The 72,089-nt window shown below is 46.9% G+C and overlaps 2 protein-coding genes across 2 annotated transcripts; one reads left to right on the forward strand and one right to left on the reverse strand.

Moving 5' to 3' along the window:
- The first annotated feature begins 24,251 nt into the window (after positions 1–24,251).
- On the forward strand, positions 24,252–39,987 carry LOC141072458 (olfactory receptor 51E1-like). Its single transcript, XM_073559736.1, has 2 exons — positions 24,252–24,559; positions 37,106–39,987. The coding sequence occupies exon 2, from the start codon at positions 37,137–37,139 to the stop codon at positions 38,103–38,105; it is 969 nt and encodes a 322-aa protein (XP_073415837.1). The 5' UTR covers positions 24,252–24,559; positions 37,106–37,136; the 3' UTR covers positions 38,106–39,987.
- Positions 39,988–41,072: 1,085 nt separating this feature from the next.
- LOC141072457 (olfactory receptor 52K1-like) lies at positions 41,073–49,980 on the reverse strand. The gene is made up of 2 exons (XM_073559735.1): positions 49,069–49,980; positions 41,073–41,452 (listed from the first exon to the last, which is right to left on the reverse strand). The coding sequence occupies exons 1-2, from the start codon at positions 49,978–49,980 to the stop codon at positions 41,153–41,155; spliced, it is 1,212 nt and encodes a 403-aa protein (XP_073415836.1). The 3' UTR covers positions 41,073–41,152.
- Between the last annotated feature and the right edge of the window lie 22,109 nt (positions 49,981–72,089).

The following is a 72,089-nucleotide window of genomic DNA, read 5'->3' on the forward strand; positions in this document are numbered from 1 at the left end:
GCCGTGTGTGTATGAGGTGTACGGAGCGGAGCCGTGTGTGTATGAGGTGTACAGAGCGGAGCCGTGTGTGTATGAGGTGTACGGAGCGGAGCCGTGTGTGTATGAGGTGTACGGAGCGGAGCCGTGTGTGTATGAGGTGTGCGGAGCGGAGCCGTGTGTGTATGAGGTGTACGGAGCGGAGCCGTGCGTGTGTGAGGTGTACGGAGCGGAGCCGTGTGTGTACGAGGTGTACGGAGCGGAGCCGTGTGTGTATGAGGTGTACGGAGCGGAGCCGTGTGTGTATGAGGTGTACGGAGCGGAGCCGTGTGTGTATGAGGTGTACGGAGCGGAGCCGTGTGTGTATGAGGTGTACGGAGCGGAGCCGTGTGTGTATGAGGTGTACGGAGCGGAGCCGTGTGTGTATGAGGTGTACGGAGCGGAGCCGTGTGTGTATGAGGTGTACGGAGCGGAGCCGTGTGTGTACGAGGTGTACGGAACGGAGCCTTGTGTGTACGAGGTGTACGGAGCGGAGCCGTGTGTGTACGAGGTGTACGGAGCGGAGCCGTGTGTGTACGAGGTGTACGGAGCGGAGCCGTGTGTGTATGAGGTGTACGGAGCGGAGCCGTGTGTGTATGAGGTGTACGGAGCGGAGCCGTGTGTGTATGAGGTGTACGGAGCGGAGCCGTGTTTGTATGAGGTGTACGGAGCGGAGCCGTGTGTGTATGAGGTGTACGGAGCGGAGCCGTGTGTGTACGAGGTGTACGGAGCGGAGCCGTGTGTGTACGAGGTGTACGGAGCGGAGCCGTGTGTGTACGAGGTGTACGGAGCGGAGCCGTGTGTGTATGTGGTGTACGGAGCTGAGCCGTGTGTGTATGAGGTGTACGGAGCTGAGCCGTGTGTGTACGAGGTGTACGGAGCGGAGCCGTGTGTGTACGAGGTGTACGGAGCGGAGCCGTGTGTGTACGAGGTGTACGGAGCGGAGCCGTGTGTGTACGAGGTGTACGGAGCGGAGCCGTGTGTGTACGAGGTGTACGGAGCGGAGCCGTGTGTGTACGAGGTGTACGGAGCGGAGCCGTGTGTGTACGAGGTGTACGGAGCGGAGCCGTGTGTGTATGAGGTGTACGGAGCGGAGCCGTGTGTGTATGAGGTGTACGGAGCGGAGCCGTGTGTGTATGAGGTGTACGGAGCGGAGCCGTGTGTGTACGAGGTGTACGGAGCGGAGCCTTGTGTGTACGAGGTGTACGGAGCCGTGTGTGTACGAGGTGTACGGAGCGGAGCCGTGTGTGTACGAGGTGTACGGAGCGGAGCCATGTGTGTATGAGGTGTACGGAGCGGAGCCGTGTGTGTATGAGGTGTACGGAGCGGAGCCGTGTGTGTATGAGGTGTACAGAGCGGAGCCGTGTGTGTACGAGGTGTACGGAGCCGTGTGTGTACGAGGTGTACGGAGCGGAGCCATGTGTGTATGAGGTGTACGGAGCGGAGCCGTGTGTGTATGAGGTGTACGGAGTGGAGCCGTGTGTGTATGAGGTGTACGGAGCGGAGCCGTGTGTGTATGAGGTGTACAGAGCGGAGCCGTGTGTGTACGAGGTGTACGGAGCGGAGCCGTGTGTGTACGAGGTGTACGGAGCGGAGCCGTGTGTGTATGAGGTGTACGGAGCGGAGCCGTGTGTGTACGAGGTGTACGGAGCGGAGCCGTGTGTGTACGAGGTGTGCGGAGCGGAGCCGTGTGTGTACGAGGTGTACGGAGCGGAGCCTTGTGTGTACGAGGTGTACGGAGCCGTGTGTGTACGAGGTGTACGGAGCGGAGCCGTGTGTGTACGAGGTGTACGGAGCGGAGCCGTGTGTGTACGAGGTGTACGGAGCGGAGCCGTGTGTGTACGAGGTGTACGGAGCGGAGCCGTGTGTGTACGAGGTGTACGGAGCGGAGCCGTGTGTGTACGAGGTGTACGGAGCGGAGCCGTGTGTGTATGAGGTGTACGGAGCGGAGCCGTGTGTGTATGAGGTGTACGGAGCGGAGCCGTGTGTGTATGAGGTGTACGGAGCGGAGCCGTGTGTGTACGAGGTGTACGGAGCGGAGCCTTGTGTGTACGAGGTGTACGGAGCCGTGTGTGTACGAGGTGTACGGAGCGGAGCCGTGTGTGTACGAGGTGTACGGAGCGGAGCCATGTGTGTATGAGGTGTACGGAGCGGAGCCGTGTGTGTATGAGGTGTACGGAGCGGAGCCGTGTGTGTATGAGGTGTACAGAGCGGAGCCGTGTGTGTACGAGGTGTACGGAGCCGTGTGTGTACGAGGTGTACGGAGCGGAGCCATGTGTGTATGAGGTGTACGGAGCGGAGCCGTGTGTGTATGAGGTGTACGGAGCGGAGCCGTGTGTGTATGAGGTGTACGGAGCGGAGCCGTGTGTGTATGAGGTGTACAGAGCGGAGCCGTGTGTGTACGAGGTGTACGGAGCGGAGCCGTGTGTGTACGAGGTGTACGGAGCGGAGCCGTGTGTGTATGAGGTGTACGGAGCGGAGCCGTGTGTGTACGAGGTGTACGGAGCGGAGCCGTGTGTGTATGAGGTGTGCGGAGCGGAGCCGTGTGTGTATGAGGTGTACAGAGCGGAGCCGTGTGTGTATGAGGTGTACAGAGCGGAGCCGTGTGTGTACGAGGTGTACGGAGCGGAGCCGTGTGTGTACGAGGTGTACGGAGCGGAGCCGTGTGTGTATGAGGTGTACGGAGCGGAGCCGTGTGTGTACGAGGTGTACGGAGCGGAGCCGTGTGTGTATGAGGTGTGCGGAGCGGAGCCGTGTGTGTATGAGGTGTACAGAGTGGAGCCGTGTGTGTATGAGGTGTACAGAGCGGAGCCGTGTACAGTGCGGAGCCGTGTGTGTACAGACGGAGATGTGGAGATTGCAGATTTTTGGTGTTGCATAATTTGCATGATACTATTGTTCTGGGGTTTCCCTGGTTGCAAATCCATAATCCAGTTCTGGATTGGAAATCTGTGTCTGTGGTGAGTTGGGGTTGTCGTTGTGCCTTTAGTGAGGCTCCGGTGTTTTCCACCTCTCCCCAGTCGCATGATGTTCCTGATTATTTGGCGGACTTTTATGATGTATTTAGTGAGAATGAGTCTGCGTCTTTGCCTCCTCATAGGAGTTATGACTGTGCAATTGAGCTGAGCCCTGGGTGTAAATTTCCCAAGGGTCGACTTTTCAATTTATCTGTACCCGAGCACGAGGCTATGCGATCTTATATTAAGGAGGCGTTGGAGCAGGGTCATATTAGACCATCCTCTTCACCCTTAGGTGCTGGGTTTTTTTTCGTGGCTAAAAAGGATGGTTCATTAAGGCCTTGTATTGATTATCGTGCCCTCAACAAAATTACTGTTAATTATCAGTATCCATTACCCCTGATTTCTGATCTATTCTCTATAGTTAGAGGTGCTTGCTGGTTTACCAAGCTTGACCTCAGGGGGGCGTATAATCTTATTCGCATTAAGCATGGGGATGAATGGAAGACGGCATTTAATACTCCGGAGGGACATTTTGAGTACCTGGTGATGCCTTTTGGGCTCACTAATGCCCCTTCTGTCTTCCAGTGCTTCATGAATGATATTTTCCAAGACTTTGTGGACAAATTTTTGATTATCTATCTGGATGATATTCTGATCTTTTCCAGTGATTGGGATTCTCATGTGGAACATGTTCGGACTGTGTTCCGGATTTTGAGGGAGAATTCCCTGTATGTCAAGGGATCGAAATGCCTTTTTGGTGTACAGAGGATTTCATTTTTGGGATTTATTTTGTCTCCGTCAACTATTGAAATGGACCCGGCCAAGGTACAGGCCATTTATGATTGGGTTCAGCCCACTTCTTTGAAGGCCCTCCAGAAGTTTTTGGGTTTTGCTAATTTTTATCGTAAATTTATAGCTAATTTTTCTGGTATTGCCAAGCCATTGACGGATTTGACTAAGAAGGGTGCTGATGTGCTGAATTGGTCTCCGGAGGCTGTTTCTTCCTTTCAGGAGCTGAAGCGAAGGTTCACTTCTGCTCCGGTTTTGCGGCAACCTGATGTCTCACTCCCGTTTCAGGTAGAGGTAGATGCTTCTGAGATTGGTGCAGAAGCTGTTTTGTCCCAAAAAGATCCTGTAACATCTAAAATGAATCCCTGTGCTTTCTTTTCCCGAAAGTTCTCCCCATCCGAACGTAACTATGATGTGGGGAATCGGGAACTGTTAGCCATGAAATGGGCATTTGAGCAGTGGAAACATTGGTTGGAGGGAGCTAAAAATCAAGTCGTGGTCCTTACTGACCACAAGAATTTGATTTACCTGGAGTCGGCCAAACGCTTGAATCCTAGACAGGCTAGGTGGGCCTTGTTTTTCACACGTTTTGATTTTGTGGTCTCTTTTCTTCCGGGCACTAAGAATGTCAAGAGACGCCCTCTTTAGGAGTTTCTTTGCTGATTCTCCTATTGTGACCAAGCCTGCTACCATCTTAGGTGAGGGGGTAGTTCTTTCTGCCATCTTGCCCGATTTGAGACGTGTTCTGGAAGAGTTTCAGGAGGACAAACCTGAGCGTTGTCCCATTGGAAAATTGTATGTTCCTGACCAGTGGAGGAAAAGAGTGATGTCTGAGGTTCATTGCTCCTCATTGGCTGGTCATCCAGGTATTTTTGGTACTAGAGATTTGGTGAGTCGGTCTTTTTGGTGGCCCACCTTGTCTCGTGATGTCAGGAATTTTGTGCAGTCCTGTGGGACTTGCTCCCGGTCTAAACCTTGTTCTCGCTCTAGTGGGTTGTTGATGCCTTTGCCGGTGCCCAGGAGGCCATGGACCCATATTTCAATGGATTTTATCTCTGATATGCCTGTCTCTCAGAGAATGACTGTTATTTGGGTGATTTGTGATAGATTCTCTCAGATGGTCCATCTTGTACCACTCCCTAAGTTGCCATCTTACTCAGAGTTGTTTTTGCAACAGGTGGTTCGCTTGCACGGTATTCCTAAGAACATTGTATCTGACAGAGGAGTTCAGTTTGTTTCTAGATTTTGGAGGACTTTCTGTTCCAAGCTGGGAATTCAGTTGTCCTTCTCCTCTGTGTTTCACCCTCAGACCATTGGGCAGACGGAGAGAACAAACCAGACTTTGGAGTCGTATTTGAGATGTTTTATTTCTGCTGATCAGGATGATTGGGTTTCATTTTTGCCCTTGGCCGAATTTGCTTTAAATAATAGAGCTAGTTCTGCCACTTTGATGTCACTTTTTTTTTGTAACTTTGGGTTTCATCCTCGATTCTCTTCAGGGCAGGTGGAGTCTTCTGCCTGCCCAGGTGTTGACACTGTGGTGGAGAGAATGCACCAGATCTGGGACCAAGTGGTGGATAAGTTGTCTCTCTCCCAGGAAAAGGCCCAGCGGTTTTCCAACCGGCATAGGACCATTGGTCCCCGGTTTAAGGTGGGTGATATGGTTTGGTTTTCATCAAAGAATATCTCTATGAAGGTGGCTTCTCCAAAGTTTAAACCTAGATTTATTGGACCTTACAAGATTTTGGAGATTCTTAATCCGGTCTCTTTTCGATTGGCTCTTCCTGTTACATTCAAGATCCATAACGTGTTTCATAAGTCTCTGTTAAAGAGGTTTGTTGAGCCAGTAGTTCCTGTGGTGGCACCTCCTGACCCTGTATTGGTTGAAGGTAATGTGGAATATGAGGTTAAGAAGATACTGGATTCTCATCTGGCTAGACGGAGACTCCAGTATTTGGTTAAATGGAAGGGTTATGGCCAGGAGGATAATTCTTGGGTCCCTGCATCCGATATTCATGCCGAAAGATTGGTTTGTGCTTTTCATTGGGCCCATCCTGATCGCCCTGATCGGGGACCAGGTGTAACAGTAGCAGACCTGGGCGCCGCACCAGGACAAGGACCGGGTGTAACACTATCCCCCTCTCTACATCCCCTCTTCTTCAAGCATGCGTAGGATGTTTTAAGGAGAAGGGGCGCCTGGATGTTCTCTCTAGGCTCCCAAGATCTCTCCTCAGGACCAAAACCCTTCCAGTCCACCAGGTAGTCGGTCCTACCCCTTACTTTTTTCACGGCCAGGATATGTTTTACCTCAAAAACATCATCCTCTGAGACAGGGTCAGGAGTGGTACCCGAATCCTTAAAGAAGGGGCTCAAAACTACTGGTTTGAGAAGAGAAACATGAAAGGAGTTATGCACACGTAGAGAAGTAGGCAACTTCAGCTTGTAAGAGACTGGATTGATTTGTCTCAAGATCTCAAATGGTCCAATGAAACGGGGACCCAATTTGTAGGATGGCATCTTTAAATGGATGTACTTTGAAGAGAGCCATACCTTGTCTCCGGGGCGAAAGATAGGTGCATCCAAACGTCTCTTGTCTGCATGTCTTTTCATACGCTGGGAGGCTTTCTCTAGAGCAGTTTTGGTGTCCCTCCAGACCTTAGAAAAATCTTCGGAGAAAGTATCAGCAGCCAGAACGCCAGATGATCCGGCAATGGGAAGAGGTATTCCGTGTTGCAGTCCGAAGACAATCCGAAAGGGAGACATTCCAGAAGATTCACTTACTTGGTTGTTGCAGGAAAATTCGGCCCAGGACAGTGAGTCTACCTAGTCGTCATGATGCGCGTTGACAAAGTGATGCAGGAATCCAGCCAGGATTTGATTTGTCCTCTCCACTTGTCCATTGGACTGGGGATGGTATGCTGAGGAGAAATCCAGTTCAATTCTTATCAGTTTACAAACTGCTCTCCAGAATCTTGAGGTGAACTGGACTCCTCTGTTGGACACGATGTGGAGAGGGAAACCATGGAGACGGAAGATGTGCCGAATGAACAGATTCGCAAACTCAGGAGCAGTTGGAAGACTGGGTAGTGGAACGAAGTGAGCCATTTTAGAGAAGCGGTCCACCACTACCCACACCACAGAACAGTCAGATGAGATGGGAAGATCTGTGATGAAGTCCATCGCGATGTGTTGCCAGGGAGTGGATGGAATTGAAAGAGGCTAAAGCCTCCCTGCGGGTAGGTGCTTGGCCGTCTTGTTACGAGCACAGGAAGGACAGGCCGTGACGTACTCCTGAATATTCTTAGCCATAGCAGGCCACCAGTAGTACCGAGAAATGAGTTGCAGAGTCTTTCTCTGACCGACGTGACCAGCCAACTTGGAGGAGTGACCCCAGCGAAGGACACGAGTACGTTCAGAAGCTGACACGAAAGTTTTCCCAGGGGGAAGCTGGATAAGATCAGCAGAAGCGACAGCGACTAACCTTGAGGGTTCAATGATGTGCTGCGGTTCTTCTTCTTGATCAGGATGTAGAAAGGCTCTGGAAAGTGTGCCTGCTTTGACATTTTTGTCGGCTGGGAGAAAATGAAGAACTAAATTAAAGCAAGCAAAAAACAAAGCCCAGCGGGCTTGACGAGGATTCAGCCTTTGCGCAGTTTGGAGGTAAGCAAGGTTTTTGTGATCGGTGTATATGACTACCTGATGAAGCGCCATCGTGTGTCTGTGAAGTCACTGTGTGCTGTTCCCCATAACTAAATGCTGCAGCTCAGGAATGTGCGGACAGTGGATGGATCCTCTTGGTCTGGCCTGCCATGCCTGCTCCAGGTAAGAGTACCAGAGCTGAGCAGGACTGAGGGACTGGGACCGAGGCAGGCATGATTTTGGGGGGCTCCTGGGGGAGAACTGAAGCATGTCAGGCATGATTTTTGGGGGCTCCGTCCTGGGGGAGAACTGAAGCATGGCCTGGCTGCTCATAAATGGGGGGCCCCTGGCCTAGGGAGAAGGGAAGCATGGCCTGGCTGCTCCTGAATGTGGGGGCCCCTGGCCTGGGGAGAGCTTGCAGCATGGCCTGGCTGCTCATGAATGGGGGGCCCCTGGCCTGGGGAGAAGCATGGCCTAGCTCCTCATGAATGGGGGGGGCCCTGTCCTGGGGAGAAGCATGGCCTGGCTGCTCATGAATGGGGGTGCCCCTGGGTGAGATGCTTGGCTGCTCATGAATGGGGCGGCTCATGGGGGGAGAAGAAACATGAATTGGGCAGCCCACATAGGGGGAGAAGCAGCATAAACTGGGGGGCCACATGGGGAGAAGCAGCATAAACTGCAGGGGCCACATAGGGCGAGAAGCACTATGCCAAAATTAGACCGCATATGGGGGAGAGCATTATGAAACAAAGGGAAATGGGGGTGTCTCTATATATTACCTGGAGGCTGTCTTGGGCTATATATGTTATTTAGAGGCTATGCTGGGCTGTATATATTACCTGAAGGCTGTGGTGGGCTGTATATATTACCTGAAGGCTGTGCTGGGCTGTATATATTAACTGGAGGCTGTGCTGGGCTGTATATATAAACTGGAGGCTGTGATGGGCTGTATATATTATCTGGAGGCTGTGCTGGGCTGTATATATTACCTGGAGGCTGTGGTGGGCTGTATATATTACCTGGAGGCTGTGCTGGGCTGTATATATTAACTGGAGGCTGTGCTGGGCTGTATATATAAACTGGAGGCTGTGCTGGGCTGTATATATAAACTGGAGGCTATGCTGGGCTGTATATATTAACTGGAGGCTGTGCAGGGCTGTATATATTACTTGTAGTCTGTGCTGGGACCTCTATATATTACTGGAGTCTGGGCTGGGCACTGTATATATTACCTGAAGGCTGTTGCTGGACTGTATATATTAACTGGAGACTGTGCTGGGCTGTATATATTACCTGTAGTCTGTGCTGGGCGCTCTATATATTACTGGAGTCTGTGCTGGGCACTGTATATATTACCTGAAGGCTGTTGCTGGACTGTATATATTAACTGGAGGCTATGCTTGGCTGTATATGTTATTTGGATGCTGTGCTGGGCTTTATATATTAACTGAAGGCTATGCTGGGCTGTATACCATATTTTATTTGGAGGCTATGCTGGGCTGTATATATTAACAACTAGAGGCAATGCTGGGCTAGTGGGCTATATATGTTATTTGGAGGCTGTGCTGGCCTGTATATATAATTTGGAGGCTGCAACTGGCAAATAATAAATACAGCCCAGCAGCACCCTACAGATATTATATCCAGCCCTGCATAGCCTCAATATTAGATAAAAACAAATAACAAATAACTTTGTTGCCCTATGAAGGGCGGGGGGCCCAAAGAATTTCTTGCACAGGGGCCCACTACAGTCTGTGTCCTCCCCTGAGTAATACTATCGTCTGGGTGGTGGTGGACAGGTTTACGAAGCAAGCACACTTTGTACCCTTAGTGGCACTTCCCTCTGCCAAGACCTTGTCTAGGTTGTTCATTCAACATGTGGTTCGTTTGCATGGTGTGCCCTTGAATGTGGTGTCTGACCGTGGCGTGCAGTTTGTGTCCAGGTTTTGGAGGGCGCTTTGTAAAAGATTGGGTATTGAGTTGTCTTACTCGTCTGCTTACCATCCAGAAACCAATGGTCACACCGAACGGACCAATCAGTCATTAGAACAGATTTTGCGCTGCCTTGCCACTTCCATTTAAGAGGACTGGTCCGATGCTATACCTTTAGCAGAATTTGCGTTTAATAACCATATTAACCACTCCACAGGTAACTCCCCTTTCTTCTGTAACTATGGGTTTAATCCACACTTTGGGGATTTTTCTCGCCTGGACTCTGGTTGCCCGGGGGCTGATATTGTAGTACAGCGGTTGGGAAATTTATGGCGGGAGGTCCAAAAGAATATTGGGGATGCTCAGAGGAAATTTAAGCTTTTTGTGGACATGAGACTGACTGTAGGACCCACTCTTCGGGTTGGGGATAAAGTGTGGCCCTCATTAGATCACAGAGGTGGTTAATCCAGTGGCGTTTCTTTTGCATCTTCCAGCATCTTTTAAGATCCCCAATGTATTCCATAGGGCCCTGCTGAAACCATTGGGGGCCGTGGAAGAAGTGTCATTGGGTCCCTCACCGCCTGTCTTGGTGGATAGTCAGGAGGAGTTTGAGGTGGAGCGCATGGTGGATTCCCGGTTGGTCCGCCGTTCCCTCCAGTATCTTGTGCACTGGAAGGGGTATGGTCCTGAGGACTGATCCTTGGTTCCTGCCCGATCGTTTCATGCCGATCGTCTGGTGCGTTTCTTTCCCGCCCCGTTTCCTGTGTGTGATTTGGTTTGTCCCCTGGCTTCTGCCTCTGGATCCTGCTTTTGTACTGCTCTGTCTCTCCTGGTTATCTGACCCCCTTGGCTTGTCCCCGTGTACTCTTTGTCTTGTCCCTAGGTACTGCGCGTTTATCTGGCTTCTGACTCTCGGCTCTCCTTGACCACGTTTACTGTCTTTTCCCTGAGCTCTGCGTGCTCAGTGTCCTTTCCTCCACTCACGTGTGGTGGCTCCGCTCCCTGGATACATGATCGCCTATTGCCAGGTCCTGAGCTCACTACACTAGTCTCAGGTTCTTGTGCACTGCGTGCCTTCTGCCTGCACTCCCTGCGCTCATTCACGCACCCACTGATAGCGCCCCCTAGGCAGTGCCAGTTACACCTTAGGTGTCATTACAGTAATGTTATAATTCTGCTGCATGATGTATATAATAGGGTCAGTGGAGTGTATAGATTGGCCACTAGGTGGGGGCACAGAGTTCAATAGAATGTACATAGTAGTAATTAGAAACCAGTACAGGAAATAGTTAATTTAGGAGGGGTTAGCTGGGGAGTAAGGCAGGAGAGCGTCCTGGATAGGAGTTAGGCTGCCCTAGTGCTTGGGTGGGCAATATGCCCGAGCTTACAAGCACTTCACAACATTAAAGAGGGAGTGCCCAGTCATCCAGAATGTGGGGGGCAGCATCACCACAGCCTGAGCAAGAAGCAGTGAAGTTGCAGTAGAAGTGCAAGCAGTATAGCTAAGGCTAGTTTCACACTAGCGTTTTGGGCAGCAGCGCACGTCCGCCGCTAAGCCCCGCCCCCTGCCCACCCCCTCCGGTCATCTCCCCCTAGTATCGCACACGGCTGCATGCGATCTGCGCACCCTATCTTTACCATAGGGTGCGCTGACCGTGCGCTAGTAGAATTTTGCGTGCGCTGTGCCATTTTGATGGTGCTCCGAGCGCACCAAAATGCAACATGGTGCGTTCGGCGCACACCGGCGCACCATCAAAAATTCTACTAGCGCACGGTCAGCGCACAGTCTGCACACCCTATGCTAAAGATAGGGTGTGCAGATAACATGCAGCCGTGTGCGATTCTAGGCGGAGATGACCGGAGGGGGCGGGGATTAGTGGGGGCCATGCACTGCGGCCCAAAACGCTAGTGTGAAGCTAGCCTAAAGCTACAGAAGTTGAAAGAGAATTTAATAGAGGAGTTACTGGAGAAGAAACTACACGGCATTACAGACGGGCGGTGTACTTGTAAGGTCGAGCAGGTCCTCAGGATGCAGTGACGAGACACGAGACAGGGTATGACTTGTAAATTAAACTTTTATAAATTGGAGCCACTAGGGCTATGCTGAACAGGCAAAAAGGGGTAACACAAGTCTGTCCTCGCAGGGACTCAATAAAATAAACAATACTTTTCTCAGTAACTGGGAGTAACCCGGCTAGTCCAGGTGTCAAAGGCCGGAATATGGCCAAACTATGGTACCTATTGCTATAGTGCACTTATCCCTCCATGCGTCACTCGGGATCGCAGATGCGGCCGCTTGGAGTACATTGATGCGGCTGTCTTGACACCACAATATTCTGGGAAGATTTAGGCTCGACAGGCCCTGAAGAAACGGTGCCGGTGGGGTGCAACAGGCCCTGAAGAAACGATGCCGGTGGGGCACAACAGGCCCTGAAGAAACGGTGCCGGTGGGGCGTAACAGGCCCTGAAGAAGCGATGCTGGTGGGGCGCGGTAATGACGCAGTTCCCCCAAATGGCCGGTGGCCGTCCTCCGCTAAGGGTCCCTCCGTAACCGGAACATGCGCCTCTAACGTCGCCTATGGTGAAGTGGCGTCCCCTGAGGCCGGTGATGAAGGGGTCGCCGCAGTGGGAGAAGGCCGGGGGGCAGTGTCCAGGCTTCTGTGGCAGTTTTATCTGTAGTCACAGCCGTGACCTGAGGTAAAGGATCTCTCCAACAAAGGTGGGGAAGGGCGTAGCTCTCTGAGAAAGTGGGCGGGAAGCGGCCTCCGGTAAAAGTCTCTCACGTCTCACTTGTCAGTGAGTGCGCAGTCTCCTCCTCACAGGCTCCTGTCGGTGTCCCCTCCAGTCACCCGGCTTCCTGCCTCCTGTCACACTCTCCCAACTGCCAACTCAGCGCGCCCCTGCTCCTTTTATTCTCGCCCTGCCCCGTTTCCCTGACAACTCTGGTCATGTCTCTCCCGTTACTTTTCTCCCAGTACACTGATGGCGGTCCCCTGGGTACTGGCCCGGTCACTGTCTGGGAGTCCTCCTCCCCACATACTCATCATGTGGCAGTTCCAAGCATGGGCAGACACCCTCATAGCTGGGGCGAAATGGCCGGGGGAACTGTCAATGGACTACACAGGAAGAATACAGAGGAAGTGTGCAGTGTGGTACGACCCGAGCAAGTAAGGGAAGGAAGGAAGAATTGATGCGTTATGTGAATACTGCTGTAAATGCTGTACTGGATGTGGATGTACTGTGAAATTCTGAGAGTAAAGTTTTGTATTTTGAACTATACTTCGGCTGCGTCTCTGATCATTCATCCAAGGTCAAAAGCGACCCCACGTAAAGGCAGGTGGACCTCAGCAGTGCCAGGAATGTGGAGGCAAGTGTACTACAAGAGCAATGTAGTGTGCCTGTGAAGGGAGGCCAGGGCTCAGGTGCCCCAGTTTCTTCGGCCATGACAATGGCCCTAGCCGACCTTTACAGCATCATTTCTATGGACACCTTCCTTATTTGACTTTAAATGCAAGTCTGGCTTTTGATTGGAAGACGTCACCTTACAACTCCATTTGATGGCTGTACGGGTCTGGTCAACTACAGCCTGCACCTACATGACCTGTGGCACTGGCGTTTATGTGGATCATTACTAGACATTACTAGACCCAGATCTGTAGGGCATCATCTGGGGCTTCTGCTTTTAGTAGCCCCCACAGGCTTCAGGAGAGACCTCCTTAAGTGGGTCTGTAGCAAGCGTGGCTCCTAGGGCGTGTCACCATATACCCACATATTGTGCTGCTGTAAGGAATGGAATTAAAGTGATGACTTAGAATTTTATTTTATTGCTGGGAGGTTTCAATTCATCTGAAAATTTGAATTTTGATTGAAATTATTTTTTACATCACAAAATTACCCCTAAAGGATGTCCATTATACTGTGAAGGATCTCCGGACCCTGAAACATCAGAAGTGGAGGAGCTAGATTCTACTCCCCTGTCCTGTTGCTGATGCTCCCGCCGGTCATCACTTCAGATTACTCGGCCTTTGTGTCTTCTGATGTTGACCAGGTCCCGTGTGACCGTAGGAGGCCCTAGTGAGAGTCAGAAGAGCAGAAGATCCAAAGACTGGAGGTCAGAAGATCCGAAGCAAAGAGTGGAGAACCATGCAGGCAGGTGAGAGACTGAACTAGGACAGTGAAGGTAACAGTAATATTTTATTTATTTAACCCCTTCCTGGACTTCTGAAGAATCCAACAGTCAGGTCAGGTGTTCACCATTTTTTTGAAGGACTTGAATCATGAAAAGAGATTTTCTGGTAAATTTTAATTTTTGTGCAATTTAGGACAAATTGAGTAAATTATGAACACAAATCTGTTTTCTCAGCAGCACAAGGCTCCATCATTCCACCTGTCCTATCAGCTTGCAGGACAGAGATATCCCCCCCACGTGTCGCGCTGCTGAGGGGATGATGAGAAAAATCACTTTCCTGAGCGATCACCTGAGATCTGGATGATTGAGGAAGGGTGGATTTGAGGAGCAAGATGACATTATTAACGGATGTGACCACCTAGAGAAGGTGAGTAGCCACAATGTAATCGTCAGTAATGATATAATTCCACATTACTCTGGTGATATCGCTGCTTTATCTTTCCTCCTTCTATGATGCAGGATTTATCTTGGAGCAGTAATGGCCATTTCTAACTTTAGTCCTCAGCCTTCGACCCCGGAGTTTTTCCCTAAATAGATGACATCTGAAATCCTGTTTATCCTTTCGGACATTTCCCTGGACGCGCCACAAGTGCAGCAGTAATTCCCAGTGCTCAGAGCTCATGCATAAATGTTCCTGAGCCGGGAGCTCTGCACCGAGCAGAACGAGCGCTGGAGCCCAGGTGAGTGCACGTCACTGACACCAGGGGCCCACAATGCTGCTGGATAGGGCCACACACCCTCCCGGACTAATGGGCCATAATGTATTAGCACATAGGACTGTGATCATTATTGCATGGTTCTTTGCGCCTATTTTTTAGCCTCTTTTCTATTTGTTCCCCATTTTTTTCTCTGTTGTGTTTTTGTGGAACTACGAGATATATCTGCAGCCGGTTCATTATTTGTGGCTTCTTAAACAGTCACAAAATTTTGGGGGCAAATGTACTCCGTTCCTCTCTTCTCTGGAGTGATTTTTTTTTTGTTTGTCACAAGTTTTTGCAGAAAACGTCCAGTTATGTGTAACACTGAGCAGGGGTCGGCCACGATGACCCTTGAGTTCCCTTCCATCTCTAACATTCTATGATCTCAAGGTATTGTGCCACTTATTGATCAAATAGGCTAAAACAGGTTAAAAAAAGAGATCCTCTTTGAAGTTTCTTAAAATTCATCAACCTGCGTGTACAATTTTGTGCAAAAAAAAATTAACAAATACCACACGACAAGAGGAAAGTTACTAAAAAACAGAACTAGTGACTCCGAGCCATGGCGTTTCTGCCTATCATCGCGGATGTGTAAGGGAATGGAAAATGTTATTGGTCTATCTTTTATCTCTTTCTCGTATGTTACCGGTACTGCTACACATTCATGTGTATTACCATTATGTGTGTCACATAGGTGCTGCTGCACTATTCTGTGTGTTACCTTAAGGGATAAAAGTGTAATGTATATTTATGTTAATGCTATGTATAACTACTGTTATAGTTGTAGGGAAAGCGTAGTACCCCAATTAGGCCACAAGATGGGGGTGGAGCGCATACTCAGTCTGTAAATAGTTAAAGTAGGAGAAGCTAATGGCCTAAGCTGAGGAACAGCTGAGATTTGAATCAGTTGGGCGGGAGTGCCCTGACAGGGCAGTCAGCTCTGTATTGTTAATGACATGGGCCCAGCCGTCCAGGGCTGAGGGCCAAAGATGACAACACTGCAGAACACAGCAGCGCAGATCACAGCCGCACAGTGCACAGCAGTGCAGAACATAGCAGTGCAGATGACTACACTACAGATGGTAGTGAAACAGTTGGCAGTGGTACGGCAGCACAGATTGCTCATTGTAAGGCAGCTTGAGCGTGGGCAGATGCCCTTTTGTCTGGGGCGAAACAGACAGGGGAACTCCCAAAAATGGTGAAGCAGGACAGAGAGGATGCTGTGATGTGGAATGCGACAGGACGTCCTGGAGATATGCTGAAGGAAGACACTGAGAGCAGAGGGAAAGTGACAGAATTGTGCCCTGTGGAATTTGAGGTAACCGCTGTAAAGAAAATGGATGTGCTGCATACAAAAATGAGTAAAGCTGTGATTGTTAGAGTTGAATGGGACTGTGACTCTGTTTGTTCCACATCGTCTGAGGAGAACGTGCAGCGCATTGCAGAAAGCCCTGAGAAGAATGGAGCTGCAGGTATGCTGACAGGAAGCTGTCATGTCTATGTGAGGGGAGGCCAGGACACCGCTGCCCCGGAGTCCTCGGCCATGACTACGGTCTTTGCCGACCCTTACAGATGTACAGTGATATTATTGTCTCATTATGCCGGGGATAATAGACGAATATAATCATGGACATTAGTAACCAGGACAGTTACTAATTAAGCAACATCAAAGCCATGGAGTACCTAGAGGCCAGGGAGGCCCAGACCAAACTTTGGCTGGAGTTCCCAACACCCAACTTTAACATATCCGCTTCTGCATGCTCTTCTCATATAGTTCTGTGTTTCTTGGAAAATTTCCTATTCTTTAATCACTTCTGCCAAACCACCCAGCGAGAGGTCAGCCTCTGGCTCAGAAACAGCTTCTGCCAGAAAAGCTGACATCGTATCACACTCCAGTTTCCTCCTTCCCAAGAGATGCCAGTAGTATGAACTGACAACCCAGCCATAGTAGTGTAACCAGGTTGCGGGATGCATTGACAGACAGGATGCAGAGCAAGGGTTAACGAGTTGTAATAGTTTTTAACAGAACAAGGCATTCACTCCTCACAGGGAGGTTAATGGTTAAAGGAGGGATAATAAGGATAGCAAATGTAAAGCAATAGCAGTCCAATGAAGGAGCTTATCATGTCCTGGAAGCTCCTATGCAGCAGATGATTCCGCAGGGGGTTGTAGAACAGGCAGCAGCCTGGTGATGTCCTCAGCTGGAGTCCTTTACACGATGGTCCATCTTCTGGCGGGAGCGGTCGGTCTCTGGTACCTTCCTCTGAGCCCCTTGTCCATTAGCATGTGCGGCCGAAGCAAACAAGGCTGCGGCACTCTCAGAGTCCAACGTAAACAGGCGGTAAGCAAATGGCGGGAAAGGACGCACAAGTCTGTCTGGTGCTCGGCCTTCTCTCTTCTGCACGTGTGCGGTACTCACAGTCACTGAGCGCACGGCACTTCTGTCTCTGGCAGCTACTGAGAGCTCGGCAATTCTCTATGCAGCAGTCCCATTGGAGACGGCTGGGACCAACCAACGCAGCCTGTAGCGGTGCAGGTACTCCAGGCGTAGTATAAGAAGCCATAGTAGTACCAGAAGTAATCAGGGGGACCACTACAAGGGCACCACCAGACGTAGTATAAGCAGCCCAAGTAGTACCATGAGTAATCAGGGGGACCTCTACAGGGGCGGCACCAGACGTAGTATAAGCAGCCCAGGAGTAATCAGGGGGACCACTACAAGGGCACCACCAGACGTAGTATAAGCAGCCCAGGAGTAATCAGGGGGACCACTACAGGGGCACCACCAGACGTAGTACAAGCAGCCCAAGTAGTACCATGAGTAATCAGGGGGACCACTACAGGGGCGGCACCAGACGTAGTATAAGCAGCCCAGGAGTAATCAGGGGGACCACTACAGGGGCACCACCAGACGTAGTACAAGCAGCCCAAGTAGTACCATGAGTAATCAGGGGGACCACTACAGGGGCGGCACCAGACGTAGTATAAGCAGCCCAGGAGTAATCAGGGGGACCACTACATGTGCGGCACCAGACGTAGTATAAGCAGCCCAGGAGTAATCAGGGGGACCACTACAGGGGCACCACCAGACGTAGTACAAGCAGCCCAAGTAGTACCATGAGTAATCAGGGGGACCTCTACAGGGGCGGCACCAGACGTAGTATAAGCAGCCCAGGAGTAATCAGGGGGACCACTACATGTGCGTCACCAGACGTAGTATAAGCAGCCCAGGAGTAATCAGGGGGACCACTACAGGGGCACCACCAGACGTAGTACAAGCAGCCCAAGTAGTACCATGAGTAATCAGGGGGACCACTACATGTGCGGCACCAGACGTAGTATAAGCAGCCCAGGAGTAATCAGGGGGACCACTACAGGGGCACCACCAGACGTAGTACAAGCAGCCCAAGTAGTACCATGAGTAATCAGAGGGACCACTACAGGGGCGGCACCAGACGTAGTATAAGCAGCCCAGGAGTAATCAGGGGGACCACTACATGTGCGGCACCAGACGTAGTATAAGCAGCCCAGGAGTAATCAGGGGGACCACTACAGGGGCACCACCAGACGTAGTACAAGCAGCCCAAGTAGTACCATGAGTAATCAGGGGGACCTCTACAGGGGCGGCACCAGACGTAGTATAAGCAGCCCAGGAGTAATCAGGGGGACCACTACATGTGCGTCACCAGACGTAGTATAAGCAGCCCAGGAGTAATCAGGGGGACCACTACAGGGGCACCACCAGACGTAGTACAAGCAGCCCAAGTAGTACCATGAGTAATCAGGGGGACCACTACAGGGGCGGCACCAGACGTAGTATAAGCAGCCCAGGAGTAATCAGGGGGACCACTACATGTGCGGCACCAGATGTAACATAAGCAACAAAATAGTACCAGGAGTAATCAGGGGGACCGCTACAGGGGCAGCACCAGGTGTAGTATAAGCAGCCATAGTAGTACAAGGAGTAATCAGGGGCATCATTATAGGGCTGACACCAGGCATAGTATAAACAGCCAAAATAGTACCAGGAGCAACCAGGGGCACCATTACAGAGGCGGCACCAGACGTAGTATAAGCAGTCATAGTAGTACCTGGAGTAATCATAGGCACCGCTCCATGGGCAGCACCAGGCTTAGTATTAGCAGCCATACTAGTAGATGTAGTAGTAATAGTGTCAGCGAAGGATCCCAGCGCCCTGGACAAGTGTTTGCGTCTCTTCCTCCAGTATCAGCATCTATTGTCTTCTAAGAAAACACCGATTAATCTGCGCTGCCGGGATCATAGAATGGAAGAAGAGAACAATATCCAGGAATGCAGTGACAGCTCGTCGGCCCTCAGACTGGCAATGAATGCGCTGCTCCAAGAAGAAATGAGGCTGGAGCTTCTGAATCATTTGACAGAGAGGACAGAGGTCTCCAAAATCTTGTGGCAATGTAGGAGGGTGGACTGACCTATGGACCTGTCTGGTGAAGAAGGAAATGTAACCTGTGATGTGTACAATGCTTAATTCTGACTTGAATGCATATATGTGGGACAACAGCTAGAATTGGGGAAAGACGGTGTAGTACCGGGTTTTGGCCACAAGATAGAGACATAGAGAAGTGAGAAAAGGGCTTAACAGCAGCTTAAGGCTAGAAAACCGCAGAGTCATGGTGGGCGGAGTTAAGGGACTGGGAAGGGGATTTCCAGGATGAGGAGATAAAAGGAAGGAGAGTCCCAGGGGAAGGGCAGACACCCAGGAGGAGACAGAAGAGAGAGAAAAGCTCAGGCGAGAACGGGAAAAGGAAGAGCTCAGGAGAAACAGAGGCGAGAGGCGGAGACTCGCAGGGGGGTGGCCCTGATAGGACAGCTGTAGGATGTAGGACGCAGGACAAAGGAGGCCTGGGGTACCGGATGGCTGGATGCTGAAGGAGCAGTAAGTGACGCAGCGGGCAGACTTGGTCGGGGGAAACACTGTGGCCGAGGGCCTAACGGCAGCCACAATGGAAGAACCCAGGGGTCTTTGCCAAACAGGAGCAGGGAGGAGGTGACAGGTACCCAGGCCTAGGACCAGAAGTTGTCGTGTTTGCTGTGGATGTCAAGAGGACACCCAATAAAGTTGGACCTGATTGAATGGATTTCTGCATCTGTCTCCAGTCTGTTTTGCAGCTGAAAGGGAACACTCCCCAGTCGGCCCATGTACTACAAGTGGCGTAGTCGGCAGGATCATCACCGCCAATACAGCAACGCCAGCGGTGAGACCGCGCCGAAGATTTAAAGGACCTGAGTCGATCTGGTTGAAGACTGTGCCTGAGTCGATTACAATTTAGGACTGTGATTGACCTTGCTGAAAGCTATCCTGAAAGAGACTTTGCGTACCTCCAGAAATGGCGACTGTTGGGATAGAGGAGGTTGGCGCTAAATTGGACTACCAGGGGCAGCTATGCCGAACCCACCCCTGGGGGGAGCGGTGCACATCGAGTAACAATTGCCCCATTCGGAAAGCTGGGCAACCTCCCATGTTAAAGGACTACAGTGGGAGCTGGGAGCCGTTACAAAAGTAGCAAGCTCTCACCCGTCCTGAAGACCTGCCGCAGATGGAGTCTTCAACATCTGAGCCTACAGCCTCGGAGCTGGATCACCTAGCGGAGGTGCGCCCGCATTCTCCACCATCCACGCTGGAGTCGGAGACAGCGCGGGAAGCGGAACCCGCTCTTTAGCCTTTGGAGCAGCTGTCGTTGACGTGTCCTGTGGAACCATCGGGCCTGGAGGCCAGTCCTGCCGGACGGCGGGATGAAGAACAGCAGCGAACACCAGGCGATGGGACCGGAAGCAGCAGAGGAACGGCGGGGCCCTTCACGCGGGTGCGGGCAGACGACAACGAGCCCGCCCAGCAGGAGAAGGCCGGTGACATCTTGGAGGATCCAGTCGCTCGGATGCTCGGGTCTCCGGAGGAGCTGTGGAGCAGCCAGAAGGAGGCTGCTGCGCCGGGGAAGGTGAGCATCTCCCCACTTCCCCAACCCGTCCGGACGCTAGGTCCAAACTCCCCAATAGTGATTTCCAGCCTCCCCGTCCATGTCATACGTTACCGGCCGAAGGGGGTGCGAGGCCTAAGGTCCGCGCTCCTGAGTCAGCCTCCTCACCTGGCCTCCCCTTACTCACCGACATCGGCGCCCGATGAATCCGCAGCCTATGCTGGGTCGGCTGCCGTCCACACCATCGACCCCCAGCCTCCTCGCCCGGCTTCTCCCTGTCCCGCATCACCGGCGCGGAGCGGGACTGCGGCCCACATGGGGCCATCGGTCTGGATTACCGATATCGCCCAGAAAAAGAACAAGGAGCGGGAGATCTGGGCAGCCCTCCATGAGAAGGGGGAAACCGCCATGTCTGTCCCCCGGAGCCACGGGCGGCTCGTAAAAACGTCAAGTGGGGCTATGGGTTTATTAAAGAGGCAGAGACTGGCGACAAAGTTTACCTCAATGCAGCCTCCATCAAGCATGGGAGGGCCCTGCGGATTGGGGACTGGGGGTCCTTCTACAAAGAGTACTGTGCCCGCGGCTACTATGCGGTAGCTGTGATTGTGTACCTTGAAGAATACGGAACCCCCGTGAAGGGGAGGTAGACTCCTGGGTCTAGGGCCTTAAGGACACTTGTGGCCCAGGGACTGCCTGACATCCCGGGGGCTCCACGGCTGTGGAGTTCCTTTCTGCAGGCCAAGAACATCGGCCATCAACACTGAAGGAGCAGTAAGTGTCGCAGTGGGTAGACTTGGTCAGGGGGAAACGCTGTGGCCATGGGCCTAATGGCAGCCACGGTGGAAGAACCCAGGGGTCTTAGCCAAACAGGAGCAGGTAAGAGATGACAGGTACCCAGGCCTAGGAGCAGAAGCTGTTGTGTTTGCTGTGGATGTCAAGAGAACACACAATAAAGTTGGACCTGACTGAACGGATTTCTGCGTCTGTCTCCAGTCTGTTTTGCAGCCGGCCCATGTACTACAGCCCCATAGAATTTGTCCCCCTGGGCAGCTGCCTCAGCTTTGCCAATGAGTAGTATTGATAGGTTAGACATAGTAGCACTAAAAGTAATTGCAGTAACACTAGTAGGGGAACATTAGTAGCCAAGGCGGTAGTAATTCTGCATGTCTGGGTCTGGTTCTAAGTCCTCCTAACCCCACCTGAGTGTTGTATGGGGTTCACAATTGAAACCACCTAAGTGTTAAAGTGATGTTCCAGGGTGTCAAGTTTAATCCTTCATCTGCCATGCTGTGCCCAAATCACAATGGTGGAGCAGATTTTGGAGCAGTTTTATCCCACATGTGAGTGTAATTACTAGGCTATGCGCACACGTGTGGAATTCCATGCCGCGGGAAATATGCGAGAAATCCGCATTTTAAATTCCCGCCTATTTCCCGCAGAAAACTAGCGTTTTGCAAGCGTATTTAGCTTGCAGAATGGTAGCGTTTTTCAAGCGATCTGTAGCATCGCTTGGAAAACTGATTGACAGGTTGGTCATACTCGTCAAACATATTGTTTGACAAATGTGGCCAGCTTTTTACTGTTGAGGCGGCCTATGCAGCTTCAGTAGTAAAAAGATCTAATGTTAAAAATAAAAAATTAAAAAATCGTGATCTTCTCATTTTCCGGCGTGCCACGCAGAGTTCCCGATTCTCGCGATGCTCCCAGAAAGTCCGTTCCCAGGGATGCCTTGCGACAATGACCTTTGATGACATCGCAATCTCGCGAGACAGCGACGTCATCACAGGTCATTGTCGCAAGGCATCCCTGGGAACGGGACTTGCCGGGAGCATCGCTGAGGCCTGCTGACGCTGCGCGGGACGCCGGAAGGTGAGAATATCACAATTTTTTACAGGGATATGGTACCCAGAGCCTGGAAGACAGTCTCCTCTCCTCCAGACCCTGGGTACCATCTGCAAATTTTCCGCTTACTTTTCACATGGTGTGCACAGCCACATGCAGAAAGTAAGCAGAACAATGCATTCCTATGTGTGCGGATTTTCCCGTGATTCCGCACAAAGAATGAGCATGCTGCGTATTTTTCCGCGATGCAATTCTGTCATGGAAAAATATGCAGCATTAGCACAGCATGTGCGGAACGCCATAGGATTGCATGGGATGCTTTTTCTTTGCGTTGTCACGGCAAAATCGCACGTTTAAAATCGCTGCAAAAACGCGAAAAAAACGCTACGTGTGCACACAGCCTAAAGGTTCAGCATTTTTTTTATCCGCTCCCCCAAAAGATCCTAAAATCCCGATCCATCCATATAAATGATAACAATGATGGGGTCAGTGAGGATGTCGGTGGGGCTCCTTCTGCTTATATCTGTGAATGCGCTTGTGACCTCCTGGCTCCTTGTCTCCAATTTGCAGGAAGCCAAAGTCTAAACAGATACAATAAATGAGCAGAATCTTTCCTTCTGAGTGCTCGTGTGACCGGGCAGAATATGAGGCCGTGACACAGAACATCTGGGCCGGTCATTCTCTGTTAGCCTTGTAAAAGGGTGTGATTTTTACAGATTAGTCACTGACAACCCAGACCCCACGAGAAGAATCAAGGGAGCCAGAAATCCAGGGGCTACGAGGAAGGACATGTGATGGCTCCTCAGGACAAAACTTGTAATATCAGCCTTTTACCAAGCTCATGTGGGGGCAACTGAGGGTCTCAGCAGCGTCTACTGGTCATCATAGAATCGTAGAATGGTAGAGTTGGAAGGGACCTCCTGGGCCATCTGGTCCAACCTCCTGCTCAAAGCAGGATTCGCTAAATCATCCCAGTCAGATGTCTGTCCAGCCTCTGTTTGAAGACTTCCATTGAAGGAGAACTCACCACTTCTCGTGGCAGCCTGTTCCACTCATTGATCACTCTAACTGTCAAAAAGTTTTTTCTAATATCTAATCTGTGTCTCCTCCCATTCAGTTTCATCCCATTGCTTCTAGTCTTTCCTGTGCCGGGGGGTACAAACGCAGCAATGTCACTCATTCAGTGATTGTGATCTCACTGCTCGAAGGAGCAGCTCCACATCTGACCCAAATCCGTAAACAGGCTGATGAAGTTCTGCTGGATCCGGCCCGTCCATACATTAAAAGCTGGGCCTCGAGTGTCTGAAGATCAAGATGTCAATGTTGTGCAGGAGAAAGGAAAGACTGGAGGATTGAAAGGAGTCTGGAAGGGAGAGAGGAACAGAGGGACCTGAAAGAGACAGGGAGGTCTGAAGGTAGGACAGTATGGACAATATGGAGTAGGACAAACAGATCTCAGTAGGATACAGGAGTCGAGGGGAAAGAAAAATCCAGAGAGGATGGAGGGGGCCTGAAAGGAATCGCGAGGTCTTGAGGAGATACAAGAATATGAGGTGGTGCAGAAGACTCAGGAGGAGAGAGAGATCAATAGATGATAAGCTGGTGCTGTAACATAATGTGTGGTCTCATATCAGTGATGTCATCACTGGGTGTCCGGGCAGTCAACCTCGAAGACATGATGTTCGGGCTGGTTGTCAGCAGTAATAGACATGTCATGTCCCAAGGCTGTAGAACGCGCCCTGGACCGCACATCCAAAAATCACACATTGATCTGTTATGGCTCAGCAAAAATGTACAAAACTGAACATGAGGTTCTTAGTTTCCTCTTCTGAGGAGACTGTGTGAAGCCGCTGCCACGTCACGCCGAACCCATCACTGGTGTCCTAACGTCTTATAACCTTAAGGATGCGGCTCTGTGCTCCGGTGACAGTGATGTGGCAGCGGCTTCACGCAGTGGGATCAGAAAGGTGACTAAGAACCTCGTGTTCAGTTTTCCACATTTAGACCATGAGTGGACGCGCGGTCTTCTCTACAGCACTGCCTTCCACATATCGTGTGGTCACTGTGTGGTTGTCTCTGGGAAGTACAGTTGGGTGGAGATCTTGGCTTTCTGCACAGCAGCCTGTGCCCGCTGGCGGTGGTGTGTGGGTGATGAGGGCTCTTGGCTGGCGCTCAGCTGGCATTGGGTCAGTTTCCTCCTAGTGATCGGCTGTGATCATCTTGTGATGTCCGTTCCCATAAGATAATATTCAGCCGCTTCCTCTTTCTGTATCTCTGAGCTCCGCACATCTATTGTTCTCCGTACAGACCCTTCAGCCTCCGTGTCCCGTGCCGAGCTCTTCGTCTCATCGGTCACTGCGGATCCTGGACCCGGCGTCTCGGAGGTTTGATGTCCAAAGTCTTCAGAATATTGTTATCCGGATGACCAAAGAACTACTCAACACCTGGGAGAAAAGTCTGAGATACACGAGTGACCAAATGTGGAGGAAAGAGCGAAGCGGAGAGGTGACGGAGGCGGACAAGAACCCAACAAGTACATAGGTGAGAAGTATCGAGAAAGGCTTATAAAAGCTGCCACATCTATATTGTACTGTGGAGGCTGCCCAGGTTATACCGGCTGTACATATATAATTATATACAGGAGATGCCCAGGTTATACCAGCTGTACATATATAATTATATACAGGAGATACCCAGGTTATACCGGCTGTACATATATAATTATACACAGGAGATGCCCAGGTTATACCAGCTGTACATATATAATTATATACAGGAGATGCCCAGGTTATACCGGCTGTACATATATAATTATATACAGGAGATGCCCAGGTTATACCGGCTGTACATATATAATTATATACAGGAGATGCCCAGGTTATACCAGCTGTACATATATAATTATATACAGGAGATGCCCAGGTTATACCGGCTGTACATATATAATTATATACAGGAGATGCCCAGGTTATACCAGCTGTACATATATAATTATATACAGGAGATGCCCAGGTTATACCGGCTGTACATATATAATTATATACAGGAGATGCCCAGGTTATACCGGCTGTACATATATAATTATATACAGGAGATGCCCAAGTTATACCAGCGGTACATATATAATTATATACAGGAGATGCCCAGGTTATACCGGCTGTACATATATAATTATATACAGGAGATGCCCAGGTTATACCAGCTGTACATATATAATTATATACAGGAGATACCCAGGTTATACCTGCTGTACATATTTAATTATATATACAGGAGATACCCAGGTTATACCGGCTGTACATATATAATTATATACAGGAGATTCCCAGGTTATACCGGCTGTACATATATAATTATATACAGGAGATGCCCAGGTTATACCGACTGTACATATATAATTATATACAGGAGATACCCAGGTTATACCGGCTGTACATACGTATATAATTATACACAGGAGATGCCCAGGTTATACCAGCTGTACATATATAATTATATACAGGAGATGCCCAGGTTATACCGGCTGTACATATATATTTAAATACAGGAGATACCCAGGTTATACCGGCTGTACATATATAATTATACACAGGAGATGCCCAGGTTATACCAGCTGTACATACTGTATATAATTATATACAGGAGATGTCCAGGTTATACCGGCTGTACATATATAATTATATACAGGAGATGCCCTGTTTATACCAGCTGTACATATATAATTATATACAGGAGATGCCCAGGTTATACCAGCTGTACATATATAATTATATCCAGGAGATGCCCAAGTTATACCAGCGGTACATATATAATTATATACAGGAGATGCCCAGGTTATACCGGCTGTACATGTATAATTATATACAGGAGATACCCAGGTTATACCGGCTGCACATATATAATTATATACAGGAGATGCCCAGGTTATACCGGCTGCACATATATAATTATACACAGGAGATGCCCAGGTTATACCGGCTGTACATATATAATTATATACAGGAGATGCCCTGTTTATACCAGCTGTACATATATAATTATATACAGGAGATGCCCAGGTTATACCAGCTGTACATATATAATTATATACAGGAGATGCCCAGGTTATACCGGCTGTACATATATAATTATATACAGGAGATGCCCAGGTTATACCGGCTGTACATGTATAATTATATACAGGAGATACCCAGGTTATACCGGCTGCACATATATAATTATATACAGGAGATGCCCAGGTTATACCGGCTGCACATATATAATTATATACAGGAGATGCCCAGGTTATACCGGCCGTATATATATACTTATATACAGGAGATGCCCAGGTTATACCAGCTGTACATATATAATTATATACAGGAGATGCCCAGGTTATACCAGCTGTACATATTTAATTATATACAGGAGATGCCCAGGTTATACCGGCTGTACATGTATAATTATATACAGGAGATGCCCAGGTTATACCGGCTGCACATATATAATTATATACAGGAAATACCCAGGTTATACCAGCTGCACATGTATAATTATATACAGGAGATACCCAGGTTATACCGGCTGTACATATATAGTTATATACAGGAGATGCCCAGGTTGTACCAGTTGTACATATATAATTATATACAGGAGATACCCAGGTTATACCGGCTGTACATATATAATTATATACAGGAGATGCCCAGATTATACCAGCTGTACATATATAATTATATACAGGAGATGCCCAGGTTATACCAGCTGTACATATATAATTATATACAGGAGATGCCCAGGTTATACCGGCTGTACATGTATAATTATATACAGGAGATACACAGGTTTTCCCGGCTGCACATGTATAATTATATACAGGAGATACCCAGGTTATACCGGCTGCACATGTATAATTATATACAGGAGATACCCAGGTTATACCTGCTGTACATATATAATTATATACAGGAGATACCCAGGTTATACCGGCTGTACATATATAATTATATACAGGAGATGCCCAGGTTATACCAGCTGTACATATATAATTATATACAGGAGATACCCAGGTTATACCTGCTGTACATATTTAATTATATACAGGAGATACCCAGGTTATACCAGCTGTACATGTATAATTATATACAGGAGATACCCAGGTTATACCGGCTGTACATATATAATTATATACAGGAGATGCCCAGGTAATACCAGCTGTACATATATAATTATATACAGGAGATACCCAGGTTATACCTGCTGTACATATTTAATTATATACAGGAGATACCCAGGTTATACCAGCTGTACATATTTAATTATATACAGGAGATGCCCAGGTTATACCAGCTGTACATTAATAATTATATACAGGAGATGCCCAGGTTATACCGGCTGTACATATATAATTATATACAGGAGATACCCAGGTTATATCGGCTGCACATATATAATTATATACAGGAGATACCCAGTTTATACTAGCTGTACATATATAATTATATACAGGAGATGCCCAAGTTATTCCAGCTGTACATATATCATTATATACAGGAGATGCCCAGGTTATACCGGATGTATATATATATACTTATATACAGGAGATGCCCAGGTTATACCAGCTGTACATATATAATTATATACAGGAGATGCCCAGGTTATACCGGCTGTACATATATAGTTATATAAAGGAGATGCCCAGGTTGTACCAGTTGTACATATATAATTATATACAGGAGATACCCAGGTTATACCGGCTGTACATATATAATTATATACAGGAGATGCCCAGGTTATACCAGCTGTACATATATAATTATATACAGGAGATGCCCAGGTTATACCAGCTATACATGTATAATTATATACAAGAGATGCCCAGGTTATACCGGCTGTACATGTATAATTATATACAGGAGATACCCAGGTTATACCGGCTGCACATGTATAATTATATACAGGAGATACCCAGGTTATATCGGCTGCACATATATAATTATATACAGGAGATGCCCAGGTTATACCAGCTGTACATATATAATTATATACAGGAGATACCCAGGTTATACCGGCTGCACATGTATAATTATATACAGGAGATACCCAGGTTATACCGGCTGTACATATATAATTATATACAGGAGATGCCCAGGTTATACCAGCTGTACATATATAATTATATACAGGAGATACCCAGGTTATACCTGCTGTACATATTTAATTATATACAGGAGATACCCAGGTTATACCAGCTGTACATATTTAATTATATACAGGAGATGCCCAGGTTATACCAGCTGTACATGTATAATTATATACAGGAGATGCCCAGGTTATACCGGCTGTACATATATAATTATATACAGGAGATACCCAGGTTATATCGGCTGCACATATATAATTATATACAGGAGATACCCAGTTTATACCAACTGTACATATATCATTATATACAGGAGATGCCCAGGTTATACCGGCTGTACATATACTGTATAATTATATACAGGAGATGCCCAGGTTATACCAGCAGTACATATATAATTATATACAGGAGATACCCAGGTTATACCGGCTGTACATATATAATTATATACAGGAGATGCCCAGGTTATACCAGCTGTACATATATAATTATATACAGGAGATATCCAGGTTATACCAGCTGTACATATATAATTATATACAGGAGATGTCCAGGTTATACCAGCTGTACATATATAATTATATACAGGAGATGCCCAGGTTATACCAGCAGTACATATATAATTATATACAGGAGATACCCAGGTTATACCAGCTATACATATATAATTATATACAGAAGATGTCCAGGTTATACCAGCTGTACATATATAATTATATACAGAAGATGTCCAGGTTATACCGGCTGCACATATATAATTATATACAGAAGATGTCCAGGTTATACCAGCTGTACATATATAATTATATACAGAAGATATCCAGGTTATGCCACCTGTACATATATAATTATATACAGGAGATACCCAGGTTATACCAGCTGTACATGTATAATTATATACAAGAGATGCCCAGGTTATACCGGCTGTACATGTATAATTATATACAGGAGATGCCCAGGTTATACCCGCTGTACATATATAATTATATACAAGAGATGCCCAGGTTATACCAGCTGTACATATATAATTATATACAGGAGATGCCCAGGTTATACCAGCAGTACATATATAATTATATACAGGAGATGCCCAGGTTATACCAGCTGTACATATATAATTATATACAGGAGATGCCCAGGTTATACCGGCTGTACATATATAATTATATACAGGAGATGCCCAGGTTATACCGGCTGTACATATATAATTATATACAGGAGATGCCCAGGTTATACCAGCTGTACATATATAATTATATACAGGAGATGCCCAGGTTATACCGGCTGTACATATATAATTATATACAGGAGATGCCCAGGTTATACCGGCTGTACATATATAATTATATACAGGAGATGCCCAGGTTATACCAGCTGTACATATATAATTATATACAGGAGATGCCCAGGTTATACCGGCTGTACATATATAATTATATACAGGAGATGCCCAGGTTATACCGGCTGTACATATATAATTATATCCAGGAGATGCCCAGGTTATACCAGCTGTACATATATAATTATATACAGGAGATGCCCTGGTTATACCAGCTGTACATATATAATTATATACAGGAGATGTCCAGGTTATACCAGCTGTACATATATAATTATATACAGGAGATGCCCAGGTTATACCAGCTGTACATATATAATTATATACAGGAGATGCCTATGTTATACCAGCTGTACATATATAATTATATCCAGGAGATGCCCAGGTTATACCAGCTGTACATATATAATTATATACAGGAGATGTCCAGGTTATACCAGCTGTACATATATAATTATATACAGGAGATGCCCAGGTTATACCAGCAGTACATATATAATTATATACAGGAGATACCCAGGTTATACCGGCTGCACATATATAATTATATACAGAAGATGTCCAGGTTATACCAGCTGTACATATATAATTATATACAGAAGATATCCAGGTTATGCCACCTGTACATATATAATTATATACAGGAGATACCCAGGTTATACCAGCTGTACATGTATAATTATATACAAGAGATGCCCAGGTTATACCGGCTGTACATGTATAATTATATACAGGAGATGCCCAGGTTATACCCGCTGTACATATATAATTATATACAAGAGATGCCCAGGTTATACCAGCTGTACATATATAATTATATACAGGAGATGCCCAGGTTATACCAGCAGTACATATATAATTATATACAGGAGATGCCCAGGTTATACCAGCTGTACATATATAATTATATACAGGAGATGCCCAGGTTATACCGGCTGTACATATATAATTATATACAGGAGATGCCCAGGTTATACCGGCTGTACATATATAATTATATACAGGAGATGCCCAGGTTATACCAGCTGTACATATATAATTATATACAGGAGATGCCCAGGTTATACCGGCTGTACATATATAATTATATACAGGAGATGCCCAGGTTATACCGGCTGTACATATATAATTATATACAGGAGATGCCCAGGTTATACCGGCTGTACATATATAATTATATACAGGAGATGCCCAGGTTATACCGGCTGTACATATATAATTATATACAGGAGATGCCCAGGTTATACCGGCTGTACATATATAATTATATCCAGGAGATGCCCAGGTTATACCAGCTGTACATATATAATTATATACAGGAGATGCCCTGGTTATACCAGCTGTACATATATAATTATATACAGGAGATGTCCAGGTTATACCAGCTGTACATATATAATTATATACAGGAGATGCCCAGGTTATACCAGCTGTACATATATAATTATATACAGGAGATGCCTATGTTATACCAGCTGTACATATATAATTATATCCAGGAGATGCCCAGGTTATACCAGCTGTACATATATAATTATATACAGGAGATGCCCTGGTTATACCAGCTGTACATATATAATTATATACAGGAGATGTCCAGGTTATACCAGCTGTACATATATAATTATATACAGGAGATGTCCAGGTTATACCAGCTGTACATATATAATTATATACAGGAGATGCCTATGTTATACCAGCTGTACATATATAATTATATACAGGAGATGCCCAGGTTATACCGGCTGTACATATATAATTATATACAGGAGATGCCCAGGTTATACCAGCTGTACATATTGTGGCAGGGCTAAGGGTCGTGTAATTGATGGGAGATATGTGTCTCATAAATGGCTTATCTCCATAATGTAAGGCAGAAGTAAAGCCTACCAGATATTGTTATTGTTTTTGTTTGAAGGACCTGTGGTGAGGTCACAGTCATGTGACCAGTCAGCTGCTGGGAACGTGGGTGTGGCTACAGCCTTATAATGTGACCTGCTCCTGAACCAGGGAGCTGTATGTGGGGAGGACTACACCTCCCAGCATGTGCTGAGACTCGCGGTCTGAGTCTGCAACCACGAAGCTTTATGTTTTGTTTGCCTAAGCTAGAGGCTATTTTTGGTGACACGCTGTTTTATGGTTTATGACAGAAATAAACCTCATGAACTTTGGAAGAACCGGTCTCCTGATTGTCTCCCGCTGCACCTGAGCGAGTCAGATCCCCACAATTGGTGGAGAATGCGGGCAGCGGTCCCAGCAGAGACTTGAGACAGTTGCTGCATGTCCTGGGTGAAGTTTGCAGCGGGGCAACAAGCATTGCCGGGAATCATGGAGGACCTCATGAAACACCTGGTCCAGTCCCAGGCACTGCAGCAGGAAACCAACAAGCTGTTGTTACAGCAGATCCAGCAAAGCCAGCAGGAGCAGCGGCAGCAGTTCCAGCAGAGCCAGCAGGAACAACGGCAGCAGATGCAGCTTCTGGCAACCGCCATCCAGGAGGGCAGGACGAGCGCCCCAACCCCAGGTCGGGCTGATGCCACCGACGTCGAGAAGGCGGTAAGACGCGCATTACAAAAAATGACCCCTGAGGATGATGTGGAGGCCTTCCTGACGGTGTTTGAGAGGGTGGCTGAGAGGGAAAAACTTCAGCCAGAGCGGTGGGCGGAGGTACTGGCCCCTTACCTAACGGGGGAGCCCCAGAAGGCGTACTTTGACCTGACGGTACAAGATGCCAGAGAGTATCCCAAATTAAAAGCGGAAATTCTTGCACGCTTGGGGGTAACAATGACTACCAGGGCACAGCGAGTTCATCGCTGGGCCTATCACCGGGACAAACCCCCGCGCTCCCAAATGTTTGACCTGTTGCACCTGGTCCAGAAATGGCTGCAGCCAGAGTCGGCTTCCCCTGCACAGATGGTAGAGCGAGTTGTGATGGATCGGTTTGTGCATTCTCTGCCGAGACCTCTACAGACTTGGGTTGCCCAGGGTGATCCCCAAAATGCTGATGAACTGGTTGGGCTGGTCGAGAGATACCAGGGGATGGAAGGTTCCTTGGGGAAGCAGCCCATTCCATATTGGGGGTCCCAGCAGGGGGCGGAGTCACAAAAAGGGGTGGTGCGTCCAAGGTCAAAAGGGGCGGGGGAGGCGGTGCCCAAGGTCCCCTCGGGTGTTATTTGCTGGAAGTGTCATGGGCCAGGACATATAGCGGCCCGTTGTCCCCAGACCTCCGAGCAGATGGACTGCAGCATGGGACGCCGTAGTTCATACTACGCATATCCAGCTTGCAGTGTGAACTCGCTACCTAACAAGGGGCCACAAGCGTGTCCCGTGAAGGTGAACTGTCGAGCAGCAATGGCGCTTCTGGACTCCGGGAGCTTGGTGACCCTTGTGAGGGCCAGTTTTCCTCTAAACATACTCCCGGGTAAAAAGATTGGTGTTCGGTGCATACATGGCGATGCAAAGGACTACCCTATGGCTAGGGTGAAGATTGAAACGGCGCATGGCACCGAGTCGCATGAAGTTGGCGTTGTTCGAGACTTGTTGCATCCCATAATTATTGGCCGGGATTTCTGTCTGTTTTGGGATCTGTGGGGGATGGGTTCTGAGTGTGCTAGCAAGAGCAGGGAACCAATCCACCCCACTGAGGTATCGCCACCACCAGAGGCAGACGAGTTCCCTTTATGTGTCCTTGTTGGGGATGAAGAGGAAGGGTCCCCTGTACCTGACATCCTGGAGTTAGGGGTGGCCGGGGAGAATTTTGGGACTGCCCAACATAGGGACCCCACACTAAGGGAAGCCTTTAACAATGTCACCGTCATTAATGGGGTTGCACAAGAGCCGGGAGCAGACACAAGGTTTCCCCATTTTATGTTGAGTGGGGAATTGTTGTACCGGGTCACGAAAATAAGGGAGGAGGTGGCAGAGCAGTTAATAGTACCAGGCCCCTATAGACGAAAAGTGTTGGACATGGCCCATTCACACATCTTGGGGGGACACCTGGGGGTGGAAAAAACCCAGAAACGGATTGTACAGAGGTTCTATTGGCCTGGGTGTCACCGGGAAATAGTAAACTATTGCAGGTCCTGCCCGACATGTCAGTTAACTGCCCCCACATCTCATTTTCGGAACCCTCTTGTGCCACTGCCCATTATTGAGGTGCCATTTGAGAGAATTGCCATGGACTTGGTCGGTCCCTTAGTTAAATCAGCTCGGGGCCATCAGTATATATTAGTCATCCTGGACTATGCCACACGCTATCCTGAGGCCATTCCCCTGAGAAACTCCTCTGCGAAGAGTATAGCCCGTGAGCTGGTCCATGTGTTTTCCCGGACGGGTTTGCCGAAGGAGATCCTGACCGACCAGGGGACACCTTTTATGAGCAAGGTGATGAGAGAATTGTGCAGAGTCTTGCAAATTTCCCAGCTGAGGACTTCAGTGTACCATCCACAGTCAGATGGCCTTGTTGAGAGGTTTAACAAGACCCTGAAGAGCATGCTGAGAAAAGTCATAGAGGAAGATGGTAGAGACTGGGATTGTCTCTTACCGTATTTACTGTTTTCTATCCGTGAAGTTCCCCAGGCCTCCACGGGGTTCTCCCCTTTCGAGCTTCTGTACGGCCGGCATCCGCGAGGTCTCCTAGATATAGCCAAGGAAACCTGGGAAGCCGAAGTCACGCCCCACAGAAGCGTCATTGAGCATGTGGCACTGATGCAGCAGAGGGTTGCGAAGGTGATACCCATTGTTAAAGAACATCTCTGCCAGGCACAAGAGGCTCAGGCCAGGGTCTACAACCGGTCAGCCAGAGTGAGGCAGTTCAATCCGGGAGACCGAGTTCTCGTGCTAATACCGACGGTGGAAAGTAAGTTCTTGGCCAAGTGGCAAGGGCCATATGAGGTGGTGGAGAAACTGGGAGACGTAAACTACAAGATCCACCAACCCGGAAGACGGAAGCCATACCAGGTTTACCATGTTAACCTTATCAAGCCGTGGCAAGATAGAGAGCCAGCGGTAACTCCGTGCTTGCTGGGCAACCTAGAAGGGGAGGTTGGAGCCGTTACCATAGCGGAGACTCTATCGAAGGCCCAGAAGCAGCAGTGCCGGGAGTTACTCCAGAAAAACCGCGACCTGTTCTCAGAGTTGCCGGGGTGCACGAAGGTGGTGGAGCACGAAATTCTGACCGAGCCACATGTGCGGGTGAACGTGAAACCATATCGTATTCCTGAGGCCCGGCGAGAGGTAATCTCCAAGGAGGTGCAGCGTATGTTGAAGCTCGGGGTCATTGAGGAATCCAAGAGCAGCTGGTCGAGCCTGATTGTCCTGGTCCCAAAACCTGATGGTGAATGGAGGTTCTGCAACGATTACCGGAAGCTGAATGAGGTCTCCAAGTTCGACGCTTATCCCATGCCACGCGTTGATGAGCTCATCGAGAGACTTGGACCTGCCAGGTACATAACCACTTTGGATCTGACCAAGGGATATTGGCAGATCCCCATGGCACAGGAAGCCAAGGAGAAGACGGCATTCTCCACACCAGACGGGTGCTTCCAGTATGTCCGGATACCGTTTGGCCTACAGGGAGCTCCAGCAACCTTCCAGAGGGCGATGGATAGAATCCTTGCACCTCATAAGCTATACGCTGCCGCATACCTGGATGATATCGTCATCTTTACCCCGGACTGGGAGACTCACCTGGAAAAGGTCCAAGCAGTGTTTGACGCTCTAAGAGAGGCGGGGTTTACAATAAACCCGAAGAAGTGTGCCTTGGGGAGAGAAGAAGCCAAGTACCTCGGATATGTAGTGGGGCGTGGCGAGATCAAACCCCAAATCAATAAAGTGGAGGCAATTCAAACATGGCCGAGACCTCTGTCAAAGAAGCAAGTTAAAGCCTTCCTGGGGATTGTGGGATATTACAGGAGGTTTATCCCAAACTTCGCCACAATGGCTGCACCTCTAACTGATCTGCTTAAAGGGACAAAGTCAGTGATGGTCAGCTGGTCCGAAGAAGCAGAGTCAGCCTTCCAAGAAATGAAGGGAGCTCTTTGTAAGCAGCCCGTTTTGGTGGCCCCAGACTTTAAACGTGAATTTGTCCTCCAGACAGATGCCTCAGATGTCGGGGTAGGAGCTGTCCTTTCCCAAGAGATACGTGGGGAGGAGCATCCTGTTCTCTACTTGAGTAGGAAGTTGACTTCTTGTGAGAGAAATTACTCAGTTGTAGAGAAGGAGTATTTGGCCATAAAATGGGCAGTGGACACATTACGGTACTACCTGGTGGGACGGAAGTTTAGGTTAATATCCGACCATGCCCCACTCAGGTGGATGAGGGAAACCAAGAGCAAGAATGCTAGGGTCACCCGCTGGTTCTTAGCCCTACAAGACATCAGTTTCCATGTAGAGCATAGGGCCGGGAAGCTACATGGGAATGCCGATGCCCTCTCCAGAATCCCTTGCCTGGTAGGTGAAAGTGCCAAGCCCCACGGCTTTAGGCAGAGGGGGGAGGTATGTAGCAGGGCTAAGGGTCGTGTAATTGATGGGAGATATGTGTCTCATAAATGGCTTATCTCCATAATGTAAGGCAGAAGTAAAGCATACCAGATATTGTTATTGTTTTTGTTTGAAGGACCTGTGGTGAGGTCACATTCATGTGACCAGTCAGCTGCTGGGAACGTGGGTGTGGCTACAGCCTTATAATGTGACCTGCTCCTGAACCAGGGAGCTGTATGTGGGGAGGACTACACCTCCCAGCATGTGCTGAGACTCGCGGTCTGAGTCTGCAACCACGAAGGTTTATGTTTTGTTTGCCTAAGCTAGAGGCTATTTTTGGTGATACGCCGTTTTATGGTTTATGACAGAAATAAACCTCATGAACTTTGGAAGAACCGGTCTCCTGATTGTCTCCCGCTGCACCTGAGCGAGTCACATCCCAACAATATATAATTATTTACAGGAGATACCCAGGTTATACCAGCTGTACATATATAATTATATACAGGAGATGCCCAAGTTATACCAGCTGTACATATATCATTATATACAGGAGATGCCCAGGTTATACCAGCAGTACATATATAATTATATACAGGAGATACCCAGGTTATACCGGCTGCACATATATAATTATATACAGGAAATACCCAGGTTATACCAGCTGTACATATATAATTATATACAGGAAATGCCCAGGTTATATCAGCTGTACATATATAATTATATAAGGAGATGCCCAGGTTATACCAGCTGTACATATATAATTATATACTGGAGATACTCAGGTTATACCAGCTGTACATATATAATTATATACAGGAGATGCCCAGGTTATACCAGCTGTACATATATAATTATATACAGGAGATGCCCATGTTATACCAGCTGTACATATATAATTATATCATGGAGATGCCCAGGTTATATCAGCCTTACAAAGATAAGAACATGATACTATTGTATTAGTTTGTTTACACCAGTGATGGACAATCTTCCCCACCAGTCCTTGGTTTGGTTTATGACATGTCATCATTATCGGTAATGCCGCCATTGGTTTCTACCATTATACAATGTTACAGAGGATCCTCCTGACCGTCAGGTCTTTCTCTACTGATCTGTTTTGGACTTTCTTTTCTCATTGCAGAAGATGCATCTTCTATAACCTCACCCAGGACATGTCGCCCATCGCTCAGGTCAACTGCAGCAACTCCAGTGATTTCCTCCTCAGTGGGATCCCGTCTCTTGAGGACTACAACATCTGGATAGGCTTTCCTCTCATCTCTATGTACCTTGTTGCAGTTATGGGGAACGTCTCAATTCTCTACATCATCAAGGTGGATCCGGAGCTTCATGAACCCATGTACATCTTCCTCTTCATGTTGTCATTGATAGACCTGTTGATAGCCACTACAACCATGCCGAGAATGCTGGGGATCTTCTGGATGGACAGCAGAGTGATTGCCTTCGATATGTGTCTTACCCAGATGTTTTTCATCCATTTCTTGTCTGCACTGGAGTCAGGAATCTTGGTGGCCATGGCTGTAGATCGCTATGTGGCTATCTGTCACCCTCTACGATACTCGTCTATTTTAACTCTTGAGAAAATTGTTATGATGTCGGCAATGATTGTGGGGAGAGGGACTCTGGTCATGGTTCCCATTCCTCTCATCATCAAGAGGCTTCCACAGTGGAAGGGTAACCTCCTGACCCACTCCTTCTGCCTGCACCAAGAAGTGATGAATCTGGCTTGTGGAGACATCAGGGTCAATGTCATCTATGGGCTCTTCGTCATCCTCTCAGTCATGGGCATAGACTCGCTCTTCATCTCCTTTTCGTACTTTCTGATCATTAAGGCGGTGCTAGGGCTGATGGAAGAAGACAGCACAAAGGCCTTCGGCACGTGTGCCGCCCACATATGTGCCGTCCTTGTGTACTACATCCCCTTGATCGGTCTGTCCGTCGTACACAGGTTCAAATCCAACACAACTCCCAACCTCCATATTCTCTTTGGGAATGTCTATCTTCTGCTCCCACCGGTGATTAACCCCTTAATTTATGGGATTAAAACCAAGCAGATCCGCAACAGACTGAAGAAGATTTATAGTAAAATTATCCCTCAGAAAAAAAATGCCATGATCATCTGATATAAGCATGGCAGGACCTTAATCATGGACCTCCTTGGAAGATTTACCGACATCGAGAGGTGGACAATAAACCCACCTCCATAGAATGTTCAAAAGAGAGTAAAGTCCCATCTCCTTCAATAAGTGTCACCCCACTCTCATCATATGTTAGGGAAAAGTCAGGAAACTCACATAGAATATATTTAGCCAATTCCACCAAAATCGTCAGGCTTGGCCAACTTTGATCTTATTTGTGATGGCACCCTAAGGATTTGGCCGCTGCGGACCCGCAGCAGTTTTAGCTGCGGTGTACAGTACCATTAAAATGAATGGGGAAAAAAACCTCTGTGTTGACGGTGAGGATTTATCCGCGCGGTTTTCCTGCGGTTTTGAAACCGCAGAAAGAATTGACATGTCAATTCTTTCTGCGGAATCCGCAGCGGTTTCCTATGTCCACCATTGTGGAGATGGTGAAACCGCAGGACCAAACCGCAGGCTAATCCGCAGATAAACTTACCTTTGACGGTGTGAAAAATCCAAAAGTTATGGAGGAGAGAAGAAAAAAAAAAAAAAAGAAGACGCAACTAGCACTGTTGATTCTTCAGATGGTCCCAAAAAAGGAGGTGTTGGAAAATAATGCTGATGAGTCTTCAACAGGGTTGCTGAAGGACGAATAGCAAAATCAAACCAAGGAGAAAAATTGCTGGTTCTGAAGCTAACCACAGCGCTCCAGAGATTTAAACCGAAACGCTACTACGTCCTCTTTAATGACGCCGCCGGCCAATGAGAGCGCAGCAGTGACCACCAATCGGTGCTTGGGTGGTGTTGTAAATGAAACGCTGACGCACGCCCACCGAGGTCTGAATCGCTTACAATTAAGTTGTGTGAAAGGTGCTCAACGACCAACGAGGGCGCTGTGCAGATCGCTGATCTGTCCAGAGTCGTTGATGAGATTGGACTGTTTGAAAGCTATCTAGCGATCACGTAACGACGCACCAGCGATCTATGCCTGGTCGGATCGCTATGTGTAAAAGGCCCTTTAGTCCAAGAGGTCAGCTGACGATGGATTCCCCTAAGAGCCAACAAATCACAGGCTGTAAATTGTACTTAGGCCAGGAAACTTGGAGCACTGCTCCTGATCGGTTTAGTTAGCTTCTTATGCCAAAATAACGGAGAGAACGGGCTGCAGATTTGGGGAAATCTGAAAAATACACATATAATGTTCAGTTCACCTTCCCTCTGCTCTCACCTGTCACTGCATGCGGCTCCCTGTCCCGTTTTTGGGTCATCTTCTATGTTCTTCTCGCCCTCTCATCTTCACAACATTCTTTAGCGCCTCTGTAGGGAGGTGGACCTGACGAGAGATCTGCCTTTAGTGGTAGGCAGAGGGATAGCTCAGCGTAGGAATGGAAGCGCTGAGATGAAGAGGAAATGGGTGCCGTGCTGTAGAGTGACCATTAGAGGGCAGTGGGGAGCGTAGAAGAAAGTGGTTATGTAACTGCCAGGGGTCAAGGTCACTGCCATTGGTCAGGATACTGTCAGGTGATAGTGGGTGGCGCTACCAGGGTAGGGAGTATAAAGGCTGAGGGAAGGTTCTACAAGTTCCAGTCAGCCAGGGGAGCTCACTAGTTAGGAGGGTCTGCTGTGAAGTGAAAGGCAGCTGAGGGCCCTCAGAGAGTATCTGACAGGAGAGACGGTCACGGTAACGGCACACGGAGACAGTCTGAGAGTAACAAGTAACGGTGGACTTTGAATGGCGAAGCGCCTAGGGCAGCCACAGTGAGGAGAGCCACAGAGGACGCCACGACGGTGAAAGTAGGAAAGTGAAGGTCTGTGATGTCCTGTGATGCATGACAGAGGTCGCCATCAAGGTGGTGAATAAAAACGGACCTGTTGAACCCAATCTCTGTCTCAGTCTCAATTCTGTCGGTGTCAAGAAGTGGGTCACCCCCATCCCTGCTGGTCTCCCTATCTCTTTCATCATCTCCTCTATCCCAGTCCGGCCCGCACCCCACACCTCTGGGCTGACTAGGCCTTGCAATGTCATGACATCACATGAGGCTAATTTACTGATGCCGGAGATGTCGAAAACTACTGAGAATGGAAGAGGACAGGAGGCGGCTAGAAGAGGACCAAGGGAGCTGCACTGAGGGACAGGTGAGTATAGTTTTTCTTTATTCAAACCCTACACTTATAATATTTATACTCTGGTATCTTGAAAGCTCTTGGACCATAATTAGAGCATTGGCAGATATGTCAGTAATCTCCAGTAGTTTCTGGACCATTTACCCCTCAGATATCTTTCCTATGTGTCGGGGTGCTTATTTTGTAATGTTTTGGAGTTTTCAGTCACTGCCTACCCCAGTCCGAGCTTAGTCCTTCTCTCTCTACGGCATTCTCCTGTTTACATTGTTTATATCCACATTAGCAGTGATGATAAGTGTAGATAAGAACATCGTCTACAGCAGAGTATTTGAAGAGAGTGATGTCTCATCATGTAATTATAGGATGGTGACTCGATGAGGTCAGGGGTGAGGAGGAGAATGAAGACCCGAGAATCAGTATAGTTCGATAGGAAGGAGAAGCTCATTTGGGGTTAATAACAGAAACTATAGAAAGTCCCGGAGCTGCTGCTGATTTATTTGGTCTCAGGCCTGGACTTTTTCCAGAAATCAGGGGATCATGACCTTGCATGATGACGCCTATAAACACTGCATTTTCTGTGTTTCCTCTTTTGCCCTTAATGATGCACATTCTGTCCCATGTTCATTTACATGGGAAGCCATAAAAGCATTAAGAGCCAGGAAATCCCCCTGTTCGGGAATAATCTGAGATAAACATCTGCTATCATGGATGGAGACAAATAAAACCACAAAGAAAGGAAAAAGCCAAAACAAAACTCAAACCTCATTTATTGACAGGCCTTTGAAACAAATGACCCAGACCAGTCAGAAAGTAGGCTTTAGTCAGGCCATGAGGATGATGGAGGCCTTAGAATCATAGAATAGTAGAGTTGGAAGGGACCTCCTGGGCCATCTGGCCCAACCCCCTGCTCAAAGCAGGATTCGCTAAATCATCCCAGTCAGATGTCTGTCCAGCCTCTGTTTGAAGACTTCTATTGAAGGAGAACTCACCACCTCTCGTGGCCGCCTGTTCCACTCATTTATCACCCTCACTGTCAAGAAGTTTTTTCTATTATCTAATCTGTGTCTCCTCCCATTCAGTTTCATCCCATTGCTTCTAGTCTTTCCTTGTGCAAATGAGAATAAAGATGATCCTTCTACAATGTGACAGCCCTTGAGATATTTGTAGACAGCTATTAAGTCTCCTCTCAGTCTTCTCTTCTGCAAGCTAAACATTCCCAAAACCTGCAACCGTTCCTCATAGGACAGGGTTTGCAGACCGGTCACCATTCTGGTCGCTCTTCTCTGAACTTGCTCCAATTTGTTGATGTCTGACCAGAGAGGAGTAGAGGGAAATAATGACTTCACGTGATCTAGACTGTATGCTTCTGTTAATACATCCTAGAATTGCATTTGCCTTTTTTGCTGCTGCATCACACTGTTGACTCATATTCAGTCTGTGATCTATTAGTATACCCAAGTCTTTTTCACATGTGCTGTTGCTTAGCCCTATTCCTCCCATTCTATATATGCTTTTTTCATTTTTATTGCCCAGATGTAGTACTTTGCATTTTTCCCTGTTAAAAGCCATTCTGTTAGTTGCTGCCCACTTCTCCAGTTTATTTATATCTTTTTGAATCCTCTCTCTCTCTTCTCTAGTATTAGCTATCCCTCCTAGCTTTGTGTCATCAGCAAATTTAATCAGTTTACCCTCAATTCCTTCATGAGGAAAGTGGAGGCTTAAATCAGGATATGAGGATGGTGGAGGAGTCAGTCAGGACATGAGCATGGTGGATTCTTAAGTCAAAATATGAAAATAGTGGAGACCCTTGTCAGGACATGAGGATCACGGAGGCTTCAGTCAGAACATGAGGATGGTGGAAGATTCAGTGAGGACATGAATATTGTGGAGGCTTCAATCAGGACATGACAATATACAGTTGTGGCCAAAAGTATTGACACCCCTGCAATTTTGTCAGATAATACTCAGTTTCTTCCTGAAAATGATTGCAAACACAAATTCTTTGGTATTATTATCTTCATTTAATTTGTCTTAAATGAAAAAACACAAAAGAGAATGAAGCAAAAAGCAAAACATTGATCATTTCACACAAAACTCCAAAAATGGGCCAGTCAAAAGTATTGGCACCCTCAGCCTAATACTTGGTTGCACAACCTTTAGCCAAAATAACTGCGACCAACCGCTTCCGGTAACCATCAATGAGTTTCTTACAATGCTCTGCTGGAATTTTAGACCATTCTTCTTTGGCAAACTGCTCCAGGTCTCTGATATTAGAAGGGGGCCTTCTCCAAACTGCCATTTTTAGATCTCTCCACAGGTGTTCTATGGGATTCAGGTCTGGACTCATTGCTGGCCACCTTAGAAGTCTCCAGTGCTTTCTCTCAACCCATTTTCTAGTGCTATTTGAAGTGTGTTTTGGGTCATTGTCCTGCTGGAAGACCCATGACCTCTGAGGGAGACCCAGCTTTCTCACACTGGGCCCTACATTATGCTGCCACATTTGTTGGTAGTCTTCAGACTTCATAATGCCATGCACACGGTCAAGCAGTCCAGTGCCAGAGGCAGCAAAGCAACCCCAAAACATCAGGGAACCTCCGCCATGTTTGACTGTAGGGACCATGTTTTTTTCTTTGAATACCTCTTTTTTTCTCCTGTAAACTCTATGTTGATGCCTTTGCCCAAAAAGCTCTACTTTTGTCTCATCTGACCAGAGAACATTCTTCCAAAACGTTTTAGGCTTTTTCAGGTAAGTTTTGGCAAACTCCAGCCTGGCTTTTTTATGTCTCGGGGTAAGAAGTGGGGTCTTCCTGGGTCTCCTACCATACAGTCCCTTTTCATTCAGACGCCGACGGACAGTACGGGTTGACACTGTTGTACCCTCGGACTGCAGGGCAGCTTGAACTTGTTTGGATGTTACTCGAGGTTCTTTATCCAACATCCGCACAATCTTGTGTTGAAATCTCTTGTCAATTTTTCTTTTCCGTCCACATCTAGGGAGGTTAGCCACAGTGCCATGGGCTTTACACTTCTTGATGACACTGCGCATGGTAGACACAGGAACATTCAGGTCTTTGGAGATGGACTTGTAGCCTTGAGATTGCTCATTCTTCCTCACAATTTGGTTTCTCAAGTCCTCAGACAGTTCTTTGGTCTTCTTTCTTTTCTCCATGCTCAATGTGGTACACACAAGGACACAGGACAGAGGTTGAGTCAACTTTAATCCATGTCAACTGGCTGCAAGTGTGATTTAGTTATTGCCAACACCTGTTAGGTGCCACAGGTAAGTTACAGGGGCTGTTAATTACACAAATTAGAGAAGCATCACATGATTTTTCGAACAGTGCCAATACTTTTGTCCACCCTCTTTTTTATGTTTGGTGTGGAATTATATCCAATTTGGCTTTAGGACAATTCTTTTTATGTTTTTTCATTTAAGACAAATTAAATGAAGATAATAATACCAAAGAATTTGTGTTTGCAATCATTTTCAGGAAGAAACTGAGTATTATCTGACAAAATTGCAGGGGTGTCAATACTTTTGGCCACAACTGTAAAACTATGGAGAATATAAAAATTGAATAGGGTCTTATTGGTTGACAATTAGATATTATTAAACGTTAAGCTAACCTGGTTCACACAACATTGTTATAGAAAAGGAACTCTGCTTTTTCAGGTCCACGGATCCTCAGACCATAGACATGGGGATGGTGGAGACCTCAGTCAGGACATGAAGATGGTGGAGGCTTTAGTCAGGACATGAGGATGATGGAGACCTCAGTCAGGTTATGAGGATGGTGGAGGATTCAGTTAGGTTATGAGGATGGTGGATGCCTTAGTCAGGACATGAGGATGGTGGAGGATTCAGTAAGGACAAGATGATGGTGGATGCTTCAGTCAGGGCATGACGATGGTGTAGACCTCAGTCAGGACAAGAGGATGGTGGATGCCTCGGTAAGGACATTAGGATGGTGGAGACCTCAGTCAGGATATGAGAATGATGGATGCCTCAGTCAAGATATGAGGATGGTGAAGGATTCAGTCATGACAAGAGGATGGGGGTTTCTTCAGTCAGGACATGAGGATTGTGGAGGCTTCAATCAGGATATGAGGGTGGCGGAGCTTCAGTCAGGATATGAGGACGATGAAGACCTCAGTCAGGATATGAGGATAATGGATGCCTCAGTCAAGACATTAGGATGGTGGAGGCCTCAGTCAGGACATGTGGTTGGTGGGGGCTTCAGTCAGGACATGATGATTGTGGAGGCTTCAATCAGGATATGAGGGTGGTGGAGCCTCAGTCAGGACATGAGGAAACTGAAGACCTCAGTCAGGATATTAGGATGATGGATGCCTCAGTCAAGACATTAGGATGGTGGAGGCCTCAGTCAGGACTTATGGATGGTGGGCGCTTCAACTGGAACATTGGTATGAGGCTCCTGGAAGCCGCAGCGGAATCATTGATATTTGTGTGGAGGAGGAAAGTTATGGGGATATAACTGATGGTGGTGAAGGTCTCAAGCCGGACATTGATATTAGGGTGGTGGAGTCTTCAACTGAGATATTGATATGGAGGCAGTGGAGGGTTAATGTACGACTTTAGTAGAAGAAACTATAGTGACACAATGATGTGAGGTGGCGACCTCAGCACAGATATTGGTATGTGTCTGGTGTAGGCTTAAATTGGATATTGGTAGATGTCCCTGACCTAACATCCATGCACTTAATAGTCCTCTGTGTCTGTACTGTACACACATTGGATGGTGAGCGTTTCATGCAGTGCTATGTGCAGACCCTATTTAGTATACTATGGCTGGACCGTACTACTCTCAGTATCTGTTGAGTTATTTGTTATCCTATAATGTCTTTATTGTCTGTACAAGTATTGTCTGTAATGTAAGGTGCTGCCTAATATAATGACGCTATAGAAATAAAAATTATTGAATGGTGTGAGTCACCTCTGCTCTTTAGCTGGCACTGTCTAATCATGGAGGAGATGAGACCTGGAGATCAGTTTGCTGAAAGGTCGTCTTTAATTTCGCTCCCTCTCTCCTTTGCAAATGCAATGTACGTAACACTAAAATACTATGTCACTATTAGAGATGAGCGAATTTTTTCGGGAAAATGATCGCCAAACATAAATTCGGCACGAATATTGCACATATGGCACGTGATCGGAAGTCAGAGTTTAAAAATAGTTTGGAGCATCTAGTGTGTTGTAGATGCCTGATCCATAGACCACAAAAAATTCTTCTGTTATTAACGTCATACAGTAAGGGACCTACCTTTAAAAAGAGTTTGTAGCATCTAGTGTGTCATAGAGGCCTGATCCTTGGGGCAAAGAAAAAAATCTTTTTTTCTGTGATTAACAAGATACAGCACACCATATTTCAACTTTGAATTTACTGTCGCTGAAATTCAGCTGTTTGCAGAGGTGGTGCAGAGTTTATGATCTAATTTTTGGTTGTTAATACCTGGCTCTTACCACACTATCTGAGCAACATGACTGGGAAAAAGTGAGGCCATGGTGGAAGGGGAATTAGGCTTGGTGTTCAAGGTGTATGTGGGGTAGGCAATGTTTGTGAAAGCACTAGTGAAGCAACGTCACGTCCTATCCAAAGACAACTTCTGTTACTGGAGAGTCTACACCACTACCTATCTTTGGCAGCCGCACAGCGGTACGCCTTGTCGATGATGCCCAGAAAGAGCATGTACTCGAGTGGATGGCAATCGCAGATTCAAGTGGTCTCTCCTCCTCCACCTCAACCTCACACTCAGTACAATCTACAGACGTGGCACCCAAATTCCTATTGCTTCCCCCATGTTCCAACTATTCAAATGTTCAACTGACTGCATGGAACCAGAGATGGGTGAGTCTAAAGATCTGTTCACATATTATATGCCATGTTCATCAGAAGTGAACTCAAAAGCTTTGCAGAGTCAAGATGAGGAAATCTGCACCGATGCCAAAAAATTTTTAAGCGTGGATCCGGGGCAGGAAGCAGTACAGACCAAACAGCATCCTGACCCTCATGATCAGGTGTTAACCCCTGGGGGGAGGTGATCCTGATGAGACTCAGATATCTGAGGCTCACGAGGACTGTACTGTGCTGTCAGGGCAAGAAGAGGAGGAGAGTGACTCCAATGGCGCGGAATGTGATAACACAGAGGATGATGATGAGGTGTTAGATCCCAGTTGGCATGAACATAGAGGCACACAGCTGAGTAGGTAATCTGAGGAGGAAGACGAGGAGGTTATGTTGCGCCATTCGTAGCAGACACCTAGTGATGCAGCCAAGATGAGCGATGCATCCTCAGCCACAACTCTGCCTCTGACCAGGAGCGTCCATGGGTCTGCAGCTCGCAGGGGTAGCAAGGGTTGTCTAGCCTGGGCCTTTTTTGACACTGCAAAGGATGAGCCAACTCACGTAATCTGCCAACTTTTGAAAAAAAGCTGAGTCGAGGTAAAAAGTGCAATAATTTGACTACTACATGTATGAACCTTCACATGCGCAATCAACATGCTTTAGTGTGGGAATCCCACTGTGCAAAAATGCGGACCAGCGGACATCAACCACTATTAGCCGTCCCATCAATCGCATCTGCTGCTTCTTCCTCTTTGTCTGTTACCGTGCCAACTATTGAGATGCAGGTCTTTGACCATAGAACCTCGGATTCTTTACCCGATTGAGTCACACTGACTGAGAGGCCGCCTCCAACTGTAATGGAAGCGGACATGCCTGCTATTTTTGACTGATCTCAGAGAACGATCACATCACGTTTCTCAATCCACAGTAACATCTCTGCCCGCACCTCTCTCACGGTCCAGCAGTTTGTCCAGTTCACCGTACTCCACCCTCTCTCAGCACTGTAGCCAGCTCATGGTTCCGCAGTTGTGTTCACGGAAAAGATTGTTTCCTCCTACGCATGACAAAGCTAAGAGGTTTAACTCCACCATTTCTAATTTGTTGGTCTCGGAAATGCCTTTACGCCTGGTGGATACCGATGGTTTCTGAAAGCTATGGCCGTTGCAGTCCCCCAGTACCAATTACCCAGTCCAATTATTTTTCTAAGAAAGCTGTGCCAGCGCTACACCAGCATGTAGCAGACAACAGCACAATTTCCTTGACAAAATCTATGTCTGCCAGGGTGTATTTCTCCATAGACACTTGGATGAGTAAGCATGGCCAACGGTGTTACATCTCACTAACTGGGCACTGGGTGACTCTGGTGACTGTGAGGACAGGGGCTGCTCCACAAGTCTTGGAATCTCCAAGGCTTGCAGGACAAACCTCTACATTTAACACTTCCTCCACTGCTTCTGCCTCCTCTTTCTCCTCTATGGCCTCCACCTGCGCCCTCAACATCTGCCTTCACGAGACGCGTTCCAACAGTGCATAGCGAACCCCTATCACCTCCGTACTGGGCAGCCAGGGCTCACCACAATCAAGCAGTCTTAAAATTCATATGCCTCAAAGATTGCAGTCATACAGAGTTGTGATCAGCTTTCCAGGCTGAATTTGATCCTGTTGGTCCCTATTCTACTATTTCTACTATGGTGAAATTGATGCCACTTTGGTGGTGTCTGCAAATAATTTTTGGAAAAGTGACACTTCTTGATAGTTGCAGGTCATTAGAGGGAAACCCACCTGACCAAACCTGACATCTTTACCCTGCTCTAAACCCTTCAGCAGTCTGGAAAATGGCTGGCACATGGATATTTATTTTTCTAACGAATCCACACAAATTGATTCTCAAAGACAGTTCTCAGCAGATCATTATGCTTTTATCTATGAGGATGTACTGACTTCTAGGATAGGTATGTACTTACTTTCAGGACAGGGGTGTGCTAATTTTTAGTGCAGGGGTATTTTCAGGGTCTGGACTTTCAGGGTTTGAGTGAGTTGACTTGAATAATTTAGTTATACCATCACATGATTTATCAAAGAGATTCACTCCAGAATTTTGGCCTTATCGCTTTGATGAATTAGGGCCAAAGTCAATGAGGCAACTCACACACTACAGCGCTTTATCCTCACAGCCCTTGTCCCATCCCACCACAGGTTTACATCTCACTAGGCATGTCTCACAGGAGCCACGGAGGCAACCAATTCAGCACTAGCATGTCCCTCTTCTTCTCTAGCAACCCAATGGTCTAATTACAGCTTCTCCTTCTTTGGGAGCTCCTTCTACTTCCATGTACAGTGGTTCTCTTCTCTCGACTGTTACAGGGGACCCCTGCTTGCCCATGTGGCTTCAGCCACACACTGGCGCTAGCTTCTTGTCAACTGGGATTGTTTTATTATAACTGAGACATCTATAGATCACTGCTGATGACAAGATAAACCAATTTATTGAGGTTTCTCCCTCTCCTCATATTCCCACCACCCCCTCGGAGACCTGTTTGATTGAATCTCCACCTAGAGACAATGGCAGACAATATCAGACACAATGTTTTTCGTCTATTAGTGATTGCTCACCTAGACTGTAATGTTTATTCATGAAAATGTGATTTACTGGGCACCGATGAAACTGAAGTAGAAGGAGAATCTGGCTACTTCCTCACTGATATCTCATTAATAAGGAAGAAAGTAGCTAGAACCTTCTCTTTTTCATCTTTCAAGAGAAATACATATTTCAAGTTGGGAAAATAACATTGTTAAATTCATAGACCCTGAAAAGACCAGAAGGGATTTTAGTAAGTTACTTGTAATTGATACTGTTGGCATCACTTTGTGAGATTACGTCTGCTATTCCGGTAGGACTGCGGAATACGTTGAGTGTTCATATCGGAGCAGACATTGGTAGAACATATAAAGTGAATGCTGAAGACAGATTTCACTCTGTTCCTTATCTGCTTGGTCTTTACTCCATACACAATGGGGTTAATGAGAGGTGGTAACATCAGATACACGTTGGCCAGTAATATGTGAATGTGAATAGAGACTTGCTTTCCAAACCTGTGGACAACAGAAGACAGAACTACTGGTATGTAGAATGAAAGGATGGCACAGATATGGGAGGCACATGTACCCAAAGCCTTCATCCTGGCTTCCCTAGAGGCCAGCCGAAATACGGCCCTAAGAATCAGGACGTAAGAGCAGATGATGAAGATCAGATCTAATGCTACAATGAAAAGAGCCACCACGAGGCCATAGATGTTGTTAAAGGTGGTATCGGCGCAGGCTATTTTCACCACGGCCATGTGCTCACAGTAAGAGTGGTGGATGACATTGGATGAGCAGAATGGAAGCCTTTTTATGAGGAAAGGTAATGGTATCATCAGTGCCACCGCTCTACTGATGGCCAATATGCCGATTTGTATTATAAGCCATTTTGTTAGCATTGAGGTGTATCTTAGAGGGTTACAGATGGCAACGTATCTATCAAAAGCCATGGCCAGGAGTAGAGCCGACTCCATAATGGCAAAGGAATGGAGGAAGAACAGCTGGGTTAGGCAAGCCTCGGAATAAATCTCCTGAGAGTTCAACCATAGGATCCCCAACATCTTGGGTGTGGTGGAATTAGACAAAGCCAAGTCAATGGATGACAACATGCAGAGAAAAAAGTACATAGGCTCATGGAGGCTCCGGTCTACCCTGATGATGAAGAGCAGAGTGAGGTTTCCAATGACTGATGTGACATAAACCACGGTGAAGATGAGCGCGAGGTAGAGGTAGACATGTTCAAGGCCAGGGATCCCCAGGAGGACAAAATGTACAGGAAGTAAGCTGGAGGAATTCTGCAGAGACATGGCGTCTTATCTTATTCATGGAAAGTCTCTAGGAAGAAACATAAGACATCACAAAGACTTGGAAAAGATAAAAACTTATGTCTTACAGATGTCCACTCTTTAGTTGTGTTAGGGTCCCGTTACACTAAACGACGCACCAGCGATCCCGACAACGATACGACCTGGTCAGGATCGCTGGTGCGACGCTACATGATCGCTGGTGAGCTCTCAAACAGACAGACTCACCAGCGATCAGGACAGCGGTAACTAAGCATGCGGCGCTTAGTTACCTGCTGTTTACCTTGGATACCAGCTCCCAGCGCGAGCACGCTGGTATCCAGGGTACACAGCGGGTAACTAAGGGACGTGTGCGCTTAGTTACCTGCCATTTACACTGGATACCAGTTCCTAGCGTCTGCTTACAGCGCTGGGGGCTTGCTGATCGTTGGTCTCCCGCTGCCACACGCATCGATGCATGCTGGCCAGCGGGAGTGCAACGACCAAAAAATGGCACAGGACATTCCTGCATGATCAGCGATACCTGACGGGGGGGGGGGGTCGGTCGCTGATGCTTGCCACATACAGCGAGATCGCTGGCAAGATCGCTGATGCATCACAAAATTGGTGACGCATGAGCGATCTCATTAGCAATCTCGCTTAGTGTTAAGTACCCCTTGCTCGTGGTCTTTTTCATGGCTTGGGAGACATTTCTTACCTTCTGATGGGGCATACATAGAAATCATGAGCGTACAGTAGGTATAGAAAGTATTCAGACCCCCTTTAAATTTTTCTCTCTTTGTTTTTCATTGCAGCCATTTGATAAATTCAAAAAAGTTTGTTCTGCCCATTCATGAGCAGCAAGCTAAAATTCATAGCGTAGTACCAGTTACAGCCTTTAGAGGTCATTAGTTACTCATGTATCTTGTTTCTGTGTACAAGAGAGAATTTCTCCTTTAGGGAATAGTGTGTTCTGCACAGAACCGCCCCCTTAGTTTTCTGGGTAGAAACAGATATGTAGACATCTTTCCCGGGCTTTTCTTAGTGATACACTACTGTCCTGGCTCTCTCTCTTCACTTCAATTTCTCCTCCTGACCAGTGGATTCCGGGGAGACTCTAATGCATCTTAGACAGCCTCTGTGTAGTCTCTGTATCTCTTAGTTTAGTTAATGCTTTTACACAGCTTACAGATAGGTTGCATTTCTGTACAGAGCAGGATAGTGTTGCAGCATGTACTTTGCCATAGCTGTGTTGTAATGTTACTGTGCAACCTCTGTTATGTTAGTTTCTTATGTAATTGTGCTCTGTATCATGCTGTTGTCTCTGTTATCTGCCAGTACACTGTTTATTTCTTTTGTATTTTTTATCATAATCTCATCCACCATTGTTGTTCACTGCTACCAAGTTCACATCATCATCTCAGTAAATATAGACTTAAGAATCCATACAGTCTTTTTACTGGGAAGTGGATGAAGGGTTTAGCCATATGCTGGAATCTACACAGCATCATACGTGGAGGAAGAACAAAGTTCATTTTTCCTCATTAATGTACACTCTTGACTGAAAAAACAGAAATGTAGAAATTTTTGCAAATTATTAAAAAAAAATCTGAAATCTCCCATGGTCTTAAGTATTCAGCCCCTTTGCTCAGTATTGAGTAGACACACCTTTAGAGCTAGGACAGCCATGAGTCTTCTTGGGAATGATGCCACAAGATTTCACCCCTGGATTTGAGGATCGTTGGCCATTCTTCCTTGCAGATCCTCTCCAGTTCCGTCAGGTTGGATGGTGAACATTGGTGGACAGCCATTTTCAGGTCTCTCCAGAGACGCTCAATTGGGTTTAGGTCAGGGCTCTTGCTGGGCCAGTCAAGAATGGTCACAGAGTTATTCTGAAGCCACTCCTTTGTTATTTTAGCTGTGTGGTTAGGGTCATTGTCTTGTTGGAAGGTGAATCTTCGGCCAAGTCTGAGGTCCAGAGCACTCTGGAAGAGGTTTTCATCCAGGATATCTCTGTACTTGGCCGCATTCATGTTTCCTTCAATGGCAACCAGTTGTCCTGTCCCTGCAGCTGAAAAACACCCCCATAGCATGATGCTGCTACCACCATGTTTCACTGTTGGGATTGTATTGGGCAGGTGATGTACAGTGCCTGCCACACATACCACTTAGAATTGTCACCAGAAAGTTCTATCTTCGTGTCATCAGACCAGAGAATCTTATTTCTAATAGTCTGGGAGTCCTTCATGTGGTTTTCAGCAAACTCTATTCAGGCTTTTATATGTCTGGCACTGAGGAGAGGCTTCCGTCAGGCCACTCTGCCATAAAGGCCCGACTGGTGGAGGGCTGCAGTGATAGTTGACTTTGTGGAACTTTCTCCCATCTCCCTACTGCATCTGTGGAGCTCAGCCACAGTGATCTTGGGTTTCTTCTTTACCTCTCTCACCAAGGCTCTTCTCCCATGATTGCTCAGTTTGGCTGGACGGCCAGGTCTAGGAAGACTTCTGGTGGTCCCAAGCTTCTTCCATTTAAGGATTATGGAGGCCACAATTCTGTCTCTGAGCTCCTTGGATGGTTCCTTTGATCTCATGATTCTCATTTGGTGTGACATGCACTGTGAGCTGTGAGGTCTTATATAGACAGTTGTGCGCCTTTACCAATCAAGTCCTATCAGTGTAATTACACACAGCTGGACTCCAATGAAGGAGTAGAACCATCTCAAGGAGGATCACAAGGAAATGGACAGCATGTGACTTACATATGAGTGTCTGAGCAAAGGGTCTGAATACCTATGACCATGGGAGATTTCAGTTTTTCTTTTCTAATAAATTTGCAAAAATTTATACATTTCTGTTTTTTTGTCAGTCAAGATGGGGTGCAGAGTGTACATTAATGTGAAAAAATGAACTTTTTTGAATTTACCAAATGGCTGCAATGAAACAAAGAGTGCAGGCCACAATGGTTAAACTCTTCAATATTGTGCTAAGTGCCGGCTACTTCCCTCGTACCTGGAACCAAGGCCTCATCACACCCATCCACAAGAATGGGGACAGGTATGACCCAGCCAACTACAGAGGAATATGTGTCAGCAGCAACCTGGGAAAACTGTTCAACAGCATCCTGAACAAGAGGATCCTCAGTTTCCTCACCGAGCACAACGTCCTCAGCAAGAGCCAAGCAGGGTTCATGCCAAACCACCGCACCACTGACCACATCTACACCCTGCACAGCCTCATTCAGAGCCACGTCCACAATACAAAGAACGGGAAGATATACGCCTGTTTCGTGGACTTTAAAAAGGCCTTTGATTTGGTGTGGCACCCAGGCTTATTCCTGAAAATGCTAGAGAGCGGAATACGAGGAAAGACACTCTTCAACATTTCCATCAGCGAGCTGGCTACCACTATGGAATCTTCCACAGCACCAGGTCTCACCCACCACGACGCGCAGGTGAAATTCCTGCTGTACGCAGATGACCTGCTGCTTCTGTCACCAACTGAGAAAGGCCTCCAAGAAAACATGAAAATCTTAGAGAAATTCAGCGCCACCTGGGCACTCCGGTCAACGTAAAGAAAACCAACATCATGGTGTTCCAGAAGAGAAAGAGAAAATCAGACCAGCACCCTTCATTTATCCTCAACAACTGCGCCCTTACAGGAACGGACAAATATACCTACCTGGGCCTAGAGATTCACGGTCAGGGAGCTTCAAACAAGCCATAGAGACCCTGAAAGACAAGGCCTGCAAAAGCTTCTATGGCATCCGAAGGAAACTCTACCATCTGAATCCACCAGTGAGGGTCTGGTTAAAAATCTTCGACTCTATCATCACCCCAATCCTCCTGTATGGCAGCGAAGTCTGGGGTCCTCACACCTACCCAGACTGGTCAAGGTGGGATTCCAGCCCAACAGAAATATTCCACCTGAAATTCTGCAAGCACCTTCTCCAAGTCCATCGGAGCACCTCCAACAGTGCTTGCTGGGCCGAGCTGGGCAGATTCCCTCTACACCTAACGGTTCTAAAGAGGGCACTGTCATTCCGGGCTCACCTACAAAGGAACAATCCAAGCTCCCATCACCATAAAGCCCTGACACATGTAGGGGAAACAGAAAAACCAGGACCCTCGGAACAGCTCACCCAAACCCAACCTGACCAGAACACCAATCACAACAACCTGACAAAAGCCGGAATCAGGAAGATGGTAGACGAAGGCCAGGAGAGGTACGTAAGTGACTGGAAGAACGACATCATCAGCTCACAGAAACTGACCATGTACCAGAGTCTACAGAGAGACTACAGACTGGCCCCATACCTGGAGAAACTCCCGGACCCCAAAGACCGCAAGATCCTGAGCCGGTATAGACTCAGTGCCCACAGTCTGGCCATCGAATCCGGCCGACACAGGCAGAGCTACAAGCCCAGGGAGGAAAGACTATGCCAACACTGACCAGGAGGCCCTGGAGGATGAGACCCACTTCCTGCTACACTGCCCCAAATACTCAGCAGTGAGGGACACTCACTTCAGGAGACTCTCACATCTCTTCCCGGATTTCACCACCATGAAGGAGGAAGAGAAAACATACATCCTGCTGGGGAAGAAGAGAGAGCAGTGGAGATAGCAGCGCAATATGTGAGCGAATGCCATAGACTGCGAGAAAGAGAACTATGATATGCCATGGACTTCTATGGCCCCCACCCTGGATATGCCCCAATCCCCCATCCACCTTCCCTATGCCATGGACTTCTATAGCCTCATCCTGGATCTGCCCCATCCACCTTTCCTACAGCCCCTTCCCAACATCCTACAGTCCCTATCCCTATCCCCTTCTGTACACCTGCTTTGGCAAAACTAATGTGTATTTAGTCCTGCCAATAAAGCTTCTTTGAATCTTGAATCTTGAATCTTTGAGTGAAAAATTTAAAGGGGTCTGAATACTTTCCGTACCCACTGTATATCTCACAACTTTGCAGCCTTTACAGAGTAATTTTCCGCAGACTGAAGCCCTAGATTCCTCTTATGTTGCACCCATAAAGTTTGATGCCAACAGCTGTGCCCCACAAACACTATATAATACGCGGAAGGTGAATTGCTCCACATGCACACTTTTGTGACATTACTGTTCTCCTCTTCAACTCCCTCCGAAAAGTATGATGACCCCAACACAGTATGATCCCCATTCAATATAATGGGACTATGCACAGTATAATGGCCCCACACCTCACCCCACTGTGATGAAGGCAGTGTGCTGAAAAGCATGTTGGGGAGGACGCCATCCAGGAGTCTGAGATCTGCACTGCTATTGTAAGTTACACTCCACTTTGGGACTCATTTCTTCACACTTTCACACGGTCTCTTTTCTCCTCCACAATACACTTGCATAATGTTTGGCGCCCTGACATTTCAGATGGTTTATACATTTTAGCAACCATGGATTTATGGTGACACCTACTGGTGTTATGCTGCACTAGCACTTTACTGACTCACAAACACTTTGCACAATTTTGTTACATATTGTTATATATACTATATGTCCTGTGGTTTGCATATTCTTTTCTGTATTTATATCTTTTTTATATTTACATCAATGCAGTAGTTATACTAACAGATGTATCAACCGACTTGTTACAATTGGCACTTTAACATCTAGCCCCCATTATACTGAGTGTGTGTCCTTGTTTTTAGCTAATTTTATCCTACTTTTTTATTGCTTTTTCTGCTATTTTTACCTCATTATATATAATTAAATAAACTAATATTATTTTTTCACCCCAATACCTTGGATTATATGATCGGCTTTTTTCTTTTCGTTTGTTACCTCACCACACTGTAAAAGGCCCCCATTAGCCCTCCAAACAGTCCAATGTCCCCCCCACAGCCATCCATACAGTATGATGGATCTGCACACTGTATAACAGCATGCATACAGTATGGTGGCCCACACATAGCATTCCATAAGCTAAGAAGGCTCCCACATAGCCCTCCTATTGTTATTATAGCTCCCACATAGCATTCCAAATATTATAATGCCACCCACATAGCTCTCCAAATATTATAATGCCACCCACATAGCTCTCCAAATATTATAATGCCACCCACATAGCTCTCCTATTGTTATAATGCCACCCACATAGCTCTCCAAATATTATAATGCCACCCACATAGCTCTCCAAATATTATAATGCCACCCACATAGCTCTCCTATTGTTATAATGCCACCCACATAGCTCTCCAAATATTATAATGCCACCCACATAGCTCTCCTATTGTTATAATGCCACCCACATAGCTCTCCAAATAATAGCCCCCAAATAGCCTTCCAAATATAATAATAGCCCAATGTAGTATATTGGACTCCATAATCCTCCATATAGTATACTTCACTTCCCACATTGGCACAAATGACAAAGTTAGAGGTAGGTGGAAGGTCCTTAACCCCTTCCTGACATGAGACGTACTATCCCGTCCATGGGACCCGGGCCCCTATGCCCATGGACGGGATAGTACGTCTACCGCGATCAGCGGCGCCCACGTGGTGAGCGCCGCTGATCACAGCCGGGTGTCAGCTGATTATCACAGCTGACACCCGGCACAATGTGTCAGGGGCGGTCACGGACCGCCCCCGACACGTTAACCCCTTGCACACCGCGATCAAACATGATCGCGGTGTACCGGGGGTTAAAGGGAAGCATCGGCAGGGAGGGGGCTCCGTGCTTCCCTGAGCCCCCCACGGCAGCGCAATGTGCAGCGCTGCTGTGGGGGGCTCCTTCCCTGCAGGCCCCCGAATCCAAGATGGTGACAGGGGCCTGCAGGAAGCTGGCTTCCTCAGTGCCTGCAAAGCGCAGGCATGAGGAAGCCTTGTGCACTGCCTGTGACAGATTGCTGATCTGTCACAGTGATCTGTGATGTGACAGATCAGCGATCTGTCACAGGACAGTGATGTCCCACCTGGGACTATGTAATAAAGTAAAAAAAATTAAAAAAAGTGTAAAAATAATTTTAAAAAAATCGCCAAATTAATTAGTAAAAAAAAAAAAATATTCCCCAATAAATTCATTTTTTGAAAATAAAAAAACCCCAAAACAATAAAAGTACACATATTAGGCATCGCCGCATCCGTAACGACCCGCCCTATAAAACTGTCCCATTAGTTAACCCCTTTAGCAAACCCCTTAAAAAATAAAAATAAAAAACAAAGCAAAAAATAATGATTTATTATCATACCGCCAAACAAAAAGTGCAATAACGCGCGATCAAAAAGACGCATATAAATATCCATGGTACCGCTGAAAACGTCATCTTGTCCCGCAAAAAACAAGCCGCCACACAGCATCATCAGCGAAAAAATAAAAAAGTTATAGCTCGCAGAATAAAGTGATGCAAAAATAATTATTTTTTATATAAAATACTTTTCATTGCATAAAACCGACAAAACATAAAAAAAGACCTAAATGAGGTATCGCTGTAACCGTACTGACCCGAAGAATAAAACCGCTTTATCAATTTTAGCGCACACGGAACGGTGTAAACGCACCCCCCCCAAAAGAAATTCATGAAACGCTGGTTTTTGTTCATTCTGCGTCCCAAAAATCGGAATAAAAAGCGATCAAAAAATGTCACGTGCCCGAAAATGGTACCAATAAAAACGTCAACTCGTCCCGCAAAAAATAAGACCTCACATGACTCAGTGGGTCAAAATACGGAAAAATTACAGCTCACAATATGTGGTGATGCAAAAACTATTTTTACAATAAAAAGTGTCTTTTAGCGTGCGACAGCCGCCAAACATAAAAACCGCCATAAATAGTAAATCAAACCCCCCGTTATCATCCCCTTAGTTACGGAAAAATAATAAAATAAAAAAAATGTATTTATTTCCATTTTTCCATTAGGGTTAGGGTTAGGGCTAGGGTTAGGGCTAGGGTTAGGGTTAGGGCTAGGGCTAGGGTTAGGGCTAGGGTTAGGGCTTGGTTAGGGCTAGGGTTAGGGCTGAGATTAGGGTTAGGGGTATGTTGGGGTTCGGGTTGGAGTTAGAATTGGGGGTTTCCACTGTTTTGGCACATCAGGGGCTCTCCAAATGCAACATTGCGTCTGATCTCAATTCCAGCCAATTCTGAGTTGAAAATGTCATATGGTGCTCCTTCCCTTCCAAGCTCTTCCATGCGCCCAAACAGTGTTTTACCCCCACATGTAGGGTATCAGCCTACTCAGGACAAATTGCAAAACAATTTTTGGGGTCCAATTTCTCCTGTTACCCTTAGGAAAATAAAAAATTGGGGGCAAAAATATCATTTTTGTGGAAAAAAATGATTTTTTTATTTTCACGTCCGAGCGTTATAAACTTCTGTGAAGCACTTGGGGGTTCAAAGTGCTCACCATACATCTAGATAAGTTCCGTGGGGGGTCTAGTGTCCATAATGGGGTCACTTGTGGGGAGTTTCAATAGTTTAGGTACATCAGGGGCTCTCCAAACGCACATGACACCCGCAGACCATTCCATCAAAGTCTGCATTCCAAAACGTCACTGCTTCCCTTCCGAGCCCCGACGTGTGTCCATACAGTAGTTTTCTCCCACATATGGGGTGTCAGCGTACTCATGACAAATTGGACAACAACTTTTGCGGTCCAATTTCTCCTGTTACCCTTGGGAAAATGAAAAAATTGAGGACTAATTGATCATGTTTGTGGAAAAAATACGATTTTTTTATTTTCATGCCCGGGCATTATAAACTTCTGTGAAGCCCTTGGGGGTTCAAAGTGCTCACCACACATCTAGATAAGTTCCTTAGGGGTTCTCGTTTCCAAAATGGGGTCATTTGTGGGTGTTTCCACTGTTTAGGTACATTAGGGGCTCTCCAAAGGCAACATGACACCCGCAGACCATTCCATCAATGTCTGCATTCCAAAACGTCACTACTTCCCTTCCGATCCCCGACGTGTGCCCATACAGTAGTTTTCTCCCACATATGGGGTATCAGCATACTCTGGACAAATTGGACAACAACTTTTGGGGTCCAATTTCTCCTGTTACCCTTGGGAAAATAAAAAAAATGGTGACTAAAAGATCATGTTTGTGGAAAAAATACGAATTGTTTATTTTCACGCCCGGGCGTTATAAACTTCTGTGAAGCACTGGGGGGTTCAAAGTGCTCACCACACATCTAGATAAGTTCCTTGGGGGGTCTAGTTTACAAAATGGTGTCATTTTTGGGGGTTTCTACTGTTTTGGTACATCAGAGGTTTTCCAATCGCGACATGGTGTCCGATCTCAATTCCGGCCAAAAACGTCAAATGGCGCTGCTTCCCTTCCGAGCTCTGCCATGCGCCCAAATAGTGGTTTACCCCCACATGTGGGGTATCAGCGTACTCAGGACAAATTGCACAATAACTTTTAGGGTGCTGTTACCCTTGGAAAAATAAGAATTGAGGGTGAAAAGATCATTTTTGTGGAAAAAATATGATTTTTTAATTATACGGCTTTATGTTATAAACTTCTGTGAAGCCCTTGGGGGTTCAAAGTTCTCACCACACATCTAGATAAGTTCCTTAGGGGGTCTAGTTTCCAAAATGGGGTCATTTGTGGGGGGTTTCCACTGTTTTGGTACATCAGGGGTTTTCCAATCGCGACATGGTGTCTGATCTCAATTCCAGCCAAAAACGTCAAATGGCGCTGCTTCCCTTCCGAGCTCTGCCATGCGCCCAAATAGTGGTTTACCCCCACATGTGGGGTATCAGCATACTCAGGACAAATTCCTAACAAAAAAAAATTTTGGTTCCAAAATTGTGCTGATATAAAGTAAACATGTGGGAAATGTTAGTTATCAAGTTTTTTGTGTGCCGTATCTCTGTGATTTAAGGGCATAAAAATTCAAAGTTGGAAAATTGCGAAATTTTCAAAAATTTTGCCAAATTTCTGTTTTTTTCACAAATAAACGCAAGTTATTTGAATGAAATTTTACCACTAACATGAAGTCAATATGTCATGAGAAAACAATGTCAGAATCACCGGGATCCATGGAAGCGTTCCAGAGTTATGACCTCATAAAGGTACAGTGGTCAGAATTGTAAAAATTGGCCCGGTCGTGAACGTGCAAACCACCCTTGGGGGTGAAGGGGTTAAAGATGATTTCAGGGAATTAGGCCGCAAGCTTAAAGCAAGGACCTCCAAGGTGGTATTTTCGGAAATACTTCCTGTACCACGTGCCACACCAGAGAGGCAACGGGAGATTAGGGAGGTCAATAAGTGGCTCAGGAATTGGTGTAGGAAGGAGGGGTTTGGGTTCCTGCAGAACTGGGCCGACTTCTCAGTTGGCTACAGGTTCTACGCTAGGGACGGGCTGCACCTCAATGGGGAGGGAGCAGCTGTGCTGGGGGAGAAAATGGCTAGAAGGTTGGAGGAGTGTTTAACCTAGGGACGGGGGGGGGGTATTCCTTTTATAGGAGGGGAAGACAGTGCAGATAGAGACCTGGGCACAAATAATGACATTGGGGGTGGGGGTGGCATGGGGGGTGGGGTTAGAACAGTTAATAATTTAAGAAAGAATAGAGGTACAGAGAGATACATAAAGTGCATGTATACTAATGCCAGAAGCCTCGCCAACAAGATGGAGGAATTGGAGTTAATGTTGTTGGAGCATAATTCTGCCATGGTGAGGATATCGGAGACATGGCCGGACGAGAGCCGTGACCGGGGGATAATTTACAGGGCTATAGTCTGTTCAGAAATGACCGAACAAATAAGTGAGGGGGAGGGGGGTGTTTATATGTAAAATCATCCTTACAACCCATCCTGCGTGATAATATATATGAATCTAATGAAAATGTAGAGTCCCTGTGGGGGGAGATAAGGGGAGGGGGGAAAATAATAAATTACTGATAGGGGTTTGTTATAAGTCTCCAAAAATAATGGAAACAACAGAGAATATCCTCATAAAGCAAATAGATGAAGCTGCGACTCAAGGAGAAGTCATTATTATGGGGGACTTCAGCTACCGTGAAATACATTGGGGAACTGAAACCTGCAGTCCAGCAAAGGTGGTAGGTGTCTGACGACTATGAGAGACAATCACCTTTCACCACTGGTCCAGGACCCAACAAGAGGGGGGCACTGCTAGACCTAATATTACCCCACAGGCCGGACCGCAGATCAGATATAAGGGTTGGGGGTCACTGGGGGGATAGTGGTCACAGGATAATAAGTTTTCATGTATCCTTTAATAAGATGTGTAGTAGAGGGGTTACAAGGACACAAAACTTCAGGAAAGCAAATTTCCAACGGATGAGAGATGATCTTGGTGCAATAACTGGGACGATATCCTGAGACATAAAAATACACAAAGACAATGGCAGACGTTTATTATCCTTCTGAATAGGAGCTGTGCACAATATATACCGTATGGGAATAAACCTGCGAGAAACAGGAGGAGACCACTATGGCTAAATAGAACTGTAAGGGGCGCAATAAGGGACAGAAAGAAAGCAGAGAATTACAGCAAGTAGGGAGTGATGAGGCATTAACTAAATACAGAAGATTACATAAATTCTGTAAGAAGCAAATCAAGACAGCAAAGATTGAGACAGAGAGACTCATTGCCAGAGAAAGTAAAAATAATCCCAAAATATTCTATACTACATAAATAGTAAGAAATTAAAAAATGATAGTGTTGGCCCCTTAATAATAGTCTCGGGGAAATGGTGGATGAGGATGAGGAAAAAGCCAATATGCTAAATGACTTTATCAACAGTATTTACACAGGAAAATCCCATGACGGATAACATGATCAGGGATAAAAATTCTCCATTAAATGTCACCTGCTTAACCCAGCAGGAAGTACGGCGGCGTCTAAAAATCACTAAAATTGGCAAATCCCCGGGCCCGGATGGGATACACCCCCGAGTACTGCAGGAATTAAGCACAGTCATAGATAGACCATTATTTTTAATCTTTAAAGATTCCATAATAACAGGGTCTGTACCACAGGACTGGCGTATAGCAAATGTGGTGCCAATATTCAAAAAGGGACAAAAACTGAACTTGGAAATTATAGGCCAGTAAGTTTAAGCTCAACTGTGGGTAAAATCCTGGAGGGTTTTCTAAGAGATACTATACTGGAGTATCTGGAGAAGAATAACCTTATGACCCAATATCAACATGGGTTTACAAGGGACCGTTCCTGTCAGACTAATCTGATAAGCTGTTATGAAGAGGTAAGTTCCGGACTGGACCAAGGGAATGCAGTGGACGTGGTGTACATGGACTTTTCAAAAGCTTTTGATACGGTGCCACATAAAAGGCTGATACATAAAATGAGAACAATGGGGATAGGGGAAAATATGTGTAGGTGGGTTAAGAGCTGGCTCAGGGATAGGAAACAAAGGGTGGTTATTAATGGAGCACACTCGGACTGGGTCACGGTTAGCAGTGGGGTACCACAGGGGTCAGTTTTGGGCCCGCTTCTTTTTAACATATTTATTAATGACCTTGTAGGGGGCACAGAGAGTAGAATTTCAATATTTGCAGATGACACTAAACTCTGCAGGGTAATCAATACAGAGGAGGACAATTTTATATTACAGGAGGATTTATGTAAACTAGAAGCTTGGACTGATACAGTGGAGTTTGGAGTCAGACTGTTTGAGGGTGTGCACAGGTGTCTTTTTATACTGATAACAAGTTTAAACAGGTGCCATTACTACAGGTAATGAGTGGAGGAAAGAGGAGACTCTTAAAGAAGAAGTTACAGGTCTGTGAGAGCCAGAAATCTTGATTGCTTGTTTCTGACCAAATACTTATTTTCCACCATAATATGCAAATAAAATGAAAAAAAAAACAGACAATGTGATTTTCTGGATTTTTTTTTCTCAGTTTGTCTCCCATAGTTGAGGTCTACCTATGATGTAAATTACAGACGCCTCTCATCTTTTTAAGTGGTGGAACTTGCACTATTGCTGACTGACTAAATACTTTTTTTCCCCACTGTAAATGGCAAATGAGCTTTAATGGGAATAAATGTAAGGTCATGCACTTGGGTAGAATGAACAAGATGTATAATTATGTGCTTAATTGTAAAACACTAGGCAAAACTGTCACTGAAAAAGACCTGGGTGTATGGGTGGACGACAAACACATTTAGTGGCCAGTGTCAGGCAGCTGCTGCAAAGGCAAATAAAATAATGGGATGCATTAAAAGAGGCATAGATGCTCATGAGGAGAACATAATTTTACCTCTATATAAGTCACTAGTGCGACCACACTTAGAATACTGTGTACAGTTCTGGTCTCCGGTGTATAAGAAAGACATAGCTGAACTGGAGCGGGTGCAGAGAAGAGCGACCAAGGTTATTAGGGCACTGGGGGGTCTGCAATACCAAGACAGGTTATTACACTTGGGGTTATTTAGTTTGGCAAATCGAAGGCTTCGGGGTGATCTTATTACAATGTATAAATATATGCGGGGACAGTACAGAGATCTTTCTAATGATCTTTTTACTCTTAGACCTGTGACGGGGACAAGGGGGCATCCTCTACGTCTGGAGGAAAGAAGGTTTAAGCATACTCACAGACGCGGATTCTTTACTGTAAGAGCAGTGAGACTATGGAACTCTCTGCCGCATGATGTTGTAATGAGTGATTCCCTACTAACATGTAAGAAGGGACTGGATGCCTTTCTTGGAAAGTATAATATTACAGGGTATATACACTAGTCTCCTTAATATTGCGTTGATCCAGGGAGCTAGTCTGATTGCAGTATGTGGAGTTGGGAAGGAATTTTTTTCCCCGATGTGAAGCTTACTGTTGCCACATGGGGTTTTTTTTGCCTTCCTCTGGATCAACACGTTAGGGCAAGTTAGGATAAGATATGGGCTGAACTAGATGGACTTAAAGTCTCCCTTCAACCTTAATAACTATTTTACTATGTTATATAGTGTCAGTGTACAGGTAATACTGGGATCACCAGTGACATTATACACAGGAGCTCTGTATATAGTATACAGTGTATAGTGTCAGTGTACAGGTAACACACTGTTAGGCGCCGGATACCTGCAGCGACACAACAGGAATCCAGAGCCTCTCATGCTACTCTGCAGCAAGCCATTCCTGAGGCTAAGTTCGTCTGCCGCTCCACTGAGCATGCTCACAAGACGATCTCCCATTGGAGGTTGGGAGTCAAATGCTCAGGTCCTTCTCCAGATCTGATTGGTCCATCTCAGAGATCTGGAAAGTCCCGGCAGCGCACGGCTATAAAAGGCCCGCACGGCAGCTCAGCCATGCGCTAGTATAGACTCTACTTGCTACATGTGTGAATAATGACGGATGCATGAACCTGCGAATGACGCTACTTTCACACATCAGGTTTTCGGCGTCAGGCGCGATCCGGCGTCGTGCCGGAACGCCGGATCCGGCAAATGTTTTGTAAAACCTGATGTGCCGGATCCGGTTTTCTGCCGGATCCATCTTGTTCTTGACAGACAAAACCGGATCCGTCTCATCTGGTTCATCCGTTTTTCTATCCGTTTTTCTATCCGTTTTTCGACGGATTACGCCGGATCTGGTTTTTAAAATTGACCCTTGTGGCCTTCCGAACAGGATTGGCTACTGGAAAACTATATATAGCATGTTCCTACAGCCCTTCTTTGACAGGTTGTAGAGGAGAAAGTGCAGGTTGGAGAGAAGAGCAAGTTACTGGCGAAGATGGATGTTGTCATTGGAAATATTACCACTAGAAGTTCTGTGACGGTTTCAGTAATGAGGGACAATTTTGCACTATACTTTATGTCACCTCAAGGCAGAGTACACTGGGATGACAGAGTGTGAAAGATTTGTGCCCTAAACTTGTGTACCTTCTGGACCAACAGTATATACCTTTGCCAACCAAAGTTGGCTATCTTGTCATGGTCTCTATTTTTAGCTTTAGGCCACAGGTGTGTACCTGGTTGTGTTTTATGCAAAGTATTTCACCTTTTAACAAAAGTTGTGTACATTGGTAGGAAATCACCAACAATAAACACAACTTTTCAGGTGAAATACTTTGCTTCAAACACAACCAGGAACACAACTGTGGCACAAAGCTAAAATTTACCCACAGTTATATACCTGGTTTTGAATACCTTTTTACCTTTGAAATACCCTGTATTTAACCTTTTTTTTAAACATATTTCGCCGCAGAAAGAAATGACAGACAACCATTGTGAAACGATAATTTAACTTTTATTTAAAATATTGTTTTTTTGTAAACTGTTTTTAAAGTTAAAAAAACTTTTTTAATAAAGGTTTGAAACCAACACATCATAAATCTGTGTAGTGTGGGGTGGAAATACTGCTGGAGGGGCTGCGGGACACTTCGACACTGGGTGTGTGGAGAGAGGACTGGGATCGTGGTGGGGAAGGAACAGTTAGAGGTGATGGTGTGGAAAAAGCTACAGAATGGGTGGACATGTGGGAAGCAGAAGAGGTGGTGGGCGGTGGAGTGGAGGGTTGGGCAGGGACTGTAGGAGCAGATGATGTTGATGGCAAGTTGTATGGGGAAGGAGTTTGGTACGGGGCAGGTTGCTGGAAGTGGGGAGATGTCTGGTACGGGGCAGGTTGCTGGTACTGGGAAGGTTGCTGATACTGGTGAGGTTGCTGGTATGTAATAGGAGGGGGAGGATGGAAAGTGGCTGGAGGGGGTGCAGATGTAATAGGAGGGGGAGGATGGAAAGTGGCTGGAGGGGGTGCAGATGTAATAGGAGGGGGAGGATGGAAAGTGGCTGGAGGGGGTGCAGGTGGAGGAACTACAGTGGTGGGAGGTGGAGGTTGGGAGGTAACCTGCTGTAGAGCACCGTGGCACGAATGCATTACATGCATCTGCTGGGTAGGAGATAGTGTTGCCATGCGCTCCACAACAGACCTGAAAAAGGTGTGGTTTGGCGAAGATCTTGCTTCTGAATGCATGGTTTGCAGAAGTGTCTTCACCTCCAGAATGCTGGAGTTGATCTGCTGAAAGCCTGCGGAGATTTGCTCTGACAAGACTTTGAGACAGTTCTGGAAAGATGCATTGAGATGCAAGAACTCTGGCGCATAACTCTTTTCCTGACCCCTCTGCCGCTGTCGCCCAGTACCCGCAGGTGTACTAGAGGTGGCAGGGGCAGAAGGGTGGGGTAAAGGGAAAGCGATCTCCTCACCAGCAGCTTCATGTAATGTAGGCGGCCACGATGCTCCTGTGCTGGTGGATGGGACAGATGGGTCGAATGTGTGGGAAGGCTGGGAAGGTGCAGATGTACCGGGGCGGTCGAAGTGTCCCTCGGTGCCGGTCTCCTCAGGGATCGCCTCAGAAGGGTCCAATCGTGCAGGCTCCCGAGTGCTGCTCACCGTGCTGTGGAATAAAGAGAAAAAAAACAATTAAAATACTGACATGGTATGGCCCTGGCTGAAAAAAAAAAGTTACATCTAACATTTTTTTTCACATGTGGTGTGTAATATTTACCTTCTGGTGAGCATTGTTTCCCGGAGGAACGACAGGGCTTGTGCGTACTTGTACTTGCTCCTGCGTCCTCCAGATCCACTCGGGGCCCGCATCTCTTTATTGAACCCCTTCTTGAAACGATCCCTCACAGACCGCCACCGATTCACAATTCTGTTCCCTGAAACGAGAAAGGAGTGGTTAGTATACAACATCAGTGTTTCACAAACTCCAGTCCTCATGGTCCCCAGGGGTCATGTTTTCAGGATTTCCATAGTAAATAGAAATCCTGAACACATGATCCGTGGGGACCACGAGGACTGGAGTTCGGGAAACACTGGTTTACATCAAGCAACCGGTACAGTATATACTTACGCTCTTTAATCTGGGCCCGAGCTTCGAGGTCCTCCCAGCGGTCCACAAGGAGCGAACAGATTTCCTCCCAGAGTCGTCGGGTAACGATCAGGTCAGCGTGGCGGCGGTCAGCCATATTCCAGAGCGGCTCCCTTTCTCTGACGAGATCGATGAGGTGGTCCACATCGAGTCCTCCATCCTCACCGTCAGAGTCGGGAGCACGCTGTGAAGGCTGTTAAAGAAAAAGACAAAAATAACATAATTAGCCTCCACAAAAGAAATGAAATAAAAAGTGCAAAAAAACAAAGCAAAAATATTTATACTTACACGCTGGTGACCGCCGCGTTGCTGTCGCCGACGACCCTGGGAGGCACTGCGAGGACCTCTTGGCCGAGCACCAGATTGGGAAGACTAGAGAAGAAAACAAAAAATGTTATGTCTTTGGATGTAGGCATTTGTTTGCTGTGTGTGGTCTGCAGAACATTGTTTTCTATGTGTTGTGTGTAGTGTGATGTTGTGTTTCTGCGTTTGATGCAAAAAACTTACCAATTGTGAGCCCACTCCAGGTGTCTGTCCACCCCTTCCTTCTTCTTCTGGGAGCTCCTCTTCATCTTGTGATTCCTGTTTTGAAATAAAAGGCAATGAATACACATATATTACAGAGATGATGGATTTTGGAAATAAAAACTTACCGTCAAACGCTGACGATGCGAGGGAGGGCTCCCAGAAGAAGATGTGCTGTCTTCCTGGTGGCCACACTCCATGCCTGTGGGTGGTGTTCCAGCTGCTGCCATTGCTGCTGCTGCTGCTGCTGCATCTATTGGGCGGCTGTTGAATAAAGAGAAACAAAGGGCCAATGAATATCTTGATATTCAATAGCCCTAGTTTGGAGGAATGGGGGATTTGATAATTACCGTCTCTCATCTGCTGCTGGCCTCCCCTCCTCAGCATGTTCTATTTGCTGCTCCATTTGGGGTGGTGCTGATGGTGCTGCAGTGGTCTCCTGCCTTCTCCTGCTTCGCTTGGTTGCTGTCTTGGGTGGCATGTTGGGTGTGGCTGTGGGTCCCACTGTCTTGCTTTTATATATGTCTTGTGGGCAGAGCTACTGAGCATGCTCAGACCAAAAAAACGGATCCGGCCACCGGATCCGGCTTTCGCCGGATCCGGCGCATTGCGGCGCTCATAGGCTTTCATTATGTGAAAAAGCCGGACGCGCCAGATCCGGCGTGTCCGGCTTTTTCGCCGGAGACAAAAAACGTTACAGTAGCCGTTTTTTCCAGACGCCGGATCGCGACACATTGCCGGATCCGGCGAAAACCGGATGAAACGCATGGCCATCCGGCGCAAATGCAAGTCAATGGGGGGGAAACCGGATCCGGCATTGCATTTCGCCGGATCCGGTTTCTGTCAAAAGCGCCGGATCGCGCCTGACGGCGAAAACCTGATGTGTGAAAGAGGCCTAAGACTCCCCTCCCTCTGATATTACGTGTGTGGATAAGGACTTAGTCATAGAGTCAGCGCCAGTCAGTGGCACGCTACAGGCCACAGTGCATATCATCATCTAACTAGCATCCGACAGTGCGCGCCTCCTGGGCACTGTCGCATAGCGGCTGTGTCAGTCACCGCGCTGCAGTCTGCAGCAACTGTGGGCGTCTGCAGTAGCGACGCCGCACGCATGGTAGGTCTAGACGGACTATGTCCCTCTGCCTTGGGCCCAGCTCCTGTGACCATATACCGTGCGTGAGTTTCTCTGAGACCTGTGAGTCCAACAGGCTCAGTACTTATGTTTATGTCTTAGGCGTCTCTGTGAGGTTAACAGAGTACGCCCAGTGCACACCGGGTGACGTTCAACCCGTGTGTGATATACCGCCATATTACCGCCATTATATAGCAGCAGTTTAACACCTCTGCACGGTGGACCCCGGGCGGCAAATGCTCTTTCTATTATTTTATATTTAGTGCGTTCCACCGTCCCTAACACATACTGACTCACCAGTGACGTCTCTAGGAGAAGTCCTTCATCTTTGCTTTTCTTTTTCATCCAGCATAGACAGCGGTCACTTTTTCCAGCCAGGAATCGTCTCTGCATAAAATAACACAGTTATCTTGAGCACCGCTTCCAGAGCACATTCCCCACTTTTTCCCACTTTTTTCAGCGAGGAGCCTGATGTGAAGACACTTAACAACAGCTACAACAACTATGAAACTGGCACAAAAATGGGCATCAAAGTGGGCACCAAAGGGCATTAATGAAAGGGTTAAATGACTTTGGGTCACTGATCTCACACTGCAGACATGTCCCTGTCTTGCGGTGGATACCGTGACCTAGGATACCCGGCATATACCTATTTTGGCATACCTGATTGCAGGTCACTGACCACCTATGCTCCGGGCTACACTCTTTACCTGATCTTTGGCTACTATTTGTGATTTACTCACACTAGCATCTAGAAATTAACCCTAGTACACTGATGAAGGTCTATCACGACCGAAACGTTTATAACTAGTATTTACTGTATGTATTAAAATTCTGATTTTATTGCAACAAAAATCCCTGAGTGTGCCCGGTATTTGATCCTTGGTTATAAGGTTTGGGAACCTACTGTGTGGCACCTCCCTGTTTGGCTCTGCTAACATTTATTCCTATACAAAGCGCAGCATACAGGCACCATGTCAGATAGAGGATCTCAAGATTACGCAACACGCTCACATGTCAGCTCATCAGCTTCAAGGAAGTATGAGAGCAGCACCGCAATTGCCACCGCCAGGGCGAAGGCAGAAGCTGCCAAAGTTAGAGCTGCCTTTGCTGAGCAGGAGTTGAAATTAAAGAAGGAAAAAGCTCAGCTAGAAGAAGATCTTGCAAAGCTTGCCTTAGAAGCAGCGTAGTGGCCAGAAAAACCATTACTAATGTATGTCGTTTGTCATATGGTAAATGTGTTCTCTGTCCTTTACATGATTGCATTTGTGACAACTGTTTCCCGTCTTGCCTTGGGAGGAGGTAAATTATTTATTATGCTGCCCTCTCCTGCCTTGTTTTGGTATTACCACTTGCAGTACTATGCTGCCCTCTTCTGCCTTAGTTTAGTATTGTTTTTCTGATTTGAAAATAAGTGGCAGTTGGAGGTGTGAGAGACTGAAAAGGTCGTGTTACGTGCGGTTTTGGTGGTGAGAGGAGGAAGGAAAATGAGGCTCCTCGTTTAGGACAAGCAGGTAGTACAAATAGCACCCTTTTTGGGAGTTCCCCGCTTACAGCAACAGAGTGCTGAGACAAGTGAAGGAGCTGCAGAGCTGCGCAGCACATTTTCGGGATACACCGATCCGATTAAGGTCGGCTGATCCTCCCCCTTCACGCAGCACAGTTAGTCAAATGAAAAGTTACTGCCATCCTCCCAAGGTCGGGACCGAGAAAAGGCTTTGACTGACACAAAGTGTAAGGAAAATTGTATCTGCTACCAATGACTGTCATATAATATGGAAAAACATAAGAATTGTTACAAGTATTCAGTAAAGTTCATCTTTCAAGTTAGCACGGGACCCCTGGTGTACGCTTCTTTCATCCGCGGTCTCATACCTTGCAGGCATCAACATAGCTCTCAGACTCATATATCCGTTAACTCCGCCCCTTTATTAATTGCCACCTAAGCTAGGGATTGTTAGAGCCATCGGAGTCACCGTGACTGAACCACCCTCCGAGGTACTAGGCCCTGCATCCCACAAGGTGCGACAGCAGCAGCAGCCGAAGCTGAAGTAACACGCTTTAGAGGAAGCAGCATGCTGCAATAGTAGGAGTGTCAGCTTAAGACTCGGACCCGAACTTAGTCATCGTGATAACTACAACGATTACCTACTTTCAGCTCCAAGACTGATATCAAATCCTGCCGATCATTAGCGTCAAAATTATGCCACTCAGTCATGGACCCTCATCCATCCATCATCACATGTCAAGCAAGAAGGTATTTCTGTCCACCTACTACCATCAGTGTGACATGCACCCAAGCCTGAAGATTCCTACTACACAGGGAACGCTTTCAAGATAGAAGACTCAGATGTTGAGTATCGCGGCAATAATGCATTTTACAGTTTCAATAGCTCAATGAGACCTCACCACAGTGACGCGCACCCAGATTGTCCTCTCAGAGATCAAGAGCTACCAGCTTTTCTCAAGCTCTTTGCATGCCGTGAGTTACTCACCAAAGGTCTCTCAAAGTTTAATGACCATCCTGAAAGTTACAGAGTGTGGAAAGCTTTCTTCAGAAACGCCACTGCTGGCCTACACATCTCTGCCAGTGAAGAGATCAACCTCTTGGTTAAGTAGCTAAGAAATTAGTCAGCAGAACATGCAAAACGCATCAGAGATATTAATATCAACCACCTGAGCAGAGGCTTGTACACATTGTGGGAGAGACTCGACGAGTGCTACGGCCCCTCAGAGATGATAGAAGAATCCCTCTTTTAAAAGGTTGGAAGACTTTCCTAAAATCTCGAATAAGAGCTTTCACATGCTAAGAGAATTGAGTGACCTCTTGACAGAGCTCCAAATCGCCAAGACTGAAGGAGACCTGCTAGTTCTCACATCCCTGGAGACAGACAGGGGCATCAAACCTATAGTGAAGAAATTACCTTACAGTTTGCAAGAAAAATGGATCAACCAAGGTTCAGATTACAAACAGAAACACAGCGTGCCGTTCCCTCCATTCAGCTTCTTCGTAGATTTTGTATGCCAGCAGGCCAAGATCAGGAATGATCCCAGCTTTGACCTTTCAACTAGAGATCCTGCCAATCCAAGAGCAGATAAACCTGCTCCAGTCCGTTACCCCAGAGGCACACCTATCACCATGCACAAAACGAATGTGTCTTCTACAGATTCATCACACAAGACCCACAGTACAGCAGAAGCCGAAGAGTCACTGAGAAAAGACCCAGACAAGGAGTGCCCCCTGCATAAACGGCCTCACCCACTACAAAAGTGCAGGAGTTTTAGGGAAAAATCCCTTAAAGACCGTAAAACCTTCCTCAAAGAGAACATATGCTACAGATGTGGTGCATCTACATCTCACTTAGCAAGAGACTGCAAAGTTGGCATTACTTGTTCAGAGTGTAACAGCCAAGAGCACAATACAGCTCTACACCCAGGGCCAGCGCAACAGACTGCCTCTCCCATAGACCAACCTACAGAGCACGGGGAGGGGGGAGAAAGACAGCGCACCTCCCGAAGTGTCACCCCAGTGCACTAAAGTTTGCGGAGAAGGTCTTAGTAACAAATGCTGCTCTAAGATTTGTCTTGTTACAGTTTACCCTACAGGTCACAGAGAAAAAGAGATTAAATTCTATACTGTCCTCAA

The sequence above is a fragment of the Dendrobates tinctorius genome, unplaced genomic scaffold (assembly GCF_039654945.1).
Source record: "Dendrobates tinctorius isolate UK_male_01 unplaced genomic scaffold, ASM3965494v1 ptg000273l, whole genome shotgun sequence".
Classification (NCBI taxonomy): domain Eukaryota; kingdom Metazoa; phylum Chordata; class Amphibia; order Anura; family Dendrobatidae; genus Dendrobates; species Dendrobates tinctorius.

Coding starts and splice junctions, on each gene's coding strand:
- LOC141072458 (XM_073559736.1), top strand. CDS start 37,137: ATGTCGCCCATCGCTCAGGTCAACTGCAGCAACTCCAGTGATTTCCTC.
- LOC141072457 (XM_073559735.1), bottom strand. CDS start 49,980: ATGTCTCTGCAGAATTCCTCCAGCTTACTTCCTGTACATTTTGTCCTC. Junction 41,453..49,068: donor CCAAGCAGATAAGGAACAGA/GTGAAATCTGTC, acceptor GAACGGTTGCAG/GTTTTGGGAATGTTTAGCTT.